Genomic DNA, 70972 nt, shown 5'->3' with positions numbered 1-70972 from the left:
CATCCTCTCAACGCCCCAGGGTCCAGAGGTCTGAAATCTGTGTCCCTGGGCCACAGCCAAGGTGCCTGCAGGCCTTGCCCCTTCTGGGTGCTGCCGCCGGGATCCTTCCCTGCCTCTCCCGGCCCGTGGTGGCCCCAGGCGTCCTTGGCGTGTGGCCTCATCCCTCCATCTCTGCCTCTGTCTTCTCACGGCCTCCTCCTCTATGTGCATGAAACCTCCCTCTGCCTCCTTTGCATAAGATACACACAGTTGCATTTAGTGTTCACCAGGATCACCCAGGCTAATCCAGGATCACCGCCCCATCCCAGGATCCTTAACATTTGCAAACCCTCTTTACCAAATAAGGTCACACTCACAGGGCCTAAGGATGAGATCTGGTACGTTTGGGATCACCATTCAGCCTCAAAAATGATGGAACTCCTGCTGGGTGCAGTGGCTTATGCCTGCCATCCCATCACTTTGGGAGGCCGATGCAGGTGGACCACCTGAGGTTAGAAGTTCAAGACCAGCCTGGCCAACATGGTGAAATCCTGTCTCTACTAAAAACACAAGCATTAGCTGGGCGTGATGGCGGGTACCTGTAGTCCCAGCTACTAGGGAGGCTGAGGCAGGAGAATCACTTGGACCTGAGAGGCAGAGGTTGCAGTGAGCCGAGATTGTGCCACTGAACTCCTGCCTGGGCAACAGAGTGAGATTCCATCTCAAAAAAAAAAAAAAAAAAAAAAATGGAATTCCTTCAATGATTTTCTTTGCAGAATAGTTAAATCTCTTCTAGTTTTCTTTTTAAACATTCACTTCTTGCCACAGCCTTCCTCAAGTATGATTTTCCCAGCATGCTCTGTGGTGAGTGATGGGTGGACACGCCCGCCCATTCTGCAGGATCTGGGCTTTTGCCTGTGAACCTGAACCACTCAAGAAGACACCCGTCAGGTTGTATTCAGGAGCAGCTTTTTCCAGGAAAGTTTCCATTGCTGTCAGTTTTATTTTATGTTAATTATTTCCACCATAAGAGTCACTGCGATTGGGATGAAGGCTGGGCGTGTGGTTCTTAGTTCTGGCACAGAGACATAGATGCTGCCTGGGTCAGCTGGGTGAGTAGGGGAGATGAGTGTGTAGGGAGGTGAGTGTGTAGGGAGGTGAGTGTGTAGGGAAGTGAGTGTGTAGGGAAGTGAGTGTGTAGGGAGGTGAGTGTGTAGGGAGGTTAGAGTGTAGAGAGGTCAGCATATAGGGAGGTCTTTGTGTAGGGAAGTCAGCGTGTAGGGAGGTGAGTGTATAGGGGAGGTCAGTGTGTGGGGAGGTCAATGTGTAGGGAGGTGAGTGTGTAGGGAGGTGAGTGTGTAGGGAGGTCAGTGTGTAGGGAGGTGAGTGTGTAGGGAGGTGAGTGTGTAGGGGAGGTGAGTGTGTAGGGAGGTGAGTGTGTAGGGAGGTGAGTGTGTAGGGAGGGCAATGTGTAGGGAGGTGAGTGTGTAGGGAGGTGAGTGTGTAGGGAGGTGAGTGTGTAGGGAGGTGAGTGTGTAGGGAGGTGAGTGTGTAGGGGAGGTGAGTGTGTAGGGAGGTGAGTGTGTAGGGAGGTGAGTGTGTAGGGAGGTCAGTGTGTAGGGGAGGTGAGTGTGTAGGGAGGTGAGTGTGTAGGGAGGTGAGTGTGTAGGGAGGGCAATGTGTAGGGAGGTCAGTGTGTAGGGAGGTGAGTGTGTAGGGAGGTGAGTGTGTAGGGGAGGTGAGTGTGTAGGGAGGTGAGTGTGTAGGGAGGGCAATGTGTAGGGAGGTGAGTGTGTAGGGAGGTGAGTGTGTAGGGAGGGCAATGTGTAGGGAGGTGAGTGTGTAGGGAGGTGAGTGTGTAGGGAGGTGAGTGTGTAGGGGAGGTGAGTGTGTAGGGAGGTGAGTGTGTAGGGAGGTGAGTGTGTAGGGAGGTGAGTGTGTAGGGAGGTGAGTGTGTAGGGAGGTGAGTGTGTAGGGAGGGCAATGTGTAGGGAGGTGAGTGTGTAGGGAGGTGAGTGTGTAGGGAGGTCAGTGTGTAGGGGAGGTGAGTGTGTAGGGAGGTGAGTGTGTAGGGAGGTGAGTGTGTAGGGAGGGCAATGTGTAGGGAGGTCAGTGTGTAGGGAGGTGAGTGTGTAGGGAGGTGAGTGTGTAGGGAGGTGAGTGTGTAGGGAGGTGAGTGTGTAGGGAGGTGAGTGTGTCTGGAGGTGAGTGTGTAGGGAGGTCAGTGTGTAGGGGAAGTGAGTGTGTAGGGGATATGAGTGTGTAGGGGGGTCCATGTGTAGGGAGGTCAGTGTGTAGGGAGGTGAGTGTGTAGGGAGGGCAGTGTGTAGGTGAGTGTGTGGGGGTGAGTGTGTGGGGAGATGAATGTGTAGGGAGATGAATGTGTAGGGAGGTGAGTGTGTAGGGAGGTGAGTGTGTAGGGAGGTGAGTGTGTAGGGAGGTGAGTGTAGGGAGGTGAGTGTGTAGGGAGGTGAGTGTGTAGGGAGGGCAGTGTGTAGGGAGGTGAGTGTGTAGGGAGGTCAGTGTGTAGGGGAAGTGAGTGTGTAGGGGATATGAGTGTGTAGGGGGGTCCATGTGTAGGGAGGTCAGTGTGTAGGGAGGTGAGTGTGTAGGGAGGGCAGTTTGTAGGTGAGTGTGTGGGGGTGAGTGTGTGGGGAGATGAATGTGTAGGGAGATGAATGTGTAGGGAGGTGAGTGTGTAGGGATGTGAGTGTGTAGGGAGGTGAGCGTGTAGGGAGGGCAGTGTGTAGGGGAGGTGAGTGTGTAGGGAGGTGAGTGTGTAGGGAGGTGAGTGTGTAGGGAGGTGAGTGTGTAGGGGAGGTGAGTGTGTAGGGAGGTGAGTGTGTAGGGAGGTGAGTGTGTAGGGGAGGTGAGTGTGTAGGGAGGGCAGTGTGTAGGGAGGTGAGTGTGTAGGGAGGTGAGTGTGTAGGGGAGGTGAGTGTGTAGGGAGGTGAGTGTGTAGGGAGGGCAGTGTGTAGGGAGGTGAGTGTGTAGGGAGGTGAGTGTGTAGGGGAGGTGAGTGTGTAGGGAGGTGAGTGTGTAGGGAGGGCAGTGTGTAGGGAGGTGAGTGTGTAGGGAGGTGAGTGTGTAGGGGAGATCAGTGTGTAGGTGAGTGTGTAGGGAGGTGAGCGTGTAGGGGGGTGAGTGTGTAGGGAGGTGAGTGTGTAGGGAGGTGAGTGTGTAGGGATGTGAGTGTGTAGGGAGGTGAGCGTGTAGGGAGGGCAGTGTGTAGGGGAGGTGAGTGTGTAGGGAGGTGAGTGTGTAGGGAGGGCAGTGTGTAGGGAGGTGAGTGTGTAGGGAGGTGAGTGTGTAGGGGAGATCAGTGTGTAGGTGAGTGTGTAGGGAGGTGAGCGTGTAGGGGGGTGAGTGTGTAGGGAGGTGAGTGTGTAGGGAGGTGAGTGTGTAGGGGAGGTGAGTGTGTAGGGGAGGTGAGTGTGTAGGGAGGTGAGTGTGTAGGGGAGATCAGTGTGTAGGTGAGTGTGTAGGGAGGTGAGCGTGTAGGGGGGTGAGTGTGTAGGGAGGTGAGTGTGTAGGGAGGTGAGTGTGTAGGGAGGTGAGCGTGTAGGGAGGTGAGCGTGTAGGGGGGTGAGTGTGTGGGGAGATGAACGTGTAGGGAGGGCAGTGTGTAGGGATGTGAGTGTGTGGGAACGTTAATGTGGAGCAGAAGTTAGTGGGAATTGCTGTGTTTTATACCCCTCACACCTCATGCCTGCCTCCTGTCTGCCTCCTAACACCTTCGAATGAACTGGAAGGAATGGCTGGCAAGGCCTGCAGGACACTGACCCTACCAGCCACATGCTCCGGTGCACAGTGGATGGCGGGTATGGCAGATGGTGGGCGGTCCTCTTGGTAGCCCCTGCTCTCCTACCTCCTCATGTGGCTCCAGCTCCTCCCCAGCAAGTCCCCCAACCCCTCGGACTGTAGGTATAATGGGAAGGGGCCGTGCTGGGCTGAGGACCTGCTGGGTCTGTAATGACTTGGGAGAGACACTGACGTCAGCTGGCGGGACCCAGGTTCACAGGCCAGGTGGGGTGAGAGCCGGGCATGGGTCCTCCACAGATGCTGCAGGCCGACACACAGGCACTAGAGCCTCAGGACGGACACGAAGGGCTTCCGTGGACTCAAGCCGCTGCCTCTTGGGGCGCCCGCGGCTCGGAGTCCCGCCGTGAGCATGCGCACTATGGCCCAGTGAATTTCTGATTGCAAAAGACATCGGGCATCGGGCGGGGGCACTCAGCTCCCATCTGCAGCCGCCCCTTTTGTCAGGGGCCATCAGGGAGGGGCTGGGCATTCCTTCCCCCAGGTCTTGGAAGAAAGATGGAGCTTTAGTCCTTTCAGCCACAAAATCCCCCTCCTCGACAGATGTGGAGGAGAGGAAAATACGAGTAGCCCCGAGGAGCTGGCAGGGGTGGAGAGGACACGGGGAGCGGGCCTTTCCCAGATCACCTCAGCCTGGCTGGAGGCAGCTTCTGGCTTTAGAGCCTCCCTCGTGTGGGGCAGTTGTGGCCCACGAGCCAATTCCCCCGGCTGCCCTCTCCCCGCTTAACTACTCTCTGGCTCTGGAGGACCCCGGGAGGTGCGGGATGCCTGCTGGGGACAACTGTACATGGAAGGTGACAGATTCCACCCCAAGGCCTCTCCCAGTCTAGGCTGCCCCCATCACAACAGCAGCCCCAGCCGGGCAGTGTCTGCATCCCGGCCTCTTCCTAAGCCTTTTACAAACATCAACTCTTTTGAGCCGCAGAAACATGTTCAGAAATAGATACTAATATTATCCCCATTTTATATTAGAGAAACAGGCACGGGAGACTGAATAGCTCAGTATCCTGACTAAATATCTGAAGCTTCTGGAAGCTGGGATTTGAGCAAAGACTTGAGGCTGCAGAGCCACTCCTTGCCTGGCACGCACGGCACCGGCGCGGTGAGGTGGCCCTGGTCCAGGTGGCACTGCAGCAGCATGGTGAAGTGGCCCTGGTCCGAGTGGCACCGCAGCAGTGTGGCGAGGTGGCCCTGGTCCAATTGTACAGTAGCGGTGTGGTGAGGTGGCCCTGGTCCAGGTGGCACTGCAGCAGTGTGGTGAGGTGGCCCTGGTCCAGTTGTACAGTAGCGGTGTGGTGAGGTGGCCCTGGTCTGGGTGGCACTGCGCTCGTACAGTGAGGCGGCCCTCATCCAGTTGGTTGCAGGCTGCCCGCCCCAAGGTGGACGAGGGAACGTGACAGGAGCTGCCCAGGGCTCCCAGTGCCCCCAGGTTGTGTATACAGTGACCTCGCTGGTCAGGGGCATCATCAAGGCCGGGGTCGCATATTATCTCCGACCTCGCTGGTCTGGGGCGTCATCCAGATGGGGGTCGCATATTATTTGCATATTATTATCTCCGATGGTTTCCTGGGGAAGCCAAGTCTGCTCTGGTCTGGTGCCTGCACCTTATGGCAGGTTGGGTCTGGAACCCAGGCCTTTAGCTCCAAGTTCTCTGTGATCTGCCAGGATGTGGGTGGCACTGGGCGGTCCCTGGGGAGGGAGTCAGGAGGCAGGAGCAGAAGCCAGACCAGGTACAGATGAGGCAGAGACAGTCCCCTCTGTGGGGTGGGGTGAGCAGCTGGCAGAGGTGTGTGCTGGCCTGAACTCTCATCCTCCAGACTGGGTGAGGGAGTGGAGAGTGCTCTCAGGGGCCCACTGAGAAGGACAGCCTGAACTCCCAGCCCCGGGCCCCTGAAGTGAAGTGGCGGCTGGAATTCTCCCATGCCGGGGGCTCTTCCCAAGCAGGGGGTGGTCAGGAAGGGGCCCCCCTGGGTCCTGGGGGCTGTGGATGGACAGACCAGAGCCCACATGGTGGCAGCGGTGATGATTTTGCTCAGCGGTTCCCCCTCACCTTGGGCTGTCTTGGGGGATTAGCCTCGTAAACAAGCAGTTCTCACCTTCTCAGGGCTCAGGGCCCCTCCCTGTCCTTCCTGCTTTCCGCTCAGCCCCAGGGAGGCCTGTCTGGGCCAGCAGCAGGTCCCCTGGAGCCCGTGACTTGGAGGGCAGTGCAGAGGCCTGGCTGTGCCTGTGGGGAGGATAGTGCAGGGAACCACGCCTTCAGCTGAGGGTCCGAGGCCCAGCGTTGTCCTGCTGGCTGGGGGAGCCGGGGCAGGTCCTGGCTCCTCCCTGGACCTCAGTTTTCACATCTTGTTCGATGCAGGGCTGGGTGGTGAAGTCCTGGCTGAGGGAATGTGACAGCTGCCTACCCGGGCCCCTCGTCTCCCAGGACTTGGGGGACTGAGGAGCAGGCATCCTCCGTGTAGACACATGAGGCCAGGAGACACCGGCGAGGTCAGGTCTGGAAAATGGAGGTTTCTGGATGACCAAGCAGCTGCTTCTTAAAAACTCTACTTTTGAAAGGGACTGCTTTGCATCAGAATCTCTCTAGAGTGAAGGGTGGACTCACTGGTTTCTGAAGCCGCTGCAGACGTGGGTTTGCAGATTGGCCCAATCTCAGCCCCGCTGGTGAGCTGGGGCTAACAGGGCCTGGTACAGGCTGCAAGGCTAATTTAGGATCCAATGAGATGAGACCTGTAGGGTGCCCAGTGCCACCTGTGAGGCATTGCTGTTGGGAGACCAGAATGTTCTGGAACCATTGCCCCCACCAGGCAGGGAGGACACCTCCCAGAAGCCTCCGACCTGCCTCTGGGTCCAGCCTGGTCTTTCACAGCTGGAAGCAGGGGCTGGCTGTTACTGTCCTTTAAAGCAGATGTAAAATTCAGGTCTTCGAGATTTTTTACAGAGGGATTTTCATAAGATATATGTGACCACCAATTCTTAAACATTTACTATGCAAACTGTTTTAAAGTTAAAAAAAAAAAACAAAAAAAACAAATGGTTCTGTTAAAAAAAAAAAGTACCAAAAATCTGTAAGCAGCACAGCCGGAATTCGGGCCCAGGTGTGCGGGACACTGCCTCTCTGTCTGCTCCGGTCCCTCCCTGAGTCCCTGCTGAGCTGGCACCAAGAGTCCGTTCCCAGACCCCCAGGCCCCCAGCCCCTCACTGTCCTCTGGCCTCTCATTATCTCAGTTCTGCACATGGAAAATCAATAAATAATTTGCATAGTGTTCTCCCCTCATGCCTTTTATCAATATTTAATGACAGGCTGCAGGATGCTTTTGGTGTGCATCCTCCTGGGGCCCCTCCTAATGGGATAGCGACAGAGGTCTTTGCAGGTGCCCAGGCCCACAGATCGCCTCCTGGATGAGGCCCGGGTGGCTGCGATTGGCTGGGCGGGCGGCAGGCTTGGAGTCGGGGGAACGCGATGAATTTTAACAACCTGGGAAGACTCTGGCACCGGCTGCTGTGCAATTAGCGGCCTGCGGATGTCAGGGTGGGTTCCAGATGGGAGGTGCGGGGGAAGCTCCTCTTTGCCAGCTTGGCTGGGAGGGTGCACGTGGGGTGGGCTGGAGTCAGACAGTGGGGGGCTCCTCCCAACCGTGTGTCCTCTCTTACAGACTCAGAGGGAGGTGGTATTTAATTTGGTTCAGCAGCTGCCCAGAAGCCCTGACCCCTCCAGGGCCGCGCATCCTATATGAAGCGGGGTCCACCTGGCCCCCTCCCCGAGTAACGCAGAGGCTGATCACCTGCTTTCAGAATTCAAGCCTCTCTGAGAGAGGCTGACCTTGATCCGCATCCATTGGGTGGTGGCTTTGGGCTGAAGTCCACACTGGCTGGTAACAGGGTCAGTAAATAAGGCGGCTCGGTGACAGTTCCGGAGGCACAGATGAATACATAACGTCAGCTTCCCGCCTGTCCCCATAACCAGGAGGGGTGGCAAGGCTAGCCGTGTGTGGGGGGCTCACTCAGTGCTGCTGTGAGTCTCTGGGTCTGGATTCCACGTCCATAAATATTTCGCCCCCGCCCCCCAGGAGGCCCAGCCTGCGGCGGTGGCTGCTTCCCCGAGACTCGGGCACGAGTGTGTGTGGGGCCAGCACTGGCCAGGAAGGAGGCAGCTGAGCTGATGACAGCTGGTCCCTCTGATATACGGAGGCTCCGGGCTTGGGGATTATTCCGACTGTGGATTTATTGCCCTTCCGGAAGGGAGCCCAATGGGCCTGTGGGCTTAGCCTCAAGGAATGTTTGGCTTTGGGGTGAGAGGGCTTGTTGGGGGATGGGCTTGCTCCTCTGGGGGCCAGGCTCGTTCCCTCGGAAGCAGGACAGCCCCGAGGCCTCCCCAGGGTCCTCCTCTGGGACAAGCTCCCTTTGTCTTTGAGCACATGGGAAGACCCCGACAGGGAGCTGTCCCGGGCTGCCGACAAAAGCCCATTTTACACTCATCAGCTTGGCGGGAGCTCTGCGTGTGGCCCAAAGCTGTGTCCCCTCTGTGGCGGGTGGCATGGCGGGGGCAGCTGGGGCCCCTCTATCCTCCTGCGGCTGCATGTGCTTCCCTGCGAAAAGCAGGGTGAAGTGGCGTCTCGGGGCCAGGACCCTGCTATGTAGTGGGGAGTCCTCCAGAGGGAGAGGAGGAGGGAGAGGGCGTTGGGCTGCGGGATTGGAATCTGGGGTCACAGGGCTCTGCCAGGGCTCTTTTGCCAGCCACCTGCCCAGGCTGGGAACTCAGCCACTCTGTGTCTCTGTTCCCATCTGTATCTGGGGACCGCAGAAGCTACCTCCTAGGAAGTCAGGAACATGGGGCACACTGGGGGCCCTTTGAGTGCCCCTCTGCCCTGCTCACTCTTGGCCCATCCCGACTCTCCCCACCGGAGCTCCTAGAGCCGACCCTGCCTGGGCGCCGCCCAACTCTCTCAGGCTTGGACCTGCTGGTGACTCTCCACGCTCGGGACCCACCGTTTCCGCAGGTCATCTGTGTACCCTGCATCTGCACAGGTGCCCTCCCCAGGTCCCCAGAACTCCTGCCTCTCAGGCCGGGCTGCCCTGGGAAAGGGAGCACAGCCAGGAACGAGGTCTGCAAACGAAACGCTGGTCAGAGCCTGCCCACCAGGCCACGTGGTAGGTGGTATGCAGGCTCCCTGGGCTCTTAGGCAGCCCCGGCGGTATTGGCAGCTGGGGAGAGAGGTGGTCTCAAGGACTATGGAGTCCTTCCTGAAAGTCTCTGTTCCTACGCAGCGGAAACGAGTCAGAGTGGGAGTCGGCCCATGGCGAGGAGCTGGGGTGGGGGAACATGGGGACCTGGGACCCAGGCAAAGGCCGCCAATGCTCCCCGGGTGTGCAGCCTGAGCCTTTGGCCCCTGGGAGGGGGTGCGGTGGGGGCACCCCCTGGACAAACCTGCAGCATAGAACAGCATAGCGGGCTGGGGCCCGGGAAGGTGGACTTGGAGAGGTGTTCTGGAGGGTCTCGGATGCTATGAAGAGATGAGAGGTGTTCAGACGCCATGAAGGGGGGGGATGCTGCCCTGAGGGTGGAGGGTGGTCTGGAAGGCCCCAGGCTGAGGGGCAACCCTGGTGGGTGTGGGCTGGGGAAGCCTCCAGGCAGTGGCCGGCCTGGTGCCCTTGAGCTGCTCTGCCCCTCATGGTACCAGGACCCTTAGCGCCCGGATGTGCTGGGAGCCTGCACCCTGCGGAGGGGGGCCAGGCCCCTCCTCCCCGCTTTGTCCTCTGCAGCCACCTTGGGCCACCACCCTCTGACCTGCTGGGGGGGTGTCTCTGTGTGTCATGTGGGTGTCCTGAGCCCAGCTCTGATGACTTCACACGAAGCCACCTGTCAACTGAGACGTTGGCAAAGCAGCTGCTCTGGGACCTGACAGAAAAGCTAAAAATGATGGAAGATTTGCTCTCCGACATGGAAAACCAGGCTCCCACATTTAGGGTAATTGGAGAAAGATCTTCCTGCTCACCTCGGAGCACAGGTGAAAGACCTGCTCTCCTGCACACCTGTTGCTCCCTGGGCCCGGCACAGCCGCCTCCCATCTTCTGATGGTGCTGTGGCTGTGGCCTGGCTCTGCCTGCGTGGAGCGTTTTGCGAGTTAGGGGGTCTCTGTGGTGTCAGGGAGCTTCGGGCTCCCCTGGGCTCTGTGCACAGGCCTCTGCGTGGGGCTGGCAGGACAAAAGGAGAGGAAGAAATCGAAGTTAGTCTCAAACTGCTAGACCACAGATCGCATGGGCGGGTCATTCAATGTGGTGGGGGACAGTAGGTGGTGTGACCAAGGCCGTCACGCAGGGGCACCTGAGGGTGGGAGCATGCGGCCAGCCTGTCCCTCAGGCCTGCCTGGGGTCCTCAACCCAGCATGGGTCAGGGAGTGCTGGCCTGTAGCCCAAGAGACGGGGACTCCACTCCCGGCCTTCTGCGTCTTTGCTCGGGAGGCTCTTGCGGCTCTGTGGCCCATCCCCAAGTGCCAGCTCCTTGAGTACGGCCTCCTGTGTCGGGGTCAGTGCAGGGTCATGGCACAGGGCTGCCCTGAAGGGCACAGAGGAGACCAAAGCCACAAGCCGGGTCTCTTGGGTGCAGCTGACTTTCGGACCCTCCCAAATGGGTAGGGCCCTGCCCCTGGTCTCGGACCAACCCTGCCCCTCCCTGCCGAGGTATAGATGGAGCCGTCAGGGACTTGGAGGCCAGCATCTTCTCCCCCATTCCCCGCTGTCTGTTGGGGAGGCCCCCAACAGACTCCCTCAGCTTTCTTGCTAAGGTGTCTGCCACGCCGGGTGGTGGCTGTGCACCCTACGGCACGTGCCCGGTACAAGCCCCTCTGGGCCCCTGCGGTGGTCTTCACCGTTGGCTGAGTTCCTGCTCTGGGTCACTCTGCTGATGGCTGAGGGGGCAGGGTGTGAGCGCGTGGTCTACTCCCAGACCCCTACTCTCCCCAGAGTCCCTCCCCGACCCTGCCTTCCCGCCTCTGCAGGCAGCCTGCCGCCCCCGCCCCCACCGCCTCCACCTTTCTCTGACAACCTCCTGCCTGGGGTGTCCTGGAACTGCAGCCAGGGGGACCAGGTGACCCTGGACACGGCGTAGCTGCCTGGGCCTCCCCCTTTCCTTGGTAATTTGCGGGAACTCCGGTGGGAGCATGAGCAGCTGAGTGCTGGGGGAGGGGCCTTCTTCTTCCTGTCTGTCATATCCAGCCTGTGCAGCGCACGCCGGCTGAGCTGGCGAGAGGGGTGGGGGCGTCGCGGGGCTGCTTCTGCTCTGATGAAGGCACCCACTGTCACTGTCCCGGCCCTCGCTGAGTGTCCCCGGACCCGTGGGCCCGTGTCTATGCCAGGCCTCGAGGAGTCCTCCAGCCTCGGAGTCTCTTCCCGTTCTCAGACCTCAGTGCGAGGAGGAAATCGGGTGAGTTGAGGTTAATGTTTCCATTAAACCTGGATGGATTTTCCCTGCGTGGAAGGAGCTGTTACGCGCCGGGGCTCTGAGCAGCATGGACAGGGCCCGGCGCAGCCACGCTCCCGAACGCCCTCCTGGGACGGCCCGGCTGCCTGCCCGCCCCCTGTGCCTCTGCTGCCAGGCCTCGCCCTCCCTCCTCTCCTCTCTTGTGAATAAAGGGCCTCAACCCCACCCACCTGGTGCACAGAGGGTCCCACTATACTTAAACTGTAGTTAAAGCAAAAACAAACAAAACATGCAAAACCCCTGTGGCAACAGCTTGTCCCTTCCATATCATCTCCACTAATCCACGTCTCCTGCTCGGGGCCTGCGGTTTCCAGGCCTGTATCCGCGGGTACTTGTTTTCCATTTCCTTCCTGATAGTTTAGCCTGCTAATGAGATTTTGGTGTCTGGTATCTTGGCAAATGTCTCCAGAGAGATTTATGGGGCTTCCCTCTCCCGGCCCCTCACTTGTCCTTGGAGGGAAGCTCAAGGGGGTCGATGTAATCTGGTCCAGGGCCCTGGGGAGGGGGCAGAATGTGCTGGAAGGCAGATCTGGTGGGGTCTGCGGCCAGAAGCTGGATGTCTGCTGTGGAGGAGCCAGGCTGGTGGCGTGCAGTCTGTGGTGGCCCTGGGATGACCAGAGAGGGGTGTGGGTGGGGGTCCCCTAGACCACCGACCACCTCGGAGCCAGTCTACAGACTTGGTGGCTCCGCCAGCACCAGTGATCTGAGCCGAGCCCTCCCTGCTGGTGTTTGGGCTTCCCAGTCCCACTTCACAGTGGGGGCTCCCGGCTCAGACCCACCCATCCATGACACAGCACTCAGCCTCCGCCCAGGGGCTGGATCTGGCCAGGCCCCAGGCTCTCCAGGGACAGGGACCTTGGGTGCTTGGGGGCCCCAGGCTCTCCAGGGACAGGGACCTTGGGTGCTCGGGGGCCCCAGGCTCTCCAGGGACAGGGAACTTGGGTGCTCAGGGGCCCCAGGCTCTCCAGGGACAGGGAACTTGGGCTCCATCTGCTGCTTCAGGTGGTCTCATCCATGTGGCTTCAGCCCATTTTCCAGGCAGGGGACAGAGCAGCAGTGACCACAGGGCTGTACAGACACCTGGGGCAGAAGGAGCTGTGGGCCCCTGCCTGGTCCAGAGGTCTCCAGGCCCCAAGCCTGTCCCTGGCGGCTGAACACGGGCTGGGCTCGGCCTGGGTGGAGGAGAGGCCACAAGGCTTGGGTCAGGGAGGGCCTGACCTTGCTGTGTGACCTTGGGCACGTCTCCCTACTCTCAACAGAGTGGGGCTAAGAGCAGTGCTGCCCTTGGTGGGATGGAGGGAAGATGCCTCCCGGGGGGGAGTTGCCGACCCATGGTGGGTAGATGCCCACCATCACCCCGGCTGCATTTCCTCCTGGGACCCAGGGGGCTGCTCGGAGTGAAGGTGGGTGTGGCTCCAAGGGGCTGCTCGGAGTGAAGGTGGGTGTGGCTCCAAGGGGCTGCTCGGAGTGAAGGCAGGTGTGGCTCCTGGCGGGTGTGACTCCTGGGGGCTGCTCAGAGTGAAGGCAGGTGTGGCTTCCAGGGGCTGCTCGGAGTGAAGGCAGGTGTGACTTGCTTCAGATCTCATTGACATGGACCTTGGGCAAGTGGTTTTCATTCTCTGGAGCCAGTTTTCTTACCTGGGAATTGGGTTAAATCCCGGTGGCCTTGGGCTGTGGTCAAGTTAGACATGACAGCCACATGCCACTCACCTCATAGATGTGTCACTGTTGGTCACTGGTGGGTCATGTGGGGCTACTCCTCTGCCTCTGACTCTAGGATCCCGTTAGTTTACCAAAGTAGCATGTCCACCAGAGTGCTTCCGGATATACGGCTTGCTTCCAACACTCTCACTGATGTTTTAGGTCTGCTAACACTTGGAGAAATCTCTTGGTGTGAATTATTCTCACCAGCTGCAGGGCACCCTGGTTTACTTTCCCATTTCTCAAGCTCCAACGGTGCCCAACACTGTTTCCTGGGGAGGAAGCTGATGTGCCTTTAGGTTGATGCCTGTGTGAGGCCAGCCCGGGCCGAGCTGGAGCTACCAGCCTTTTGTGGGCATGCATGCCTGGCCTGCCTCAGCAAACACACAATAAATCCCTTTCCCCAGGCCGCCTGCTCCCACTTCCCAGATAGCCGGGCTCTTACTCACATTTACATTTCATTTTGTCTGGCTAATATTGTCTTAGAGAAATTAGGGGGAGCAGATTAGTGTTTGATTTAGTGGCAGGAACTCTGATGAGCCCAACGTTTAGTTCTAGTGGTGCCGGGGATGGGATGAGGGTCCCTGGTTCCTCATAGCCCTTGTGGTGGTGGCTCCTGAAACAGGAGGGGTCATTTGCGTGGGCCCAGGCTCTCAGTGCAGACACAGCAGGTCTCCCTGGCCACTGGGACAGTGGTCAGATGAGATGGCCCCTGTGGGACCTGGGGGCACAGAGGTGCCACAGTGAGCCAGCCTGGCCCCTTGCTAGCAATAGGCTTGTGCTAGAAGAAAGACAGAACTGACTTGCGGGAGCCAGCAGCTGAGCCTCCTTGTCCTCCCTCCTCTGCATGCTGTCCTGTGCCTGTGTTATTAAGGGGGCCAGGCCAGGAAGTGCTAAATTATTTATGAGATGCAGGGCTCCAGGGATTCAATGGGGTTGTGTCCTCACTTCCTGTGCATTTCCTGTGTGCTGGGCATGGCCCAGAGAGACTCACAGACAGAGGCCTGCCCTGGAGACTCCCAGGCTGCAGTGGCCAGAGAAGGATCCCAGGGGTCTTATGCTTCTGCAACTTTGGGGGGTGTTCTTTAAGAAAGAAAATTTAAAAATAGAAATATCTAATTGGTTCTAGGCCTTGCAAGAACCCGTATTGGTGGGGGCTTTGCAGCTGAGATTTCATTAGGGGCTGAATGAATTGCTGCAGGTAGGGCCATCAGCCTGATGAGACCATCACTGTCTCCAGGGATGGGGACTCACAGGTTAACAGTGACAGAGACTCTCACAGTAGCTGGGGCTGAGGGATTTGCTGGATGAGAGCTGGGCATCCTGTGGAATCTAAGGATGGCTGGATCCCCAGGATGGGAGGCAGCTGGGATTTAGGGGCCACCAGGGCCAAGGCCCAGAGGTCTCCTTCCCAGCTCAGGCCTCAGCTCTCTCACTGGTTTGTTCCACATGTGGCAAATGTGTGGCTGGAGGCTCCCAAATTTTGCACCTTACACCTCTGGCCACCAGAGATAAATTGACTTTTCTTTCCTAGTTCAAGTTCCAGTAACCCTGGAAAAGTGCTCTGATTGGCCCAGCCTGAATCAGGTGGCTCCCTTAGGATCACTCAGCTGGGGCCAGGGCAGTGGGGTCACAGTGCACTAACCTAGCAGGTTTGCAGTAGCTGTGGGGTGGAGAACAGGAAGTAGTTCCTGGAAAGGGGTAAGTCATACTGATCTCCTTTCTGACTAAGCCAAGGCTACTGTGGGGGCTCAGAGGAAGGTGTGACTTAACTCTGCTTTGAGAACAATGGACAGTTTCGTAGAGGTTGGGCCATTTGGGCCGAGTCTTGCAGTATCAATAGGAATTCACTAGGCAGAGCTAGAGACTGAGGTGACTCTAGGGGGAGGCATGGAGAGGTAGAATTGCTTGGGAAGAATAACTTGTTCGAGGTGATTGGAGCATAGACTTTGGTGGTGGCAGGAGGGTGGAGTGAATGGGCAGGAAGCTGGGTGCCAGGTGGAAAGGCCTTGGACTTGACTCTAGAAATGCTAGGAAGCCACCAGAGGGCTTGAGCAGGGGTGACGTGACCAGATCCTTCCTGTGTTCCTGTGAGGATGGGTAGACAGGGCCTCCTGGGAGCTCACAGAGGTGGAGTGCCTTGCCCAAGGTGGCGAGAGGGGGCGCCCGCACCTGGGTCCCAGTGCAGCCCTTGTTCCCATGCATCCAGATTCCTGAGCCTCACCCACCCCTCCCTCACCACTGCCGCCTGGCCAGCAGCCACAGGCGGCTCCCAGAGCACTCTCTTACCGTCCCCCGGGGTTTTCTGGGTAGTGACCTTCTCTCTCTCACTTGGGATCCCCACCCCTATCAGGGAAATCAGGGGAGGCACTATTGTCTCCTTTACAGAGGAGTAAACTGAGGCTGGGTTAACATTACTTGCTCAAGTCACTCGGCTAAGACGGGCAGTGCTGGGATTTGAACCCAGCTCTGCCTGGCTCCTGAGCCTGAGCTGACGTCAGTGCCCGGCCCCCAGATCTGCACACCAGGGTGCCCCAACTGCCTGGTGAGTGGCCAGGCCAGAGGGAAGCAGGGAGCAGGGTGGGCCCAAGGCGAGGCTCAGCGAGAAGGCAGGAGCAGTAGCTGTGGGGCAGCACGCGGGGTATGTGGGCCATGGGGAAACGGGCTCCAGGGGTAGAGCCCCTTTGGGGGGCTGTGGAGGGGGAGCAGCGGGGAGCGCAAGGGGATGTGACACAAGCCCCTTCTGAGGGAGGACTTGGTGGCCGGTTGCTCTTGAATGGTGCCTGCCTCAAGGCCTGGGCTGTGTCCTGCCCTCCTGCTGCCCCCGCCACCTCTGACAGACCCTGCTAACTGTGGTCAGCCTGGCAGGGCTGGCATGGCAGGGCAGGCCTGTGGCGCCACCGTGACCTGGCCACTGTGGTCCTTATCCTGGGTCAGGAGCCGTCCCGGCCCCAGGCCCACGCTTTCCACCTGCCGGGGACCCTGCCCAGGAGGGGCACATGTGATGCCAGCCTTGGTGTGCATGGCGGCTCCTGGCTGAGGCCTCGACTGGGCTTGCATCTACATTTAGACTAAAATGCACCAAGAAGCTGGGCCTGCTGTGCCCCTGGGGCTGCGGACGGGGTGTCCATCCTGCCTGGGTAGGATGTATCTGCAGGGTGCCTCCCACCACACGCTGAAGTGGGGTCATCACGCCTGGGTGGCCTGGGTCCCCAAGATGCTACCCCAACGAGCCTGATGGGATGCCTGACCTCCAGGCCTGGCCCCTCACAAGGGAGATGATGGTCCCACAAAGGTCCCCCCGGGTGCTTGTGGTGGCCACTCACTCAGTCTCTCTCTCTCCAAAGCGGCCTGCCCGTCTGCGAAATCACTTAGCTGGGATCTAATCGGGTTTTACAGGGGCATAAATTACTCAGCTGGAGGTTGTTCCCGGGGTGTTTCCACCCCGGGCCTGTTATTTACTCACCGCGTGGTAATGTAGTCACGGCCTTGGGTGTGCAGTATTTATGGTGTTTGATCGGCTTCCAGCCCAGGCCGCCTGTCCAGGAACATTTGTTGAGATGTTGTGCAGAGACCCTGAGGACCTCTGCCACAGGCGGGCATCAATCTACCTGGAACTCCCGCGGCGGCCCTGCAGAGCCTCAGGCAGGGCGGGCCTGTGGTGCCACCCTGAGCTGGCCACTGTCTGCAAATAGCAGCTCTAGGAGTGATGGCTGAGGACGAACAAGAGTGCGAACTGTCACTGACATTTCCATGGGGCGTGGACGTGACACATGCCGAATGCTATACCTGGCTGTGGACAGTTGTACCGTTAAAGGCAGCCGCGCTAACTGGCGTTCATGGAGCATCCACTGTCTGCTAGGCTCTGGCAGATCCTTTGTTTTATTCTCTCCGTGAGTGCTTGTCGCAGCCCTGCAAGGTAGGTGTCCCCGATGGGAAACTGAGGCTCAGCCACTGCAGGTGACTTCCCAAAGGAACGCAGCCTGGGAGCTCCATGTGGCAGCTTCCTCTGGCTCTTACAAGGGGAAGGACGAGCTCCCGTTGGTTGCTGGGGTCCCGCCCCTTTGCCTTCCTGGCCCCTTTGCATGTCTGTGATGGTGGAAATGCTTCATAAGGAGTGTAAAGTGGTTTTTGTTCCTGACCCAGAGAGATCTGATCATAGTAATTCTGTATCTGCTTGCCTCTATTTATCCCCCAAGTCCGGCTGGTGACAGGGAAGCAGATGATCAGTGCCAGGCCTGATAAATTGCACCCAGGGCTGAGGCAGGAGAGAAACCCTGTTTTATTGTTGAAGACAAAGCCGGTGGGCAGGAGGCATATGTTGTGCTGGAGCCCTCGCTGCGACGGAGGCCCTGGGCCTCAGAGCAATCAGGGCTTTCACAAGCACCCCCACCCGCCACCTACGTGGGAGGCAAGGACCCCCATTAGCCCGGCTGTCTGTGGGGGAGGGGCTGACAGGATGTCAGTGGGGTGGCGGGGAGAGGAGCTGATCAATGAGGACTTATTGACTTGCATCTTTCCCCACGACTTGATTAAGACCAATACGGAGACGAGGCCTGAGGAGGGGGCTAGGGCCGGAGCCCCGGGCCAGTGTGGCTTAGGGGATCTTTTATGTTTGGAGAGCAGGAAGGGAACGGAGAGCCGCCGGCTTTGTCAGATGCCTGAAGAGTATTGATCCATATTAGAAATGATAATGAGCCAATTCTGCCGGGCTGGGAGGCCTTAACCATTTCATTGCTTACAGGGCTGTCCTGGTGGGGATGTTGGAGGAGGCTTAGCCTCTAGCTGCCCCTCACCATGTTTCTCCTCGCTCAGGTCTGCAGCTTCCCAAGCCACGACCTGAGTCCACTGATGGTCCTGGAGGTCTGGCCAGAGGGGCAAGGGCAGCAAAGGAGAGGAGCACAGGACTGGGAGCCAGAGCCTGGTTCTGGGATTGGCTAGACCCTGTGGGGTTTACCAAGCACCTGGTGGGTGCCTGACATTCTGTGCATCTCCTCGGGCACCTCTAAGGTGGTTAGGATGACCCTTACTGCTGTAATGACAGATGAGATGAAGGCATGGAGGCTCATAGTTGCCAAGAGGCCAGGCCTCTGCCTGCCCCTCCAGCACTCTGGGACATGATGCTGCCCCTCAGACCTGCCACTTGCTGATGGAGCTTTGACTTTTGTTGAGTCACTTACCCCTCTGGGACCCACTTTCCTCATCTGTAAAATGACAACCATAACAGGCTTGCTGCGATAATTCAGAGAACAATGACAAGGGCTCATACAGTCCAGCCCTGCGCCAGCACTTGGTGGTAGGGCCTGGCCTGAGCCTAAAGCTTGACTCTAGCTCTGTGTCCACTTTAGTGAACATTTAAAGTTGAGGAGTCTGAGTTCGCTTCTCCATGGAGGGAGGACATGCCATTCACCTTTCTAAATGGTTGTGAGAATCAAATGAGTCTATGCATGGGGAGTACCTAACATGTAGTTGGTGGTTAACAGAAGATGGCTGTCATCATTGTCATTGTCACCATCACCATAATCATCATTATCACCATCGCAGCACCCTCCCCACCATCATCATTACCATCATCATCACTATCACATCATCACCGTCATTACCATCATCATCTCCATCATCACTATTACACACCATCATCGACATCATCCCCATCATCATCATCACCATCACCACTGTCATCATCACCATCACCATTACACTCCATCATCAACATCATCACCATCACCATCACCACCATCATCACCATCACCATCACCACCACCATCATCATCACCATCATCACCACCACCATCATCATCACCACCATTACACTCCATCATCACCATCATCACCACCACTATCGTCATCACCACCATCATCACCATCACCATTACACTCTATCATCAACATCATCATCACCATCACCACCATCATCACCATCACCATCATCACCACCACCATCATCATCACCACCATCATCACCATCACCATCACCACCATCACCATCACCATCACCACCATCATCACCACCACCATCATCATCACCACCATCATCACCATCACCATCATCATCACCACCATCATCACCGTCACCATCATCACCACCACCATCATCATCACCACCATCATCACCATCACCATCACCACCATCACCATCACCATCACCACCATCATCACCATCACCACCATCATCACCATCACCATCATCACCACCACTATCATCATCACCACCATCATCACCATCACCACCATCATCACCATCACCATCACCACCATCATCACCATCACCATCATCATCACCACCATCATCACCATCACCATCACCACCATCACCATCACCACCATCATCACCATCACCACCATCATCACCATCACCATCATCACCACCACTATCATCATCACCACCATCATCACCATCACCACCATCATCACCATCACCACCATCATCACCATCACCATCACCACCATCATCACCATCACCATCACCACCATCATCACCATCACCATCACCACCATCATCACCATCACCACCATCATCACCATCACCATCATCGCCACCACCATCATCATCACCACCATCACCACCATCACCATCACCACCATCATCACCATCACCATCACCACCATCACCATCATCGCCACCACCATCATCATCACCATCATCATCACCACCATCATCACCATCACCATCACCATCATCACCATCACCATCACCACCATCATCACCATCACCATCATCATCACCACCATCATCACCACCATCATCACCATCACCATCACCACCATCATCATCATCACCATCACCACCATCATCACCATCACCACCATCATCACCATCATCACCATCACCATCACCATCACCATCACCATCATCATCACCACCACCATCATCACCATCACCGCCATCATCATCACCATCATCACCATCACCATCATCACCACCACCATCATCACCATCCCCATCACCACCACCATCATCATCACCATCATCACCACCACCATCATCACCATCCCCATCACCATCACCATCATCATCATAATCAATATTATCACCATCATATCACCCTCACCACCATCATCACCATCACCATCATCACCACCACCATCATCACCACCATCATCACCATCACCATCACCATCATCACCACCACCATTATCATCCACCATCACCACCACCACCACCATCACCATCATCACCACCACCATCATCACCATCACCATCATCACCATCATCATCACCATCACCATCACCATCATAATCAATATTATCACCATCACATCACCCTCACCACCATCATCACTATCACCACCATCACCATCATCATCACTATTGCATCATCATTGTCACCACCACCATCATTACCATTACACACCATCATCAACATATCACCACCATCATTACCATCATCTTCATCACCATGATCATCACCATCACATCATCATCATTATAGCCATCACCATCACCATCACGGTCATCAGCATTACTATCACATAATCATCATCACCATCATCATCGCCATCATCATCACCATCATCATTGCCATCATTATCATCACCCTCATCACCATCACTATCATATCACCATCATCATTATAATCACTATCACTTTCATCATCACATCATTACCATCACATCACCATCACCATCATCATCATTGTCATCACTGTTGTTATCATCCCTGTCATTGTCATCATCTTCTTCATTATCATCAACTTGGCAGAGATTGTGGTTTCATTCCCATCCCAGAGAGATCTGAAGATGCTAATTCCATCCTTGCCTCTATTTATCCCCCAAGTCCGGCCTGCAAGGGAGGCTGCTTATATGGCTGCTGAGTATGCCAGATCCATGAGATCCATGGATCAAGTGGCTCAACCCCCTGGGATCCATATACTGGCATTTGTCTGTGGAGTCCAGTGGTCAGTCTTCCCACTACCAGGACACCAGGCTGGGTAGGCAGGCAGCATGGGGAAAGCTTGAGGGTGAAGGCTGTGAAGCTGTGGTGACTGATTTGGGGTCTGCTGATGGGGAGGGGGTGCCTGTGCAGGTGGTGTGGGCTTACTCTGCTGCTGCTCCCCAGGAGCAGGAGGAGGGGCTTCAGCTTAGGATGACATATTTGGCTGCTTTCTACACAAAGAAGATGCCTTTGTTCAAGCTCAGGCTGGGGCTGGAGAGAGCATCATTCTGACCTGGGCACAGCTAGGGAACAACTCTTCTGGGGTATCATCTGATGAACCATTAAGGCTTTGGTTTGGGCAGCACTGGGTTTTAGTTCCCTCCTGACCCTGACTTGCTGATATGGTTTGGCTCTGTCCCCACCCAAGTCTCATCTTGAATTGTAGTTCCCATAATCCCCACACGGGAGGTAATTGAATCATAGGGGTGATGATTTTATAAGGGGCTTCCCCCCTTTTCTTGGCTCTCATTATCTCTCCTGCTGCCCTATGAAGAGGTGCCTTTTGCCATAATTATAGGTTTCCTGAGGGCTCCCTAGCCCTGCAGAACAGTGAGTCAATTAAACCTCTTTCTTTTAGAAGTTACCCAGTCTTGGGCAGTTCTTTATAGCAGTGTGAGAATGGACTAATACAATAAATTTGTACTGAGAGTGGGATGCTCCTGTAAAGATATCCAAAAATGTGGTAACAGGCAGAATTGGTTAACAGGCAGAGGCTGGAACAGTTTGGAGGGCTCAGAAGAAGACAGGAAGATGTGGGAAAGTTTAGAACTTCCTAGAGACTTGTTGAATGGCTTTGACCAAGATGCTGATAGTGATATAGACAATAAAGTCCAGATGATGGTCTCAGATGGAGACGAGGGACTTATTGGGAAGTGGAGTAAAGGTCACTCTTGCTATGTTTTAGCAAAGAAACTGGAAGCTTTTTGCTCCTGCCCTAGAGATCTGTGGAACTTTGAACTTGAGAGAGATGATTTAGGGTATCTGACAGAAGAAATTTCTAAGCAACAAAGCATTCGAGAGGTGACAGAGCATAAAAGTTTGGAAAATGTGCAGCCTGTAGATGCAGCAGAAAAGAAAAACCCATTTTCTGGGGAGAAATTCAAGCTGCAGAAATTTACATGAGTAATGAGGAGCCAAATGTTAATCACAAAGACAATGGAGAAAATGTCTCCAGGGCATGTCAGAGGTCTTCACAGCAGCCCCTCCCATTACAGGCCTGGAGGCTTTGGAGGAAAAAATGGTCTTTTTGGGCAGGCGCAGGGCCTTGCTGCTTCGTGTAGTTTTGGGACTTGATGCCCTTCATTCCAGCCATGGCTAAAAGGGGACAACATACAACTCAGGCTGTTGCTTCAGAGGGTGCAAGTTCCAAGCCTTGGTGGCTTCCGTGTGGTGTTGAGCCTGCAGGTGCACAAAAGTCAAGAATTGAGGTTTGGGAACCTCTGCCTAGATTTCAGAGGATGTATGGAAATGCCTGAATGTCCAGACATAAGTCTTTTGCAGGGGTGGAGCCCTTGTGGGGAACCTCTGCTAGGGCAGGGTGGAAGGGAAATGTGGGCTTGGAGCCCTCACACAGAGTCCCCACTGGGGCACTGCCTAGTGGAGCTGTGAGAAGAGGACCACTGTGCTCCAGATCCCAGAATGGTAGATCCACCAACAGCTCAGCTTGCACTGTGTGCCTGGAAAAGCTGCACAGCCCATGAAAGCAGCCAGTATGGGGGCTGTACCCTGCAAAGCAGCACAGGGGGAGCTGCTCAAGGCTGTGGGAGCCCACTTCTTGCATCAGTGTGACCTGGATGTGAGACATAGAGTCAAAGGAGACTGTTCTGGAACTTTAAGATTTAATGACTGCCCTGTTGGATTTCAGACTTGCATGGGGCCTGTATCCCTTCCTTTTGGCCAATTTCTCCCATTTGGAATGGGTGTATTTACCCAATGCCTGTAGCCCCATTGTATCTAGGAAGTAACTAACTTGCTTTTCATTTTACAGGCTAACAGGTGGAAGGGACTTGCCTTGTCTCAGATGAGACTTTGGACTTGGACTTTTGGGTTAATGCTGGAATGAGCTAAGACTTTGGGGGACTGTTGAGAAGGCATGATTGCTTTTTAAATGTGAGGACATGAGATTTGGAAGGGGCCAGGGCAGAATGATATGGTTTGGCTGTGTCCCCACCCAAATCTCACCTTCAATTGTATTTCCCATAATCCCCACGTGTTGTGAGAAGGACCTGGTGGGAGGTAATTGAATCATGGGGGTGATGGTTTTATAAGGGGATTTTCCCCCCTTTGCTCAGCACTCATTCTCTCTCCTTCCACCCTGTGAAGAGGTGCCTTTCGCCATGATTGTAAGTTTCCTGAGGCCTCCTCAGCCCTGTGGAACTGTGAGTCAATTAAACCTCTATAAATTCCCCAGTCTCAGGTATTTCTTAATAGCAGTGTGAGAGTGGACTAATACACTTGCCCTCACTCCACATCTTGCCTTTCAGCAAGTCCCTAGGATGTCGACACAGCACTGCACCTTCTCTGTTGCAGGGCCCTCCCTTCCTTCCTTCCTTCCTTCCTTCCTTCCTTCCTTCCTTCCTTCCTTCCTTCCTCTTTCTGTGTTAGGTTTGCAGCTCCTGTTAGTTCTTAAGTGGAGAAATTGAGTGGAAGTTGGATTTCTTAAGTCTGAAGCTCAGGGAGAGGCCCTTGCTAGAGGTGTGTACTTTTAGAGTCCTCAGCATGGAGCTGAAGTTTGAGCCATGGTCTTGGTGAGACCTCGAGGGAGGATGTAGACAGTTAGGCGAGGAAGCCAAATCTAGGAGCTGGAAGGAGATGAGAGGGCAACAAAAGGCCTCAGAAAGGGTGGCTGCCGAGGTGGGGGTGAGCCAGGTGAGTGTGGGGGACACCTGCAGGAGGTGGCGCTGCAAGGAGAAGAGGCCACCCACGTCACAGGCTGTGAGAGATCAGGAGAGTGGGGCCTAAGACTGCTGGCTGGCTTGGTGGCCCTCATTGATGTGAACCACTGGGATCTTGGTGACCAGTAGGGTGGGGCAGGGAGGAAACAGGCTGGTGACAATGGCTGAAGGACATGGGAGGAGTAGCTGGGACTGTGATGATGGACCATTCTTTCCAGAAGAAGAGCAAAGAAATGGGAGTAGTAGCTGAAGAGAGATGTGGGCGAGGAAGAATAACATAAAGAAACAACTGAACATCAATAGCGGGAACAAGTAGAGGGGGAGAAATTGAAGTGCAGGAGAGGGAGGCTAATTGCTGGAGCAATAAGTGGATTTTTCCTTCTCTCATTTCTTCTCAAAATGTTCTTTTCACTCTTGGTTTTCAGTCTTTTAACTACGATGAGCTTGTGTGTGTGTGTGTGTGTGTGTGTGTGTGTGTGTGTGTGTGTGTATTCATTCTTTTTGGGGTTTGCTGATATTCTAGGATCTGTAATTGACATTTTCTTCAATACTTTGAAAAATACTTGGCCGTCATATCTCTGAATATTTTTTTCTGCTCTTTTACATTCTCTTTTCTTTTTTGATTCCAGTAACACATATCCTAGGCCATCTGAGACCATTGAGGCACTGTTGTGAAGTGTAGGTTTTGTAATTATTCAGATTCAACAAGGGCAATAGACCAGGGGATGACCACCATTGAAATGGTTTGTTACTCACAGCTCCCAAGAGGGAGGGGGTCATGCCACACCATGTAGGGCCACACAGGGCAGCACCAGGGGTGGCCAGGAGGCAGAAGGAGTGATGGAAAAGCATGGGAAGGTCTGGCCAGGCAAGCAGGCTGACGATTGGCTCATTTCAGTCATTTTGGTGGGCTCTGGGGTACAGGTGCTGTCTCTAGTGGTCTGGTACCTGCCCTGGGGTTATCAGGGTGGGACTGGTGGCCACCCTGATGAGTGTGAAAGCCCATAGAGGAGGTGGCATGGGTGCAGGTTCTGGATTAGCTGGTTTGCATATGGAAGGTGTGCCCCAGTGTTTACACTCTCTAGGAACTGACTAGGCCTGGGAGGTGGCAGAGAGCAGTTTCTCCAGGGTCAGCAGGATCCTGGGTGTCAAAAAGATATGTTGGACACACTTATTTTTCATGTTCTAGAAATCTTCAATCTCTTTGTTCTTCAGATGACATAGAAATTTCTATCTTTAAGCTTGCTGACTCTTCTGTCTCCAATCTGTTGTTAAACCTATCCAGTGATTATAAAAAGATTCAGCTATTATATTTTTCAGCTCTGAAATTACCCTTTAAACCTTGGACGTATTTATAAGTGCTGACATAAAGCAATTTTTCTGTTTCTTTGTTTGGCTAGTCATTTTTTATTGTAAATTAGACATTGTAAATGGTACCTTGTGGAAACTCTGGATTCTGTTATCTTCCTCTGAGAAGTGCTGATTTTTGTCCCAGTAGCCTGTGCAGATCTCAGTTTTATGCTTCATTTAAACAGGTCCTGGAGGCCCATGGTGTTTCCCCAGCCTCTACCTTGGTGACGCGAAGTCTTCACACTCTGTCTCCCCTGCGGACCTAGGGGCTCAGTGTTGGCATTTTGAGGATGCATCTGGAGCAGGGCTCTGAGCATGGTTGTGTCTCAGCTGCCTGCTCCACCTGCCAAGCTCGCCCCCTGACTTGGGTTGGTCCTGAGCTCCACCACTTGCCAGTGTTGCTAACTGCTAAGCTCTCCATCCTGCCTTTGCCCTGGAGAAGGGCACTTGGTCCGGCCCTCTGAATGCAAGGCCCCACCAGGGGCCATGAACCCTACACTCCCCTCTGGACCCTCTCTCTGGAATCCTGCCCCCCACATTCCTGTCCCCTCAGTGCCTGAGCTCTGGTCTCTGCCTCCTGGGCTCAGCTCGCTGCCACACCCTGCCTGGGCTCCACTCCTGTATGAGTGGTGGGGACATTGTCCTGGGTGGAGGGCTGGGCCAACGTGGCACTCATCTCACGGGCTTTCCTTTTCTCCAGGATCACAGTTGCACGCTGCCTGCACCAACACCCAAAGACCATCACCTAGTATATTCCCCCAGTGCTAGGGTTGCTTATGGTGGGAGGAAATGCACGGGCGGCAGAGGGCAAGGGTGTGGTCATTCTGATAAACCACGGGTGCCGAGGTGGGCACAGAAGGAAAGGCGGGCAGGAGAGGAAGTGTAAAGTGTCACTGGCTCAATGAGGACATATGGTCCTGGTCGGGAGGAAGGCTGGGGGCTGGGAGTTGCAGAGGGTGGGAGTGTGGAGCGTGGCAGGGCAGCAGCCGTGGAGTGGATGCTGGAGGCGGGTTTGTGGGTGATGACAGGGCCCAGGCTGCAGCCTCAGGAGGAGAGGACGGTCACTGGGTCAGGCAGGTCAGGGGGCAGATGGACTGGCCATCCCGTGATGCTCAGAGGGTGTGAGCACGTCGGCTGGCTGGGGTTGCCATAGCCAGTACCACAGACTGGTGGGGCAAAAGCAGAAATGAACTTTCTCACGATGTTGGAGGCCGGAAGTCTGAGGCCCTGGAATTGCAGGGCTGGTTTCCTCTCTGGCCCCGTCCTTGGCTTGCAGATGCCACCTCCTCCCTGTTCCTCAGGGTGGTGTGCCTATGTCCTAACCTGCTCCTATCAGGACACCCCTCAGATGCAATCAGGGCCACCCTCATGACCTCCCTTTGATGGAATCAGCTCTTTAAAGAGCCTGTCCGCAAATACAGTCCCATTCTGAGGTCCTGGAGTTTAGGGCTCTGATATCTGAATTTTGAGAGGTGGATGCCATCCTGTCCCTCCCCGCAAGTGGCCCAAAGCTGAAGCCATCGATGAGTGACAAGCAGCAGCCATGGCGGAAGGGCCAATCCTGAGCTGGAGCTGGGGCTGTGGGGGCCTGAAGGACAGCTGGGGTTCTGGGGAGAGCCAGATGTCAGCTGTAGTGAGAGGAGAAAGACTGCCAGATGTGCGGCTGGGGAGGAGCCAGGCTACGCCTGCCCTCGGGCCCCCGAGAGTGTGGCGGCCCCTGCCATGCACCTGATGAGCCTCTGATGGATGCTTCATAAGAGAGTGGTGCCCACACTGCAGCCACCTCCACTGCCAGGGACCCCTCTGGTGAACACGTTGGCTTCTCCTGTGGGAAGGGGCAGGTTTCGTGGCTTGACCAGCGGGCCCTAGGTGAGCAGTGCCGCGTTGTCTTTGGAGGAGGTTTCTCCTTTGGCCTCAGTTCGTCCTCTGTGTCATGGGGGTGATTGTCCCTGAACTTTCTGGCTGCTCAGGCCTGCATTTGGGCTCTGAGGAGGCCATGGGGTGTTTCTGGAAGACTGAGGCCATGCTCGAGGCTGTGACTCCTGCGAGACAGGGTCTGAGGGGAAGCCCCGGGGTGACTGGGTCTATTTGAGGCTGGCCAGGTGTATGGGCCACTGTCTTAATCCCTTTGGCTCGAGCTGGTGGTCATGAAGTGACCTCCCGTGCCTAACTTATTTGGATGGGTATGAAGGCCACAGCACAAGCATCAGGGTGCTAGAGGCACTGTCAGGAGGGGTGGGAGAACAAGGCTGCCCTGGGAGTCCTGAAGAGGGGCCCCAAACATGGGTGGAGGTGGCCTCTGGGCCGGCCCTGAAGGCTGCAGGGGTGGGGTGTAGTTGGCCTGTGCCCTGTGGGGGAGGGAGCTGGTGAGTCCTGGGCCAGCGCAGGGCAGGGGGCAGAGCTATGAGAAAGGAAGGCAGAAGGGGTGTGAGGAGAAAGTGAGGGGCTCGGGTGCCAAGGCCTTGGAGGCGGTGGGGCTGGGGGCAGGTGCTGCGTGCAGTTCTCAGCATGAGATGGGGGGCAGCAAGGACCCCGCCTTTGCTGGCAGGCCCTGCTGCCCCTCTAGCCAGGAGGAGAGTGTTTTTCATAAGGGGAGGAAGGAGAAAAATGACTTCCGGCTCCCGGCAACTTCAGCAATCAGCTCCTTGTCAAGCAAATAAAATGCTTTTGAATGTCCAGATTAATGATTGATCAGCACAACACAAGCCTGATGGCAGCTTCCAGTTGGCCCACGTGGGGGTCCCCACCGCAGGCACTGGTAAAGTGACACCCAGTTAGTCACCTCTCTGCGTGTGCTGGGGAGAAGCCCACACACACGCCGGTGCCTCACATGGGGTTATTTCTGCCCTGAGGAGGCAGGAAACGGCAGAGGAGGCAGCTTCCAGGGCAGGGGGCACTGGGGCGGCCTGGCCCAGGAGGGTGCTTGATGGCCGTGGGACGAGGCCCACCCCAGGCCCTGGTGACGCTGGGTGAGAGCCTCTGTGTGGGCGAGGAGGCTGGGGCTGGCCAGTCCACTCACCCAGAAATGCCAGAGGTGCCCAATGCATGCAGCCTGGGGTATGCTGGGACCCGGAGTGGTGACAGTGGCTGGTGATTTGCACCTTGAATTAAGCAGAATAAATCAAATAAGAGAACAAAGTTGATTCTTGTTTTGATGCTTATTTTATTTTTAAATGCAACACCCATACAGAAAAGGATGTGCATCATAAATGTACAACAGGATTGTAATTTCGGAGCCCGTATCAGTGTGGCTGCCATCCAGATCACCCGGCGGGTTGTAACTTCCAATACAGGAGCATTTTTTATCTTGTTATTTGGTGTTCCTTATTTCTGTCAATACAATTTTTAGTCTCAGATAAATTTGTTAGATATATTCCTAGATGCCCAATATTCTTTGATGCTTTTAAAGTGCATTTTTTTACTTGTTTGTTGATATAGAAATATAATTTGAATTTGTTTTTCCTGTTTTTGTTTGTTTGTTTGGTTTTGTCTCCTGTTGCATTTTGGACAATATCTTTAGATCGGTTTTCTAGTTTATTCATCTTTCTTTAGCTGTATAAAATCTGCTGTTAAAACTTATGCATTGGCCGGGCACGGTGGCTCATGCCTGTAATCCCAGCACTTTGGGAGGCTGAGGCGGGCAGATCATGAGGTCAGGAGATCGAGACCATCCTAGCCAACACGGTGAAACCCCATCTCTACTAAAAAAAAAAAAAAAAAAAATACAAAAAATTAGCCGGGCGTCATGGTGGGCGCCTGTAGTCCCAGCTACTCGGGAGGCCGAGGCAGGAGAATGGCGTGAACCCGGGAGGCGGAGCATGCAGTGAGCCGAGATCGCGCCACTGCACTCCAGCCTGGGTGACGGAGTGAGACTCTGTCTCAAACAACAACAAAAAACTTAGCATTGAGTTCTAATTTTTGGTTAATTTTCAGTTTTAAATATTTTTATTTAGTTCTTTTCAATAGCTTCTCTGATGTGTTTTATAGTTTTCAGTCTCCTGTAGATATGTTTTAATTTTTGAATCTTTTAAACTTAGCAAGAATCGTTATTTGATGTGATCTGATCTTCTGCTTATAATTCCAAAACCTGATGTCTCTGTGCATCTGTTTCTATTGTCTTTTGTTTTTGCTGGTTCTTGATTGTGAATGTAATTGTATTTTGTGTGTGGTTATCTTTGTGTGCTAGAGATTGTATCTGAAAAAGTGCTTGTAAGAATAATTTGAGCCTTAGGATGATAGTTCCCCTCCCCTCCCCTCCCCTCCCCTCCCCTCCCCTCCCCTCCCCTCCCCTCCCCCTCCCCTCCCCCCTCCCCTCCCCCCTCCCCTCCCCCATCCCCTCCCCTCCCCCATCCCCTCCCCTCCCCCCCTCCCCTCCCCTCCCCCTCCCCCTCCCCTCCCCTCCCCCCTCCCCCTCCCCTCCCCTCCCTCCCCTCCCCTCCCCTGCCCTCCCCTCCCCTCCCCTGCCCTCCCCTCCCCTTTTTCTTTTCTTTTCTTGATGGGTTTCACTCTGTTGTCCAGGCTGGAGTGTAGTGGTGTGAGCTCAGCTCACTGCAACCTCCACCTCCCGGGTTCAAGCGATTCTCCTGCCTCAGCCTCCTGAGTAGCTGGGATTACAGGCATGTGCCACCATACCTGGCTAATTTTTGTATTTTTAGTAGAGGCAGGGTTTCACCATGTTGGCCAGGCTGGTCTCCAACTCCTGACCTCAAGTATACCAAAGTCCTGGGATTGCAGGCATGAGCCACCGCGCCTGGCCAATAGTACCTTTCTTTAAGGATGGTGTTGGTTTGCTTTTTTCAGGTGCCTAGTGGGGCACTACCTGTCTGGAAGTATTTTACGTGAATTTTAAACCTTGAGATTTCCTGGACCAGGACCGCTGAAGTCACTGTCACAAATGGCAGGCCCACACAAGGACTGATTTACTTCTGACTGACCCATGGCCTTCAGGCTTAGAGTTGGGGCCTTGTCAGATTCCTCTCTCTTACCAACTCTGGGCTTTGACTCTGTTGTCCCAATGCCATGCTGATAAATAATTAATAACTGGTTCTTCAGGAAAAAAAAAAAAACAGTTTTGATCTGTAGCACCTGCCAATTCCCATGGTGTAAACGCTCCTGCCATGGCTGAATTCAAGTTACCAACACAACATCACTGAGTGTGGGATTGGAAAGAGATGCCCATGACTGGCTCTTAAGAGTCCTCTGAGCCTTGCTGCTTCTCCCTCACCTGCCACTGAGGGGCTGATGGGTGCAACAGTCATTCCTGAGGCTGCCAAGTTCTTTAAAGCAGAAGAGCTGACTCTTGCTGACGTTTTGCAGTACTTGCTGGGCTCTCACCTCCTCCAAGGTTGTCCTGGTTGTGCATCCTTTGCTACCTGATTTGCTCTTTTCTGCTTTAAAGAAGATTGGAAAAAAAAATTTTTTTTTTGAGACAGGGTCTCACTCTGTCACCCAGGCTGATCGTGGCTCACTGCATCCTCTACCTCTCAGGCTCAAGGGATCCTCCTACCTCAGCCTCCCAAGTAGCTAAGACCACGGTATGTGCCACCACATTAGGCGAGGTTATTATATATATATATATTTTTTTGTATTTTTGGTAGTAGAGACGGGGTTTCGCTATATTGTCCAGGCTGGTCCTGAGCTCCTGGCCACGAGTGAGCCACCCACCTTGACCTCCCAAAGTGTTGGGATTATAGGCGTGGGCCACCATGCTGGCCAATTGAAATATTTAAATCCAGCTTTTCTAGTTGTGTTCAGTGGAAGAGTTGGTCCTAGTCACTAATCCACTATTACTGGACAGAGACATCTCCTATTTTCTGTTGTAAGGACAGGAAAAAGCAGAAAATACAGAAAAGGAAATAAAGAGCCACCATCGCTCAAGAGTACTGCTGCCCAACAAGAACACTGCTGACATTTGGGAAGTGTTTTCCGATTTGATTCTTACTGGAAAGCATAACAACCAGCCGGGGCCTGTGCTGCTGGAGCGGGCAGTTGTGTACAGGGAGACAGCTGGTTACGGCTGGCTCCTGGTCTCGACAGAGCTTCTCAGCCTCTTGGAGCCTCTGTCCCCTCAGCTGCTGAAGGAACACATCTCTTGCACTTCTCAAGTTGCTGCCGGAGCTAAGGTGACTCCAGGTTCTGCAGTTTGGGCTCTGTAGCTGCTCAGCAAATGTCAGCAGGTCCAGAAGCAAGGCTCCTCAGCTGCAGAGTGAATGCAAATGTCCCCATTGTAAATGGCCATGGGGCCCAGGGCTCTGCAACCTTGGATGCCCAGGATCAGACCAGCTGTCAGCTGCTTTGGAATCTGGGTTTATGGGGGACCCGGGCCTCCTAAATGTCAAAGCGTGCATTCTCAGCAGTCCAGGAGTTGGAAAATGTGTCTGAGGGGAGCATTCCTTCCATGCACACAGCTGCCCGGCTCACGTTTTTATCCTTGAGCCATAATTAGTCCTTTCCCCTGACCCTGAATTCCTGCCCCTGCCAGAAGCATGCTGTGGCCCCGGGGCCCACGGCTTCTAGTGGTCGGTGCCCCTTCTGCTCTCCTGCAGCTGCGGCAGGTGGAAGAGCTGTTGGGGGTGGGAAGGGGGCCTGGAGGGATAAGGATGGGCTGGGGAGGGCTCCCAAGGCAGTGGACACTGTGGGCTCTAGGGACTGCATGGCTGTGGAGGCGGCATGTGCTGCTGGGCTCCCAGCCTCTTGGGGTCCTCTCTGTGCCAAGATAGAGCCTGTTACCCTCCCTGAGCAGGTGTGAGCAGACAGCTGTCCCCTGCCCTGCATGGGAGGTGAATGGTCCACTAAGTGGGGAGGTCAGGGTCAGACCGCTGGCCTTCCCACACAGGATGACTACTCAGGCCCAGGACAGTGGGTGGTCAACAGAAACCCCATCCCTGCCCATAGAGGGTGCTTCCCAGTTCACAGTGACACAGCCTGGCCTGCTCCTCTTCCAGCCACCCAAGGCAAGACACAGAGCAGGAGGCTGAGGCTGGTGTGAGGGAAAGGCGGATGCAGCAAGGGGACACCTCAACCTTGCCCGAGCTACAGACAGGTGAGGACTTCTCTCTCACCTGGTGTTTTCCACTGCATTCTGAAGAGCAGGTGACACCCACCCCAGGGTGGATCCAGGATGGATCCCTGGGTTTCCTGCCATCTACAATGACCCTCCTCATTTCACCTGGCTAGCTGCAGCCTAGGATGGAGAATGCATCATGGTCACTGACACTTGGCACCCTTTTCCAGCCTCGATGGCCTGGCAGAGCCAGTGGGGACATAGCAATCATGTGGGTGGCAGTAATAACAGCAGCTGAGCCACCTGAGCACCATCCTGACCAGGCACAGCCTGAGCTCTGTGAACAGTGAAGTCCATCTGGTCTCTCAGTGGCCTGCGAGTGCCTCTATTACCCTCATTCTCTGAAGGAGGAAAACAAGGCAAGGGGATTTAAATAATTTTTAAAGGTCAGATACTTTCACAAAGGCTGAAGTGGGAGTCAGATGTTAGTGTCTGGGTGGAGACCCCATCCTCTTACCTCAACTCTGAGCCATCTGCTGTACAACATCTATTTGCTGAGTGGAAGGTGTGTGGCCTGAACCATGCTCACTTCTGGTCCAGAGCTCTTTCCTCAGGGCCCTGGGACATTCACGTTTAGTGTACAGTGGTTTATGTATGCTGAATTCCTGCATTCGGCCAGTCACATAGTCAGCACTGATTGCTAAAAGAATAACTGAATAAGGATAAATGCTTGAGGGGATGGATACCCCATTCTCCATGATGTGATTATTTCACATTGCCTGCTTGTATCAAAACATCTCATGTACCCCATAAATATATACACCTACTATGTACTCACAAAAATTAAAAATTAAAAAGAAGATTTGCGGGAGGACCACAGCCGGCGCCCACACGGCAGACGTGGGTTCTCTCACATCATGGCTTGAAGACGGGTCAAGGCGTGGGCAGGGCTGCTTTCTCCTGAGGCCTCTCTCCTTGGCCTACGGACGGCCACCTTCCCTCTGTGTGCGTCCCAGTCTCCTCTTCTTACAAGGACAATAGTCGGACTGCATCGGACCCCACCCCAGTGACCTCATTCTACCTTAATAACCTCAATAAAGACCCGATCTCCAAAGGCAGTCGCACCCTGAGGGCCGCCTTCAGCATAGGAATTTGGGAAAACGTAATTCAGCCCAGGAGAGGTGGGAAGTGGGCCAGGCGCTCAGGGGCGGGGCTATCCAGGGGGCTGGCTTGACCTGGCCTTGCCCCAGGCATCGCTGGCGGGCTCTCCTCAACCTCTGCCTGCAGGATCCGGAAGTTTGTTGTGAAACAAACAATCCCTGCGCTCCGAAGGCGAAGGCGCTTCTTCAGGCCGAGATCCAAAATCTGACCCCCAGAAACTCCAATGACCAACTCTTTTTCCTCATGACGCCACCACCGTCCTCACTATTATTGTCATCGGCGTTATCGTCACCTCCATTGATTGAGCCCCTACCAGCTGCCAGGGCTGGGCAGGTTCCATGCAGGGGGTGCAGACTCCTGCCTGCCACCCACTCTTTGTCCACGGTGTTCCTGGCTGCTCTGGCTCCCTCAGCCTCCAGTCCTCTCTTCTCTTTTCACTTCCTTTTCCAATTAAGAGCCCACCCCGCCTGCCCCCACAGACACCGTCAAGCCTGGCCCCATTATCGAGTCCCCTGGCGGGTGGTCTCTGCACCGTGCTGCCCTCCATACGCAGCAGCCTCTGTCTCAGGGGTCTCACTGCCCCATCGGGTGCTGCATCCTGGGGAGTGAGAGGGGCTGGCATGACTGTGCCTGGGCCCCACACCTGGGCCCCAGCAACCCCCCTACACCTATCCTGTCTCTGTTTGGCAACCTAAGGGTGGTGGGGCACGAGCGTCCCAGGACCTCAGAATTCCAGCTCTTGGAAAAGTGCCCAGGGCATGAAATTCCCTTTAGAACACACCCTGGGCCCACTGTCCCTCTTGGGCACTCTCAGCCCCCAAGGCTGGTGGCACTCACTCCTTGCCCTCACAAAGGCTGCTGCTCCCACCTCCTGGCCATGCCTGCGCCCAGCAGCAAGTGCACCGTGGCCACAGAGCCGGGCAGTCAGGAAAGGCCAGAGTGCGGTGTCCTGAGGAGATAGCACCTGTCCCACCCACTATTCCGCAGTAGGGGAGAAACGGAGCTCGGAGGGGTTCAGACGGGGTCTTGAAGGATAGAGCAGTTTCCTACCTTGCAGGCCTCCTCCTCCTGCCCCCTGACTTCTGGGTGGACCTGACCATCTCTGTGTCGCAGAGAAGGGCTCTAAAGCCCAGCTGTACCACCTACCAGCCAGGGAACCTGGCGAAATAGACACTGTACAGTGTCTTCCAGCCTCGTGCTTCCGTTCTACAGACGGGCACCATTACATCACTAGGAGGAGTGAACCTGCCTCTGGCAAACAGGTCCGGCCTGCAGCACCCATGGCGGGCGGTTTCCCTTCCTACCCCACAGCCTCCCCTGGGGCCACTGTGTGCCCTGAAACCCCCTCCTTCCAGCGGCCCCACAGCTCCAGCTGTCTGGGCAGGCTCTCCCCTGACTCAGGTTGGGAGTTGCAGCCAGGCCAGGGCCTCTGCTGTGGGCACACCCGCTGGCATCACCCCTCTCACTGGGCCCAGCCACCCCTCGGCCTGGTGCCTCCTTGGACAGTGGGCATGGCTGCCCCTGGCTGCAGCTGGTGTCCTGGGGCTGGCACTCCAAAGTTCCCAAGTTCTCCAGCACCGGTGGAGAGAAAGCCCCACTGTCCAGCCGTGTTCTGATGGAGATGGAGCCAGGCTGCCTGTGCCCTCCTCCGCCCTGGTCCTGGGGTCTCATGGTGAAGTCAGCTGCTTTAGAACAGGCGGGAGCTGAGGGAGTGGAGGGCTGGGGGCCGCGCCCTGAGCTTCCCTGGGTGCCCGCTGACGGCTACTCTTTAGGAGCCAGACTGGGACTTCTAATATACCACGAGAAGCCGGCAACCTGGGCTGCGATCTGAGATCTGTTTAGAAATGTTGGCAATGAATTCAATATTTTAAAAACCAAGATGTAGTGAGGGTGGCTATGGAAAGGCTACCGGGAAGGGTTAACTGGCTGCCTAGGGTGAGATGGGGTCCAGGCGGAGGGGGCGAGAAGGGAGGGGAGCAGGGGCGGGATGGAAAGGACTGCCGTGATACACACGCGTCCATCTGTGCAGCGCTGCTTGTGGAGGGGTGTGGAAGCCCACCCCATCCACCGCCCCACTGGGCCTGGGCAGGCAGGCGGTCCCCAGGAGCTGAGTGAAGGGGCTCTGAGGAGAAGGTCCTCAGGACGGTTGGGGTCACCAACCCCAGAGGAGGCTTCCAGGCAGCCAATTTCAGACTTAATTCAGGCAGCCCCCTGGGGCTGACCGAGCGCCCTTCTCACCCGCGTTGGCGAGCAAGAGGCAGGCCCTGGTGTGCTGGCGCATCTTGTGGCGGACTTATGAGGGGCCGGAGCCCTGGGGGATTCTGGAGCAGCCCCTCCAAAGGACGCCATGGGCACAGATGCTGTGTCTGGCTACAAGAGGCACTTGGATCCCCAGGTTTGCTGCTGTGTGTGTGTGCATGCGGATGTGTGCATATGTGTGTGTCTTTGTGTGCTGTTTCTGTATCTCCGTGTGGGTACGTGTGCGTCTGTGTATATCTCTGTGTATGCCTGCATGTGTGTCTGCGTGTGTGTATCTTTGTAACTGTGTGTGGGCACACAGACATATGAATGTGTGTATCCGTGTCTATCTGCCCACATGTGTCTGTATGTGCGTGTGTGTGTGTCTGTATCTGTGTGTGCATGTGTGAGTGTGTGTCTGTATCTGTGTGTGCATGTGTGAGTGTCTGTCTGTATCTGTGTGTGCATGTGTGAGTGTGTGTCTGTATCTGTCTGTGCATATGTGAGTGTGTGTTGGTATCTGTCTCTCTCTGTGTGTGTGTGTGTGTGTGTGTGTGTGTGTGTGTGTTGGTTCCTTCAGCGGGGATGTCAGCTGTGGCCAGGGGGCCTGCAAGCCAGCCCTAAATTTGGGCAAATTTGGCCTGACCTAGGGAAGAAGGAAGCTTGTTCACCACTGCTGAGGGTGGGTGGGAGAAGGGCTGAGAGGGTCAGAACTGAGGGGCCCTAGGGGGCAACAGTTACCCTCAGTGATACAAGTGGGGAACTGAGGCAGAGCCAGAGGCTGGGAGACAGGAAGAGGTGGGAAGTGACAGGAGTGAGGCTGAGCAGAGGGAGCGTCTTTGTTTCATAAAAAGCCATAAATCCAACCGAAGCCAACTGTGGAGGAAAGGGTGCTGGGCCCCCCCGTCTTCCCCGACCCCGTACACTGACCCGAGGCTGGGCGCACCCTCAGTTCCTGCGCAGCTGAGAACACGCCTCTGTTTATGCCCCTAAAATATGGGTGCTCAGGACACTACTAGCCTTGGACAGGTGCTGTTTCCACTTGATCTGTGAAATTTATGCCGTTGGGAAGACAAATGTCCTTAGCCAGGGCTGGGGGAGATTCATGAAAGGTATGAACAGCCCCCCTTCCCTCCTGTCCAATTCTGGAGGCTGGGAATATTGACTTCGCTCTGACAGCTCCCTGACTGGGTGGCCCAGAAATAACGTATGGCTGGAGAATGCCCAGCCTGTAAGCTGAACACCTCCAGCCTTTTTTTCCTATTGTATTAAAATATGCATAATCTTTATCGCTGTAAACATTTGTAAGTCTGTAATTCAGTGGCCCTGAATACACTCCCAGTGTTGTGCAACCATCACCTCTATCTATACTCAAAGCTTCTCATCTTCCCCCAACAACTCTGTCCCCATTAAATAACAACCCTCTCGCCCAACACCTCCACCCCCATTAAATAACAACCCTCTCCCCCAACAACTCTATCCTCATTAAATAACATCCCTCTCCCCCAACACCTCCACCCCCATTAAATAACAACCCTCTCCCCCAACAACTCTATCCTCATTAAATAACATCCCTCTCCCCCAACACTCTACCCCCATTAAATTACAACCGCCTCCCCCAACAACTCTATCCCCATTAAATAACAACCCCCTCCCCCAACACCTCTATTCCCATTAAACAACAACCCCTCCCCCAACACATCTACCCCCATTAAATAACTCTCTCCCCCAACACCTCTACCCCCATTAAATAACAACCCTCTCCCCCAACAACTCTATCCCCATTAAATAACAACCCTCTCCCCCAACAACTCTATCCTCATTAAATAACATCCCTCTCCCCCAACACCTCTACCTCCATTAAATAACAACCCTCTCCCCCAACAACTCTATCCTCATTAAATAACATCCCTCTCCCCCGACACCTCTACCCCCATTAAATAACAACCCTCTCCCCCAACAACTCTACCCTCATTAAATAACAACCCCCTCCCCCAACACCTCTATTCCCATTAAACAACAACCCCTCCCCCAATACATCTACCCCCATTAAATAACTCTCTCCCCCAACACCTCTACCCCCATTAAATAACAACCCTCTCCCCCAAAAACTCTATCCCCATTAAATAACATCTCTCTCCCCTAACAACTCTATCCCCATTAAATAACAACCCTCTCCCCCAACAACTCTATACTCATTAAATAACATCTCTCTCCCCTAACAACTCTACCCCCATTAAATAACAACGCTCTCCCCCAACAACTCTATCCCCATTAAACAACAACCCTCTCCCCCAACAACTCTATCCCCATTAAATAACAACCCTCTCCCCCAACAACTCTATCCCCATTAAATAACAACCCTCTCCCCCAACAACTCTATCCCCATTAAATAACATCTATCTCCCCTAACAACTCTACCCCCATTAAATAACAACCCTCTCCCCCAACAACTCTATACTCATTAAATAATATCTCTCTCCCCTAACAACTCTACCCCCATTAAATAACAACGCTCTCCCCCAACAACTCTATCCCCATTAAATAACCCTCTCCCCCAACAACTCTATACTCATTAAATAATATCTCTCTCCCCTAACAACTCTATCCCCATTAAACAACAACCCTCTCCCCCAACAACTCTATCCCCATTAAATAACAACCCTCTCCCCCAACAACTCTATACTCATTAAATAATATCTCTCTCCCCTAACAACTCTACCCCCATTAAATAACAACGCTCTCCCCCAACAACTCTATCCCCATTAAATAACAACCCTCTCCCCCAACAACTCTATACTCATTAAATAATATCTCTCTCCCCTAACAACTCTACCCCCATTAAATAACAACCCTCTCCCCCAACAACTCTATCCCCATTAAATAACAACCCCCTTCCCCAACAACTCTATCCCCATTAAATAACAACTCTCCCCCCGAGTGACTCTGTCCCCATTAAATAACAACTGTCCCCCACCCCAGACAATTCTGTCCCCATCTAATAACAGCTCTCTGCCCTGACAACTCTATCCTCATTAAATAACAACTCTCTCTTCTTTCTTCCCTCAGCCCCTGGTCACCTTTATTCTACTTTCTGTCTTTAAGACTTTGCCTACTCTAGACACCTCGCATGAGTGGAATCATACAGTATTTGTCCTTTTATACCCAACTTATTTAACTCAGCATAATGTTTTCAAGGCTCAGCTCTGTTGCAGCACATGTCAGAATTTCCTTCCTTTTCAGGGCTGAATAGTATTCCACAGTATGAGTGGACCACACTGTGTTTATCCTTCATCTGTTGATGAACACTTGGGTTGCTTCCACTTTCTGGCTATTGTGACGAATGCTGCTATATGCATGGGTGTATAAATATCTCTCCAAGACCCTGCTTTCATTCTTTTGGGTTTATGACTAGGAGTAGAATTGCTGGGTCATACGGCATATTCAACCTTTTGAAGAACTGCCAAACTGTTTTCCATAGTGACTGTGCCATTTTATATCCCTACCAGCAATGCACAAGAGTTGCAATTTCTCCACATCCTCATTCCCAGTTCTTTTCTTTTCTTTATAGCTGTAGCCATCCTAGTGGGTATGAAGTGTTTTGATCTGCATTTCCCTAATGACCAGTGATGTTGAGCATCTTTTCATGTGCTTATTGGCCATTTGTATATCTTCTTTGGAGAAATGTCCATTCAAGTTCTTTTTTCATTTTTAAATTGGGACCTCTAGCCTTACTGAGGTCTTTCTTCCTAAGTCATAAAGGGTAGGAACACTGCTAGGCTGGGTCTCACTGGTATGGGTTTAAAATGCAGGGGCCCTGGATCCAGGCATGGTGAGGGATTCTGGAGTCTGCGCTCTGGGAGGCGGCGGAGCATTAGGACATGAGAGAGCTCTTGGGAGGGGCAGTGATGGGAGGTGGGGGTGCCAAGGGGTGGCAGAGCCTCCCTGGCTACAAGGGACCATGGGCAGCCCCAGGTTTTGGAGAACTCCTCTAATAGGAGGGAGCATGGCATCAAGGACCCTGGCTGTAATGCTTGGGAGGGGAGGACTTTGGGGACAACTTTTCTGGAGCTCTCTTATCCTCCCCCAGACCCAGGGCTTATGCTCATTACACTTTTCCTATGCACATTCACTAAACATTCTTGAGCACCCAGGCTGTGCCAGTGGCCGGGGGCACCTGGAGGGAACCAGGCCAACATGGCTCCTGTCCCCACAGAGCCCACAGTCTTGAGCTGTGCTGCTCAGTTTGGCAGCACTAGCCACTTAGTTACTGAAATTAAAGTTAAATACAGTTAAATAAAGTTGAGGCTTCTGCTTCCAGCCAAGATGGAATAATGTGAATTGGATTTATCCTCCCACCTGCAATAAGCAAGAAATGGACAAAAATACATGAAAAATCAGTTCTCAAGGCACTGTAGGTGATGGAGTAGAGTAAGAGGCTAGAAGCAAATCAGATGAACCCCACAACGGTCTTATCTTACTGCTGGAGAGAATGTCCATGCCATGGAGCAGGAAGCAGGAATCCAGGCAGAGCCAGGTGGACTCGCTGAGTTAAGGAGGAGACCAAGGTGGTGAGAATTGGCAGGACAGAGGTGCTGCAGAGGAGAGAGCCGAACACAGAGAGAACTCTGAGATCCATAGAGGGTCCCTTTCAGGATTCAGTTGAGGACTCAGCATCCTCTGTGTATGAGGAAACTACCTGAGTCGGGAAAGAACCATCGAAAATGCTCAGAACTAACAAGGCCTGGTGTTCACACAGGGCCAGGAATAGTGCCTGTTCCTAACAGTGAGGCTGGAAAACCTCATAATTTCTGGGGCATTGGTAGAATGCCTTGCTTCAGTTGTGGGATATAATTTGCCCTAGGCTGAGCACTGCTCCAATTCTTCCTAAACTATCTTAAAAGCAAGACCCTGAAGAATCAAACTGTTTCCAAATGACTTAGCTGAATCTCAGGAAAAGCTCAAGAATCCAACACCTAACAATATAAAACTCACAATGTCTGGAGTCCAGTAAAAATTAACAAGCATGCAAAGAAGCAAGAAAATGCAACCCATAATGAGATAAATCAGCAAAGACAGCCCAGGACTGACACAGATGTTAGAATGAGCAGGCAAGAGCATGAACATAGTTATGATGACTGTGTTCCATATGATGAAAAAGTTAAGTAGAGACATGGAAGATATAACAAAGACACACATCATACTTCTAGATATGAAAACTACAATGTATAAGATAAAAAAATACACTGCATGGATGGAATTATTGTCAGATTAGATGTTGAAGAAGAAAATATGATCACACTTGAAGACACAGCAATAGAAATAATCCAAAATGAAACACAGGAAGACAATATTATTTTAAAAGTTAACAGAATATCATTGAACTTTGGGAAAATGTCAAGTGGTCTAATCTGTTTAATTGAATTATGTGAAGGAGAAGAGAGAGATGGGAACAGAAAAAAAATACTTGAAATAATGGCCAAATATTTTCCACATATGAAAACTATAAACCCATAGATTCAAGAAGCTCAAAGAAGACTAAGTACAAGAAACATAGAAAAAACTACATAAAGGAACATTATAATCAAATTGCTCAAAAGTAGTGATAAAATTTCTTGCTTGCAGCCAGAAAATAAAAGACAAGATTTGTATAGTGCAACAAAAGTGAGAATAACAGCAGATTTCTTGTGGGACACAATGTAAGCCAGAAGAAGGTGGATCAACATCTTTAAAGTCCTGAAGGAAAAAATATCTTTCGACTTAGAATTCTGTGACCATTAGAAATATCTTTCAAAAGCAAAGGCACAATAATGACTTTTACAAGTATACAAAAGCTGAAAGAATGTCTCAACAGAGGACCTGCATTGCAAGAAATTTTAAAGAAACTCCTTCAGGCAGAAGGAAAATGATACCAGTTGGAATTATGGATCTACAGAAAGGAATGAAAAGTCCTGGGACTGACACTTTATAGGTAAATATATAAGATTTATTTTTATTATTTAAATTTATTTAAATGATAATTAATTGTTTAAACAAGAACAATAATGTAGTATGAGGTTTATGGCATATATAAAGTTAAAATGCATGACAACAATAGCACAAAGTTTTAAAAGGGAGGAATGAAAATATGCTATTAAAATGTCTTGCATGTGAAGTAGTATAATAGCACCTGAAGGCAGCCTATGATAAGTTAAAAATATATACTATGAGCCATAAAGCAACCAATAAATTACAAAACAAAGAGAAATAGCTAATAAAACAACAAAACACCTAAAATAGAATTGTAAGAAATATTTCATTAATCCTAAAGAAGGCAGAAAAAGATGGAAAATGGAAAAAAATGGGACAAATAGAAAATAAAAAGCAAAATAATAGACTTAAGCCTATCAATAATACATTAAATGTAAACAGTCTAAATATTCCAATTAAGAGACAGAGTGACTAACAGAATTAAAAAGCAAGACCCAACTATATGCTGCCTGTAAGAAACACACATTAAATATGAAGATTTAGAACTCTTGGTTTCTGGCCTGGCATGTGGCATATAAACAGCTTAGAAGTCATCACTCCATTCTCATTACAAGTATAAAGCTGAACAAACCATAAAAGCAACCCTTCTTAGATCCTTAAGAGAAGTGAGGTCACAGGGCAAACTGCTGTCCCTCAAATTGGATGGACAGACAGACAAATACAGAGAATTACAACTTACTGGAGCAGGAACCTCTGCAGGAACCAGTGCTGGGACAAGAAAACCTAAAGTGTAATCAACAAATTGCCAGAGGCTCAGTGTGGACAAGCCTGGGAGTTAAAAACTCCAGAGAGACCCAGTCATAGTCCCCCTTCCCCCAGCTTTTGTGAATTTTTCCTCCTGGGTCTTTCCACCAGGTTCACACAGCGAATACCAAAGGAAAATCCCTTTGTGCTTTCCAGCAGGGAGAAGGGGAAAAGGAGCCATTTTGAGATATACCAGACTATCTGTTCTTAATAAGGCTCTGCCTTCCAGAGAAACTAACCAGATCCTAGCCTTCTGGAGTTTTATCCATGCTTAATTGACCTGACAGAAGGGAAACACCCACCTCCAGCCCCCTCCAGCCATCCTGTCCCACCTAAGGAGGGGGATCTGAGACACACTGATGAGTTTCACAGTCCAGAGGCACAGGCTCACTAAAGGTAAAGATACAAATAAGCTGCAAGAAAGGGAATGGGAAAAGATATACCACACTAACATTAATTAAAAGAACTCTGGAGTGGTTATATTAACATCAACAAAGTAGATGTACAGAATATTACCAGACATAAAGAAAATCACTTTGTAATGATACAGAAGTCAATTCTTCAGAACATAACAATTCCAAAGATTTATGCACCTAATGACAGTGCTTCAAAATAAATGAAACAAACACTAATAGAGCTACAAGGAGAATTAGACACATACAATTACAGCCAGAAATTTTAATACCCCTCTTTCAATAACTGTTAGGACAAATTGACAGAAAATCAATAATGGCTTATAAGACTTGAACAGCAGATTCAACTGACATTTATAAAATAGTCCACTCAACAACAGAATACCCATTCTTTTCAAGTGCACATGGAACACATTTACTAAGATAGACAATATTCTGGGCCATAAAAAAGGTCCAAAAATATAAAAGGATCCAAGTCATAAAAAGTTTTATCTGATCACAATGGGATTAGATTAGAATTGAAAAATGGAAATATTTCTGGAAAATTCTCCCAAATTTGGAAATGAAGTAACATATTTCTTGGTAACTTATGAGTCAAAGGAGGAATTAAAAGAGAAATTAGAAAGTATTTTGAACTAAATAAAAAGGAAAACGCAGCCTATAAAATTTGTGGCATTTAGTTAAATCCCACTATTTAGGGGGAAATTTATAGCATTAAATGCCTATGTTAGAAAAGAAGAAATATCAGGGCCGGGCACTGTGGCTCACGCTTGTAATCCCAGCACTTTGGGAGGCCGAGGGGGGCGGATCACGAGGTCAGGAGATCGAGACCACAGTGAAACCCCGTCTCTACTAAAAATACAAAAAATTAGCCGGGCGTGGTGGGGGGGCGCCTGTAGTCCCAGCTACTCGGAGAGGCTGAGGCAGGAGAATGGCGTGAACCCAGGAGGCGGAGCTTGCAGTGAGCCGAGATCGCGCCACTGCACTCCAGCCTGGGCGACAGAGCGAGACTCTGTCTCAAAAAAAAAAAAAAAAAAAAAAAAGAAAAGAAGAAATATCTTAAATCAATGACCTTAAGAAACTAGAAAAGAGCAAATGAAACCCCAAGTAAGAAAAAAGGGAAGGAGTGAAGATCAGAGTGAAAAATCAGTGAAATCATAAACAGAAAGACAGTAGAGGAAATCAGTGAAACCAAAAGCTGGTTCTTCGAGATGATTGAAAAGATGAACAAACTTTTAGCTAGGCTGGTCAGTAAAAAGAGAGAGAAGACACAAATGACCAGTATTGGGAATGGAGGAGGTTACATAAGAACTGATTCTACTGATACTAAGGGATGATAAGGGGATATTATCAACAACTCTATGTCAATAAATTCAACTACTTAAAATGGACAAATTCCCTGAAAGACACAAATTACCAAGGATGTGCAGGATGAAGTGGGTAACCACACAGCCCTATACCTATTAAAGAAACTGGGTTTGTAGTTAAAAACCTTTCTACAAAGAAAACTCCATGATCAGGTGGCTTTATTGACGAATTCTACCAAATGCAAGGAAGAAAATACCACTTAACCAATAATAATATGAGGAGCGCAAATAAGCATGTGACACTGCTCAATATAGTTAGTCATTCAAGTGGAAACTAACCCATAGTGTGAGAACACCACACACCTAGTAGAATGGCTAGCATTAAAAAGACTGACATACCAAGCATTGGAGATGATACGGAGGAACTGGAACTCTTCTGTGCTGCTGGGGAAGGCAGGGTATGTAAAATGGTACAACTGCTTTATAAAGCAATTTGTCAGTTTCTTAAATCATTAAACATATACCTACCATATGATCCAGTCATCCCACTTCAAGAGAAATGAAAACAGTCCACACAGAGTTGTACGTGAATATTCACAACAGCTTTATTTGTAACACCCCAAAACTAGGCAGAACGCAAACGTCTATCAACAGTTGGGTGGATAAATAAAAGGTGGTGTGTCCGCACAATGGCTGCTACTTGGCAATAGAAAGTGATGAATTATTGATGTGCACGATGACGTGGATAAATGGTAGGTAATATACTGAGTAAGGGGGACAGACAAAGAGGAAATGTAATTCATGATTTTAAAGAATATGTATGTAATTCTTGAAAATGCAAACTAATCTATAATTACAGAAAACAGATCAATGGTTGCTTGGGGCCTGGAGAAGCGGGCAGGGAAGATGGAGGGCAAGATCTCCAAGGGGCACAAAGAAGGCTTTTGGTGTGATGGGAATGTTCTTTACTTTTATGATGGTTTTGCTGGCATATACACGTGTTAAAATCTACCCAATTGTATACTTTAATTATGTATAGCTTTTTCTATGTTAGTTATACTTCAATAAAGCTGTTGAGTACAATTTTAAAAACCCAGGTCTGTGGTTACAATAACCACATTTCGAGTGCTCAGTAGTCACAGTGGCTAGTGGCTGCCACATTGGACAGTGCAGATACAGAACATTTTTATCACTGTGGACAGTGCTGGTCTCAAGGGAAAGACACACATGACCTGGACCATGGCGTGGGCTTTGTCTTTGCAACGGGAGGAAAACATCAGCGGAGTAACAAGAAGGAAGGGACTCGAGGGCTTTGGCAGATGTTGGTTGGGCTGACCAGGTCTGCACCCAGGCCCTGGGGGACCTGGTGGGGAAGAGGTCCTTCCTCCCCAGTAGGGTGAGGGGAGAGGTGTTGGCCCCAAGCAGGATGGTGGCGATGCCAGGCGGCTATGGTGGTGAGCAGCCCACACTGCTGCGGACCAAAGCCAGAGGAGAGGGTGTGAGGCCTGAGGTGGGGAGCTCAGATGCTGCTCAAAGAAGGCAGGCTCAGGGCAGCCCAGGCAAGAGGGGTTGAGCCAGTGATGCTGTCTGTCCTGCTGGGATGCTCTCCCCGTCCCCTGCTGCTCTGCCTTGGGGAGCAGAGAGAGGAGGCAGAAAGGGGTCTCTGGGGAAGGTGCGCCCACCCCAGCCAGTGTACTTTGGAAGGAAAGTGGCATCCCGGGTGTCAGGGCCCCCCACCCTGGGGCAGAGGAGGAGCTGACCTGGGGAGCAGATGAGAGCCCAGGGCTCGCTAAGGCTTCGGGGAGCCCCTGGTTCTGAGCCCTGCCTTCCCCCTCCCTCTGCCCTGGGCTGGGACTCTGGGATCCTGCTTCTTGCACCCCCATCACTGTCTTCTTTGGGGACAGGGACCAGCTCTGGGGGTCAAGTGCTAGGGTGAGGTTGACAGAGGTCCCGCTTAGCTGCATGGCCCCCACATGGAGACAGTGAGGGGGAGAATCAACTGGCAGGGGAGGCACACCCCAGCCCCCTGGGGTGGGGGCCAGCTGCATGCCGGGGACAGGCTGCAGCTGGGGTGACATGGGGGCTGGGCTCATTCCAGGTTGGGGACAACACGGCTCAGATGGGTCCCACCTGCAGGCAAGCCTGTTCCGAGGGCCTTGGTTCCAGTACAGGGGTGGCAGAGCCTCCTGCTGCACCGGGCAGGGCTGGAGCAGGCGGGGTGGCCAGGCAGGGCTGGGGCAGGCAGGGCTGGCCACATCCACCACCGGGCCTGGAGGACGGGTCTTGGCTCATTCCCCACCTGAAGGACGGGGGGACTCTCTCCTTTCGTTGTCCCATCTATCCCTTGGGCAAAATTGAACAAACCCATAAAAGCCAAATGACTCTCATTGTAGAGGACGGTCCACCGCCCAGGTCTGCACAGCAGCTCCCAAGGCCGAGTTGATAAAAATGTAATCAGTTCCAACGCAAGATCTATTCGATGACAGGTATGGTGTGGCCGTGTGTAACTATCCTTACAATTAATTAACTTTTCATGTCGTTCATTAAGCTCCATGACTTATGAGGCAGGGCACTGTGCAGTTGGAAGTCACAGGAGTGAAGACTTGAGTTAAACCGTGCTGGGGTGTCCCTGGCATGAGGGGCGCCCTGCATGGCAGCTCCCAGAGCTGGTGTCTGTGCACAGGCATGGTGGGGCTCACCTGACCCCGGTCCCTGGCTCAGCTGGGGACTCATGGTGGAGCAGCTGCAGTCACTGTAGGATCATTCCCTTTGTGATTGGAAATAATTGTATTTGTGGTTTGCACAGAAATGCTGCAACATATTGATTTTTCAATTACGTCGGGAAGAAATGGAGAATGAGAGGGAAGGGAGTGGCAGCTCCTCGAGGGGCTCTGAGTTGGGGTCTGCAGCATTGCAGCGGGTGACCCTCAGCAGGGGGCCTTGGGTCAGCAACCCCCAGGGCCTTAGAGCTACAAGTGACATCAGACATACGTTCTTTGTCCACCTGGGGAAACTGAGGCCCAGGGTGGGGACAGGCCTCGCCCGAGGGCTGGCAGTGAGGGTGGCGCCAGAGCTTGGTCCCTGCCCCCGACTTTAGTACGTGAGGCCCTCACCTTGCCCTGGTGTGAATAAATGAAGTTGGGACTAGCAGGAACCTTCTGAGAGTGTCTGCCGGGCCTGAGCCGTCAGGGAAGGGCGAAGCTGGCATACAAACTCGGCAAATCTGTTACCCATGCCAACACTCTCCCTGGGGCTTGCCTTCGGGCCTTGCCTCTCTACTTTCGTTTTAAAATGTTCGTCTTGGCTGAAGCGTCCCTTCCTCTGGATCTTCTCAGGGCCTCTCTGTCCTGGCTGCCCCGTCCCACTATTGGCGTCTTGTGGGTGTGGCCGGCCTGGGCTGCTGGGAGGACGGGTGAGCCCCCGAGGCAGAGCCTACTGTCTGCTTTCTCCGCCCCCAAGGGCAAGGACCAGGTAAGGCATGGGAGCTGCAGAGCAGGAAGTGGCTAGAGCTTGCTCACAGGCAGCTCTCGGTGCCAGGCTTGGGGATGAGTTCGGGACAGGGGCCTCTTGGAGTGCTGGGCCCAGGCAGCGGTGCTGACACAGGAGTCTGGTATCCCAGGCAAGAAGGGTGGCTGGAGGTGTCTGTGGGTCACCCCCTTTCTGCCCTTCCCTGTCATCTGCTCCTGTCCCTGGGATGGGGTTCTGGGCCTCCCCAGCCTTGGGTAAGGACACTGGTGCTGGCATGAGCCGACCTGGTACTTGGGAGAAAGGTCTCCAGAGCCCCCAGCTTGGGGGAGGCTGGGCAAGCCAGGGCAACAAGCCCAGGGAACTGAGCCCACCAGGGCAGTGCAGCCCCGGGGCTGGGGGTGCTTCCTGGAGGGAGGCTCCCAGCAGGGCCTGGGGTTGGGCCAGCCCTCCCAGCTGCCTGTGGCCTCTGTGGCACATGCCCAAAGACATAATTTTGCAGCACCTCTATGGGCGGCAGCTGGGGATGATGGTGCCACTGAGCCTGTGACAAAGCCAATGCCTTTTTGAGGGTCAGGAGCGGTCCATACCAGGCTTTAATTTAAACATCAATTTCAGCCAGGTGTGGTGGCTCAGGCCTGTAATCTCAGCGCTTTGGGAGGCTGAGGCAGGTGGATCACAAGGTCTGGAGTTCGAGACCAGCCTGACCAACATGGTGAAACCCTGTCTCAACTAAAAATACAAAAATTAGTCGGGTGTGGTGGCGGGCGCCTGTAGTCCCAATCACTCGGGAGGCTGAGGCAGGAAAATTGCTTGAAGCTGGGAGGCGGAGCTTGCAGTGAGCCGAGATCGCGCCACTGCACTCCAGCCTGGTGACAGAGCGAGACTCCATCTCAAATAAAAAAAAAAAAAGAAAAAAATCAATTTTTTTTTTTTTTCTCAGAACCTGCCCTGCTCATTTGTAAGCTCATAGAAAGCTCTATAGGCAATTGCATTTCCTGGTGTGTGTGTGTGTGTGTGTGTGTGTGTGTGTGTGTGTGTGTGTTTTAAAGAAGTGGAAACCACATGGGAGGGAACACACAGGCCGCCGCCTGCTGGCTTCTGTTCCAAGGAAGCTCCTGGTTTCTCCTAAGATGAACGAGCCACTTTCCTGGGCTGGGGCCCTCTGGGATCTGACCGCCAAATTTGGGCCTACAGAGTGGGGAGTGCGGGGGAGGGCAGGGACCAGGAGGCAGAGGCAGGGCTTCTGGGGTCTGCGGCGCTCACTCGGGTACAGGACATCTGGCTTCTGGGTGTGGCTGGGGAGGTGGGAAGTGAGGGCACTTGCAGAGCCTGTTCCAGGAGACCTGCCTCCTCTCCCACCCTAGGGTCCGGAGACTCTCCACTCCTCCTGCCTTCCCTCCCACCCTAGGCGAGCACGAGACAGAACTTAACACGAACCTCAGGCCGACGCCTACCCTCGTGGCCCCGCGAGGGAGCCGAGTCTGTAAATGACCGCACAGGTGAAGGATTTAATTTTCTCTCATTCCTCCCCGTGTGCCTCATAAATCACGGCTGTTTATGACTCTCTCTTCGGCACTTTTGTGATGGCCGATAATGGCTGAGTAAGTGGCAGAGAGGATGAATTCTGCAGCAGATTTTAAACAAACGTGCACATCAGAGCCGTAAATAATGTGAAGCATTGCAGCAGTGGGGGGCCATCTCGCAGGTCACCCCCGGAGCGCAGCCCTGGCCTGCTGGGAAGGTCCTGCTCTCTGGGGGCCTGGCCTCCCTCCTAGAGGTGGGCAGGGGCCAGGGGCAGCTTGTTCCCAGGGATATTTTAGTCACAAGGAGCAAGCCCCACCAAGGCTAGTGGGCACCTGTGTGTTTGAGAGTGTGTGTGCAAATATGTGCCTGAGTGTGTGTGTGTGGGTATGACTATGTGTGTGTGTGCACGTGTGTGTGTGTGTGTGCACATGTGCACGTAGTCAGAGTGTGCAGGCTCCCCACCTGTCCAGGGTGCACGGCCCAGAAAGACCACTGCTTCTTAGGTCGTAGTGCACCTATCTGGAGGATGGGGCGGCACCAGAGCCCCAGGTCAGAGTTCTTAGCAGCTGCAGGGCTTTGTTCAATGGCTGAGGGTCAGGCTCTGGCCTGGAGCCGGCTGCCGGAGAAGAGCCACCCTCTGTCCCCTGCTGGGGGCTGGTGGCTGCTCTCCATTTCCAAGGGTCCCTCCCAAACTCACCTTCCCTCCCCCCAGGCCTCCTCTGTGAGGAACTGATAAAGCCACAGTGGAGGTGCACGTGCACGCCACACGTGCACACACACGCACATGCCCACACGTGCACACATACGCCCACACTCACACACGCACACAACCCCCCACACTCATACACGTGCAAACACACGCACATACATGCACAAACACGCCCCCACACACGTGCACTCACACACACGCATGCACACACATGCCCATGCCCACACACACGTGCACGCACACTCCCACGCCCACACATGCCCACACGCCCACATGCCCACTTCCCCAAGACAGTAGCCACGGGTTCATCTGGAGCCCATTCCTCAATCACCGTCTGGTTTCACAGCCCCCGGGCACTGGGGGTGGTGCCCACCCCTGTTTATTTTCTGCTAAGATGCACTTTGCCATCCTAGGCGTAGGAGCATCTCCTCATAAAGCCGTAAATGTAATTGATATTCTCAGCATTTCGAGAAAAAATACGAGTATTAAAGATATACAGTCCACCTCGTAAAATTCTCTCATATTTCTTCTTTATGGTGGGTTCTAAAATTGGCAAAATAAATTCCCTAAAACCCATTATGCTCAACGTACAGTGTGTTTTGGAGGCTGGGAGAGGCTGGGCTGGGGGCTGCATGCTCCTCTCATAACATGGGCTCAGTCCCTGCTTGGCCACGGGGCCTGTATTCCTAGAAACCTGGTGAAAATGGGAATGGTGATTGCCCAGCTCATGGTCTGTGACCGTGGCTGGGTGCTGGGAAGCTTAATCTCAATGCTTCCTCCAAGAAAATAAATGCCTTTATGATGCTCCCCATGCAGTTTCTGCCTGACTCCGGGATGCTGCCGTCCCAGCTCTGGGCTGAGTCCCGTTTTGTAATTACATATGGGGACCCTGTCCCCTTGGGCGCAAACACTGAGGCCTTAGCTGGCAGACAGCATGGGCTTCAGAGCGGCCGCTCCCAGATTCCTGCACTGCCCCGCTCTGCAGCTTCACAAACTTCTCCACTTCCGCTTCCGCATCCCGGCTCCTTCCTTCTTAGTGATAGTCAGGACTCCTGATTGCAGATGCATGTTTTTTCTTTATTATCTTTCTATTTCAGGAGATGAAAGCTCCAAAGAGTAGGCTACCACATTAAAAAAACCATTTATAACTAACTTTATCGAGGTATAATTTCCATGCAATAAAATGTATGCCTTTTTTTTTTTTTAAAGTAGGCTTTATTTTTTAGAGCAGTTTTAGATTCACAGAGAAATTGTGAAGACTGTACAGAAAAACACCACCTACTCCAAGCCCCATCGTGAACATCTCCCAGAGTCTGATACGTTTGATATATTAGTGAATCAATAGGGATACGTTGGTACTAGCTAAAGCCCACACACGACTCAGATTTCCTGAGTTTTTACCTCAAGGCCTTTCCCTGCCCCAGGGCCCCGTCCAGGACACGCCATGCCTTTTGGTGGTCCCGGCTCCTCCTCAGGCCCCCCTCAGCTGCCACAGTTTCTCAGACTTTCGTTTGTTTTGATGACCTTGACAGTTTTGGGGAGAACAGGTCAGGTATTTTGTGGAACCTCCCTTTACTGGAATTTGTCTGCTGTTCTTCTCATGATGAGACTGGAGTTACGGGTTTTTGAAGGAAGCCCACAGGGGCAGAGCAGTGGGCCACTGGCGCCACACCCTTCCCGGGGTGCGTGCTCTCAACACGGCTGTCCCCGTTGATGCTGACCTTGGTCCCTGGCTGAGGTCGTGTTGTCAGCTTTCTCCCAGGTGAAGTTACCGCCCACCCCCCAGCCTGCCACGACCTCCCGCACTCTCTGGAGGAAAGTCACGGTGCACAGCCCACACCGGGGCGTGGGGAGTCATGGCTGCCTCCTGGGGGCAGAGTATCTGCACGAATCCTTCCCAAGCCTTCTGCTTTTGCAGACTCGCCCCTCCTCCCGCGTTGGCTCATTTGCTCAGTCTTTGGGTTCCGTCAGCAACGACTCACAGACACTCTCGTCAGATTTCGGGTGTCCCAATCCTCCTCCATTTTGTTGCTCAAGCTGTCCTGTCTTTGGCGGCGGCAGTTCTTCAGTCGGCCTGTGACCTGTCCCTTTGGTTTTAACGCGTCCTTATTTTCTGGGATGAGAAGAAGCTCCAGGCTTATCCTGTATGTTTCCTGCCTCAGCCCCAGATCAGCTGTTTCTCCAAGGAGCCCGGTGCCTTTTGTTGGAAGGTCCCGTTAGACACCAAGACCTGGGCACCGGGCATGCTTGCTGCTTGGGTGTGGTTGCTTCCAGGCCCTCTCGGCCAACAGAGCAGGGAAGTGTCTGTGCGTGCACTAACCTGGGCATGAGCCCATGTCTAACGCGTTTCTGTGTGTGACCCTCCGTGTAAGTAGGGGTCATCAGAGAGACGGATGCAGTGGGACGTTCACACCCACTCTTGTTGAGATTGCTTGGAAGCCTGGGCGCAGGTGACTACGCAGGCCGAGAGGTCCCACGCCGCAGAGACCCAGGGAAGTTGGTGGTGCAGTGCGGTCCGAGTCTGAAGGCCTGAGAGCCAGAGGGCTGATGGCGTTAATCTCAGTGTCAGGGCCAGAGAAGGTGAGGTGAGTGTCCCAGCTCAAGCAGGGTGGCAGGAAGAGGGGGGCAAATTCACCTTTCTCTGCCTTCTGCACTATTCGGGTCCTCAGCGGATTGGGTGACACCACCCACCCTGGGGAGGGCGGCCTGCTTTACAGAGCCCACTGATTCAAATGCTAATCTCATCCAGAACACCCTCAGACATCCCCAGAAATAACGTTCAACCCGGCTCCCCACGGCCAGGGGAGCTGACACATAAAGTTAACCGTCACACCGCCCGCATGGAGAGGGAGCCCACAGGAAGCAGCTGGTGCTGCTGTCTCGACTCTGACCCTCGGCCGTGTGGGTCGTTCTGGCCCCTGCCCCTGCTTGTCTGTAGCTCCCACCCCACAGTGAGGAACCTGCCCCACCACCCACCATCCACGGACCTAATCGCCAAGCTCCAGTGTGCAGGGGCAGCGGTGGAGGAACTGCTCACCTGTACCCCGTGGCAGAAGCATGTGTCTACCGGGGTACAGGGCTCATGTGCGGGTCCATTTGCTTTTGGCTTCACAGACTTCATCATTTGTGAGGGTACCCAGGTCAGCCCCATCCCCCAGCCCCTCCCTACGTCTGTAATACAGCCAGAGGCTCTTTGCCACACATGGCCTGCCTTCTATCCTAGACACCCGGCCTCTTGACTGAGCTTTAAAATTTGCATACAGTATGGCTCACTCTTGCTGTAAAATTCTGTGGGTTTTGACAGATGCATAGTGTTGTGTCTCTGCCATTACAGTGTCGTTCACATTGGTTTCACAGCCCTAAAAACCCCCTGTGCGGCCGGGCACGGTGGCTCAGGCCTGTAATCCCAGCACTTCGGGAGGTCCGGGTGGGTGGATCACAAGGTCAGGAGATCGAGACCATCCTGGCTAACACTGTGAAACCCCGTCTCTACTAAAAATACAAAAAAATTAGCTGGGCGAAGTGGCGGGTGCCTGTAGTCCCAGCTGCTCGGGAGGCTGAGGCAGGAGAATGGCGTGAACCCAGGAGGTGGAGCTTGCAGTGAGCCAAGATGGCGCCACTGCACTCCAGCCTGGGCGACAGAGCGAGACTCTGTCTCAAAAACAAAACAAAACAAAACAAAACAAAACAAACCCTGTGCTCCACCTATTCAACCATCTCCTCTCACCTGGAACCCCTGGCCAACACTGATCTTCTTACTGGTTCCACGGTTTTGCCTTTTCCAGAATGTCATACAGTTGGAACCATACAGCATTGCCGTCTTTTCCGATCATCTTCTCTCACTTAGCAATATTCATCTAGGGTTCATGCCTGTCTTTTGGTGGCTTGATAGCTCACTCCTTTTTATCAGTGTATAATATCCCATTGTATGGATGGATCTGCCAGAATTCGTGTATCCATTCACCCAGGACATCTTGGTTACTTCTAGGTTTTGGTAATTATGAATAAAGCTGCTATAAACATTTGCATACAGGCTTTTGTGTGGACCTAAGTTTTTCAGGCCAGTTGGGTAAATACTTAGGAATGCAACTGCTAGATCATATGGTGAGACTATGTTTAGCTTTGTAAGAAACTGCCAGACTGTTTTCCAAAGTGGCTGTGCCATTTTGTCTTCCTACCAGCAGTGAATGGGAGTTTCTGTTGCTGTGTATTCTCATAGCAATTGGTATTGTCACTTTTTGGAATTTAGCCATTCTAATAGGGAGAGTGGTGTCTCATTGTTGTTTTAATTTGCGTTTCCTTCATGAAAAATGGTATCAAGCATCCTTTTATAAAATGCTTATTTGACATTTGTCTTTTTTGAGTGAGGTGATTGGACCTTTCCCCATTTTAAAATTGCGTTGTTCATTTTCTAGTTGTTAAGTTTTAAGAAGTTCTTTGTGTGATTTGGATACAGGTCCTTTAATCTGACTTACATTTTACAAAGGTTTTCTCCCGGCCTGTGGCTTGTGTTTTCATTCTTTTAATGGTTTCTTTTTCACGGCAGAAGTTTTTAATGAAAAACACGTCTTAACAATATTTTCTTTCATAGGTTGGGCTTTGGGTGTTGCATCCAAAAACTCATCGTCAGACTCAAGGTCACGTAGGTCCCATGCTTTCTTCTAGTTTTATGGTTTACATTTAGGCCTCTGATCCGTGCTGAGGTGACTTTTGTGAAAAGCGCCCTCAGTGTGTGTCTAGATTTATTTACTTATTCTGCATATGAATGTCTAAATATTACAGCACTATTTGTTGACGAGACTTTCTCTGTTAGAGACACATTTTCTCCTTTGTCAAAGATCATTGGCATTTGTGTGGGTCTGCTAGTGGATCTCTGTCCTATTCCACTGATCTGTTTATCCATTCATTCATCAGTATTTCCTGTCTTGATGCCATCGTCTTATAGGAAGTTTTGAAATTGCGAAGTGTGAGTCCCCCAGCTTTGTTCTTTACCATTGTGTTGGCCATTCTATGTCTTTTGGCTTTGTGTATAAACTTTAGAATCAGTGTCGATATCTACAGGATAGTTTGCTGGGATATTGATGAGGGTTGATTAGATCTATTGATTCTATAGATCACATTTGGAAAAGCAGACACCTTAACAATATTGAGTCTTCCTATGTGAACATGGACTATCTCTTCATTCATTTAGATTTTTTGGGTATCTTTCATCAGAGTTTTGCAGTTTTCAGCATACAGAGCCTGTACCTGTTTTGCTAGATTTGTACCTAGGTATTCCACTTTTGGGGGTTCTGCTCTAACTAGCATTGTTTTTTAAATTTGAAATCCTGATTGTTTATTGCTAGCATATAGGAAAGGATCTGACTTTCATATATCAACCTTGTATCCTGCAACCTTGCTGTGTTTGCTTATTTCTTGCAGGAGATAGATTCATCCATTCATCCATTTAATAATTTACACATTGCTATGGTTTGGCTGTGTCCACACCCAAATATTATCTTGAATTGTAGCTCCCATCATTCCCACATGTTGTGGGAGAGACCCGGTGGGAGATATTGAATCATGGTGGCGGATCCCCCCGCTATTCCCGAGGTAGTGAATACGTCTCACGAAATCTGATGGTTTTATAAAGGGAAACCCCTTTTGCTTTTTTTTCTCATTCTCTCTTGCATGCCACCATGATTGTGAGAGCTCCCCAGCCATGTGGAACTGAGAGTCTGTTAAACCTCTTTCCTTTATAAATTACCCAGTCTTGGGTATGTCTTTATTAGCAGCGTGAGAGCAGATTAATACACACATCTTAGATTGATTTTCCAATGTGGAAATCATACCTCAAATAAGGTCTCCTGGTCATGCTGTGTAATTGTGGTTATACATTGTTAGATTTGATTTGATAATATTTTGTTGATTATTTTCACATCTACATTCATGAGAGTTATTGGTCTGTAGTCTCGAGTTTCTCTTCTTGTAATTTCTCTCTCTGTTTTGGTATGAGGGGAATGCTGACCTCTTACAATGAGTTAGGAAGCATTTCCTCTGCTTCTGTTTTTCAGAAGAAAAATTAAATCACTTAACATAATGATCCCCAGTTCCATCTGTGTTATTGCATATCAAGACAGACTGTAGAGAATTGGTATTTATTGGTATTTATCTACATAGTTGGTAGAGCTCACCAGTGCAGCCATCTGGGCCTAGTGCTTTCTTTGTTGAAGATAATAAGGTATTATTTCAATTTCCTTAACAGATATAGACCTATTAAGGCTTTTTAAAATTTTTAAATTATTTTAAAAAGTATTTGTGGGTACATAGTAGTTGTATATACTTATGAGGTATACATGAGATGAAGATGTTTCGATATAGACATATGATGTGAAATAAGCACATCATGGAGAATGGGGTATCCATCTCCTCAAGGATTTATCCTTTGAATTACAAACAATCCTATTACATCCTTTATTTTAAAATGTAAAATTAAGTTATTATTGACTATAGTCACCCTATTGTGTTATCAAATACTAGGCTTTATTCATTCTTTCTACTTTTTTTTTTGTACTGATTAACCACTCTCACCTCCCTCCCAGCCCCCGAGTATCCTTCCCTCTCTCTGATAACCATTCTTCTAGGCTCTATGTCCTTGAGTTAAATTGTTTTGATTTTTTAGCTCTCACAGATAAGTGAGAACATGAGATGTTGATTCTTCTGGACCTGACTTATTTCACTTAACATAATGACCTCCAGTGCCATCTGTGTTATTGCAAATGACTGGATCTCATTCTTTTTTATGGCTGTAGAGTACTCCTTTGTGGATACATACTACATTTTCTTTAACCATTCATCTATTGACGGACACTTAGGTTGCTTCCAAATCTTAGCTCTTGTAAAAGGTGCTGTGACCATCACAGGAGTGTAGGTCTCTTCCATATACTGATTCCCTTTCTTTTGGGTATATACCCAGCAGCGGGATGTCTGGACTGTTTAGGTTTTTAATTTCTCCTTGGGTAGTTTATGTCTTTTAAAGAATTGGCCCATTTCATCTTAAATTTTGAATTTGTAGAGATAGAGCTGTTCATGGTATCACTTTATTAGACTTTCAGTGTCTACAGAATCAGTAGTGACAACCTCTCTTTCATTTCTGATATTGGCAATCTATGTTTTCTCTGTTTTTTTTTTTCCTTAGTCAGTTTCATTGATCTTGTTAAAAAATGAGCTTTAAATTTTTTTCTATCGCTTTCCTGTTTTCAGTTTCATTGAATTCTGCTTTACTTTTTATTATTCTTTTCCTTCTGCTTGCTATAGTCTTACATAGTTCTATTTCTAGTTTCCTACAATGGAAGTGTAGATGATGTATTTTAGACTTGTCTTCTTTTCTAACATGTACATTCATGCTATAAATTTCCCTTGAGTACTGCTTTTGCTGCAGCCTACACATTTTGATAAATTGTCTTTTCATTTATTCCTAAATATTTAAAATTTCTCTTGAGACTTCTCCTTTGACTCATGTGTTATTTAGAAGTGTGTTGTTTAATCTCCAAGTATTTGGGGATTTTCCTGCTGTCTTTTCTGTTACTGATTTCTAGTTTAATGCCATCGTGTCTTAAGAGCACGACTTCTCTTCTTTTAAATTTGTTATGGTGGGTCCTGTGGCCCAGAATGCAGTCTGTCCTTGGCGAATGCTCCACGAGAGCTTAAAAGAACGTGAACTTGCACGTATTCTGCTGTTGCCGGGTGGAGTCTTCTAGAAACGTCAGTTGATGAAGTTGATTGATAGCGTTCATCTCACCTCTGTCCTTGCTGACTGCTGATTGCTTGATCTACCAATGACTGAAAGAGGAGTGTTGATGTCTCCAGCTATGGAGGTGGGTTTCTCTGTTCTCCTTGCAGCTCCTTGAGTTTTTGCCTCCGGCGTTGTTTGGAAGGAGGTGTCTGGAGCTGCTGCAGTAAAGCTGTAGAAGTGACCGCGTGGAGTCCTAAGCCCCTGTGGCCTCTCAGTTGCCAGCAAGTCCTTTGCTTGGCTGTGGGCTAGTGACTGTTTGCAAGACTGCAGAACAGTGAGCAACGTGTGAGTCGCCAGTGGAGGGGCCCCTTCTCCCCGGCTTGCCGGCCCCACGCGCCCACCCTGTCTCAGAGAGACTTATGTTTCTTCCCTCAATGTCGTCAGGCTTTGCCTCCTGACTTGCCTTGGCCAATGGAACGTGAGCAGAAGCAGAAGCCACTTCAAGAGAGTGAAACAGTCCTGCAGGGAGCGGCTCCTCCAGCCTGGATGCTCAACTGCGGCAAGCACCCGGCTGACCTACAGGAAATGCGGAGCCCGAGTGGAGACACGCGTGTGTTGTAAGCTGCTGAGGCGCCGAGATTGCTGGGGCCACAGCCCGGCCTGGCATCAGCTGACTCGAGGAGAAACTGGCACCTAGAATTCGGTGCTGTCACACACAAAACCTAAAATTTGTGGCATTGGCTGGGTGGGGCAGGGGAGGGGGAGGAAACTGTAATTAGAGGCTGGGAGCAGCATTTTTATGTGGTGAAACATTTGGCAATACCGTCATCTGTATGTTTTTTCGGGGGCAGAAAACATAGGAGGCCGTGGGCTGGGCACGGTGGCTCACGCTTGTAATCCCAGCACTTTGGGAGGCCGAGGCGGGTGGATCACCTGAGGCCAGGAGTTCGAGACCAGCCTGGACAACATTGTGAAACCTCGTCTCTACTAAAAACACAAAAATTAGCCAGGCATGATGACGGGCACCTGTAATCCCAGCTACTTGGAAGGCTGAGGCAGGAGAATCACATGAACCCGGGAGGCAGAGGTTGCAGTGAGCCAAGCTTGCGACACAGCACACCAGCCTGGGTGACAGAGTGAGACTCTGCCTCAAACAACAACAACAACCACCACCACCACCAAACAAAAAGGTTTGGAAACCAAATGTGACTGGTGTGTCTTGGTTGCTGTTGGAGATCACGGATGAGATAATACAAGAAAGATGTGCTCAGATGGAAATTGTCTGGTTTGCAAACAGCCTTGAAAGAGGCAACTGCTTCTCAGCTCTAACCAATAAAGAGTAAATGGGAGACATGCTTGCTCCACAAAAGCCAACTGGGCTCAGGCTGATGGCAAAAGCCAGGTGGACAGTGTGACCCCCGGGGTTATGATCTCTGAATAGATTAAGGTGGCAGCACAGCATCTTTCTTTCTTTCTTTTTCTTTCTTTCTTTCTTTCTTTCTTTCTTTCTTTCTTTCTTTCTTTTCTTTTCTTTTCTTTTCTTTTCTTTTCTTTTCTTTCTTTCTTTCTTTCTTTCTTTCTTTTCTCTTTCTTTCCTTCTTTCTTTCTTTTCTTTCCCTCCCTCCCTCCCTCCCTCCCTCCCTTCCTTCCTTCCTTCCTTCCTCCCTCCCTTCCTTTCTTCCTTCTCTTTTCTTTCTCTTTCTTTCTTTCTTTCTTTCTTCTTTCCTTCCTTCCTTTCTCCCTCCCTCCCTGCCTTCCTTCCTTTCCCTTTCTTTCTTTCTTTCTTTCTTTCTTTCTTTCTTTCTTTTCTCTTTCTTTCCTTCTTTCTTTCTTTTCTTTCCCTCCCTCCCTCCCTCCCTCCCTCCCTCCCTTCCTTCCTTCCTTCCTTCCTTCCTCCCTCCCTCCCTTCCTTTCTTCCTTCTCTTTTCTTTCTTTCTCTTTCTTTCTTTCTTTCTTTTCTTTCTTCTTTCCTTCCTTCCTTTCTCCCTCCCTCCCTGCCTTCCTTCCTTTCCTTTCCTTTTCTTTCTTTCTTTCTTTCTTTCTTTCTTTCTTTCTTTCTTTCTTTCTTTCTCTTTCTTTCTTTCCTTCCTTCCTTCTTTCCTTCCTTCCTTTCTCCCTCCCTGCCTTCCTTCCTTCCTTTCCCTTTCTTTCTTTCTTTCTTTCTTTCTTTCTTTCTTTCTTTCTTTCCTTCCTTCCTTCCTTCTTTCTTTCAACCAGTTCTCACTCTGTTGCTCAGGCTGGAGTGCAATGGCACGAGCACAGCTCACTGCAGCTTCAAGCTCCTTTGCTCAAGCTATCCTCCCACCTCAGTCTCCCCAGTAGCTGAGACTACAGGCATAATTTAAAAATTAGCCCAGCTAATTTTTACAGTTTTGTAGAGATGCAGTCTTGCCATGTTGCCCAGACTGGCCTCAAACTCCTGGGCTTAAAAGATCTGCCTGCCTTGGCCTCCCAAAGTGCTGGGATTACAGGTGTGGGTCACTGTACCCAGCCCCAGCAAATCTTTTGAGTCAGGTGAAATTTTGTAAGAAGATAAATTGGGGCCATTGCTTTCCCAAGGAAGGCCCAGAAGTTAAAAGTAGCTGCCGTAAAGTCAAGACAGTGAGACGTATCTCCTCACCTGCCGTGGACTGCCCAAAACAGACGTGAAGCCAGCGGCATGCTGAGGGAGCTGCACACCCAGCTTTGCCTTGCAGTGACTGCGAAGGGACAAGATTTAAAAATGACGTCTGAGCCTCCAACCTTCTGTGGACAGAAAGCAGGAGTGCTGCGGGCTCTATGAGGACGTAATTCCCAATGTCCTCTTCAGATGTAGCCCAGAGGGTGACGGAAAAGGAAGAACCTCCCAGAGGCGAGCTGGGTGATGGGCCAGCAATGGATTAGGGGCTCGCACCATGGACTGATCAGCCCACTGGGGTTTGCCTGGGACTTTGCTGGCTTCAACACTGAAGGTCCCACCTCTCAGGAAACCCACTGGTCCTGGTGAACCGGGCCGGATGGTCACCACGAGAGCCTGGTTTGGAAATATTCCCCACGCCCAGGTATGAGGCTCTCAAAATCTCTGCCCAGCAGGAGCACAGGGCTGCCATCCACGAGCCAGCACAGGGCCGCCCTTCCCCCCTCCGAAAGGGGTGCTGCTTCCATCCACCCGGGGTCTGTCCCGCCGTGGTATTTTGTGTTGTGAGTGGAAGCTAACGTTCCCTTTTAGCTCCTGGATTGGGAGGAGCTATGTTCAGATGGGAGGCTGAGGCTGTTTCCCACATGTTCTGTGTGCAGACGCGAGGGGAGTGAACACGAATGGCGAGGCATGTGAGCTGCTGAGTTAACGGTCACCAACGTGGACTCCTCTTCTCCGACTTTCCTGCCTTACTCACAGCAGTCTTAGCCACGCGGCTCGCCCAGGGTGAGCAGATGTTAGCAGCGGTGGGCCAGGCTGTGTCCAGCACCAACCTGAAGAGCACCACGTGGTCCTGCCACATTCTCTCTCCCTCCGCTGTGGGAGGGCCTGGATCCCAGGAGAGAGAAGATGTGTGGGGCAGAAGCACAGCCGCCTGCCACCTACAGGGAACACCAGCCAGAAAAAAAACCTTGTGTTGAAAGAGAGATCGGGGCATTGCTCGGCGATTCCAATCCTGAATCGCTGAGCTTCTGGGGATGTTTGTCATGGCAGCAGAATCCAGCATAGCTGACTAACACAGACCATGCCACTCCCTTCTCCTGGAGACCCTCACTGACTTCAGGTTGACAAGCACAGGGGCCTCTTGCCTCCCCCTGGGCCAGTCCTGGCCTTGCAGGCACCGTCTATACCCTGACTCTGCTGCCCTGCACATTATCTTATCTGCCTCCTTTTCTATCGAAAGATTAAGCAAGGGGAGAAACGAGGGTGGAGCAGCAACCAGAGGAGACCCTTGCCCAGGGGATGCCTGCCCGGGGTCTGTCCTGGGCAGGGAGCAGCACAGCCCTGGTGGCTTGGGTAATGTGGCAGCCCTCCTCCCCAGGAGTCCCTGCACTGGCCATTCCAGGCACCAGTATTCTCTCTGCCTTAATGAATTCCCCTCAAGCCTCCAGTTAGAAGTTTCCTGCTCCAATCTTGAATACGCATCTTTTAAAATACTCTGCAAATTTGAGAGCCTCTCATGTATCATTTCAATCCTCCAGCTATTAGAGAAATTGGGGTATCATATAGATTACGGAAAAATTACTTTGGGTGGAGAAGGAGGTAGAAGATCAAATGCTTATCTGTACAAATAAATTCAGTGCGATCCACAATTAAGCAGCATTTGACATTTAAAAAATATTTGATCCATGTTTTGGCTTCCAGAGCTGCTTAAGGGAGCTGCGATGTGTAAATTACATTCAAATCAGGGTTAAATATAGTTCCCAGAGAAAGATTGTATGATTTAAATTGCCTAATTATTTGGGGAAAAAATCTGTTCTCCAATAATTAAGAGAATGAGGATGTTCGACTTATTGGGGAGAGAGATCAGAAGTGGCTGTTCCCTTCTGGGAGACCAGGAGATGCTGGCTTGGGGAGGGGACGGTCACCCCCCTAGGGTGGCGGCAGGCAATAGAGACCCAGCAGGCAGGCCCCAGGCAGGGGGAAGAGGCTGTCGTTATCTGGCCCCAGGCAGCCTGCGGCGTCTGTGGCCAGGCAGGACACCCAGTGCTCAGGACCCAACCAGAAACCAACTAGAAACTGGCAGCCTGGGTGCTGAGCCAGGGGCCCGCAGCCGCGCCAGGCAGGGAGCAGGAGCCAGCTCTCTCTGGCAGGGCTGGCCGGCATATGGGAGCACCCAGGCTGGGGCCAGACGCCTCGGGAGGGGGATTTGGCAACACTGAGAGCCAGCAATTAGTTAATTAGCTGATATGTCTTAAAAGTCAGTGTGGGGAGGGGTGTGGATGGCAGCCTGCCTTCAGGAAAAATTCCAAACCCCAGCAGCCCCTCCCTCCAGACCCAAGAGTGTGTGTGTCTGTGTGTGTGTGTGTGTGTGTGTGTGTGTGTGTGGCCCTGGGGCAGCAGGCAGCACGGGCCCACTTAGGCAGCCTCTGATCCCTGCTTGACATACGTGCACATGAGGCGTGCAACCTGGGCCAGTGCAGAAGGGCCTTGCGCCCCCGTTTCATCTGTGACATGGGAAGAACTGTCCACAGCTTTCAGTCCGCGCTGAGTATTAAATGTCAGCATAGACGGGAGCGCAGTGGTCAGAATCTGGAGGCAGACCTGGCCCTGTGCCTCTACTGCGTGAACTTGGACAGGGTACCTACCTCTCTGAACCTCAGCTCTCAAGACAGTAAGAACAGTGACCTCCCAGGCTGCTTGGGGGGTTCATTGCAACCCCATTCATGAGACAGGTTTAGCCAGGTCAGTGGTCGGGCAGGCAGCAGGCCTGGGCTCCTCACGCCGCAGATACTCACTGATGACCTGTGAAGGGCCCGGTGTCTGTCCAGGTTCAGATCATCCACAAAGCGGTGGAGAAGGCTCCTGCTCACCTTCAAGCGCGAAATCGGGTCGTTCACGAGGAAACAGGATCTTTGCAGAAAGCTGTTTGGCGCGTGATCTAGAACCACAGGTTCAGCGGGGGAGCGGGGGCCTGAGTCGGAAGAGGGGCTGCAGGCCGGGAGGCGAGGAGGAGCCATTCCCAGGGTGGGAGAAGAGGGCTCCAAGCAGAGGCTGGTGGGGGCGTTTGCTGTGTTCCCGGAACTGCAGGGGGCCACTGGGGCCTGGCAAATGACAGGAAGCCATGGGTGGGTTTTCAGCAGGGACCACTGTGGTCTGATCAGATTGAAGGGAGTGGCACTGGCCAGGGAGGAAGCAGGGAACAGAGCAGTGGGCTGGGACCAGATGAGGTGGTCTCAGTGGACAAGTGCGCACGTGTGTGCACGAGTGTGTGCGTGCAAGTGTGCATGGGTGATCTGAATCAGTCTCCTGACTGCAGCCGCCTGCCACACACACCTGCCTGTAAGATAGAGAAGGCGGGTCAGTGTGGCTGCTGACTTTTGGGGATGGGGCCTACAGGGCTTGTGGAGGGATTGGGTGGAGGATGGGCGTTGGGGAAGAAGCGCAGCTGCGTCATGCCTGCATCACTGGCAGCAGCTCAGCGTCCCATGGGGCACACCCTGGGTGCCACTGCCCAGTGGCGGGCCTCGGGTCATGGGGAGAGTGCCTTGTAGGAAGCCCTGTACTTGGTGCTGTGAGCTGTGGATGATGCATGTCCAGGCCCTGGGCCCGGCGTGCAGGGCTGCCCCAGTCCAGCACACAGGCACGGGAAGAGAGGCTGTGGTAGGCGGAGTTCAGGTCTGGGGACACTGACCACGGTGTCAGGTCACTTGTCTGCAGGCCTGGGCAGGAAAGGAAACCCAGCAGGCAGAGCCAGCATGGGAGGGCGGGGCTGGCCATCTCAGCACCATCAGGCCCACGGGAAAGTCGGAGGTCAGGGCGCCAGGGCCTCTGGTTGGGGGCTTCAGAGGAGCTGCAATTGACTCCTCAAGCAGAGATGAGTAACCCCTGCCGCCCTCCCCCTGCTCAGACCCTGCCCTTTGAGACGTTCACACTCAGCCACGGACCCTGAGGACCATGTAAGGGGGTCTGAAGTCTCCACCCCCACCCAGCAGAGCCACCCTCTGGCCCCAGACTCAGCCCACCCAGTGGGTTTGCCCCCAGGTCCCTGCTGCTGTTGTGTGCCCCCGTGTCTTGAAGGACACAAACAGCTGAGTGGGGTGGGTCTACCTGCAATGCCCCGCTCCCTCCCATCTGACGAGCCCCCACTTCAGCATCCGTCTGAGTGAGGAGATCATCCCTGAGCCCCCAAGCCCTCCCAGGAGGCCCTGAAGGGACAGCAGTGCTTGGGGGGATCCAGGAAGCCTCCCTGTGCCCGCTGCCCCCCCGCTGGTGTGCACATGGCTTGGACATCCTGCCCCTGCCCCTGGGGGCAGCGTGTGGAGCCTGCTGGTGGCTTTTGGGTGGGAGGAGTGTGAGCTTTCATTGCCCAAGAATCCAAAGGGCAGAGCATGGAGGGAGGCGTCTCACAGCGCCAGCCCTCACAGAGCCCTGTGGCCACTAAGGCCGGCGGGGGCCCTTGCCCGCTGCCTCTGCCTCAATGCCAGCGGTCCTTGAGGCTGGGACGGCCGCCCCTGCTCTGATCATGGGGGCTGAGGGACGGCAGCCTGTGCTGGGGCGCCCATGCTCACGGCCTCCATGCTATCTGCTGACCCACGCCGGCAGGGCCCAGGCTTCCTGAGGACTTTAGACATCTTCTCTTGTCCCTGTCATCCATGGAGCCAGGCCTGGGTGGGGCACTTGCCTCCAAGAGACACCCTGGAGCTGGCTCTGAAAGGGCCCATTCTGTGTCTGGGAAATGAGAAACACTGAGGCCGGCTGCCTCCCTGCACACAGCGAGGCCACTGAACGCCAAGGCCAGGCCTCCTGGGGGCACCTGGGGTTCCTCTCTCACCTCTTCCCCCAGATGGTCCATTGCCAAGGAGCTCAGGTGCTGGGGACACCTCCTGGGGGCGATGCAATGAGGAAGAGGGCCGTGTGGCTGGGCCTCGGGGACCTCCAGCTAGCCTGTCCCCATCTTTCTCTTCTGCCCTCGGGTGGGCCAGATCTATGCCCTGAGACCCACTTTGCCCCAAAGCACCTGAAACCCGATATGCCTAAGGCTCTCTGCTGGGGGAGGCCCCTCTTCTTTCCATCCCAGGGAGAAACCAGGAGCCCTGGCTGGTGCGAGTCCTGTGTCCACTCTGGGATAGCCCACTCCGGCCACAGGGCAGGATGCCAAGGCCTGAGCTCCAGGACCGTGGGGCAGGAGTGGAGGCAGGCAGTTGAGGGTGGTGTGCTGGGGTGGCTGTGTAGGACCATGAGCACACTCACCGCATGGGCTCTCCACATCACCCAAGACATGGTGGGCATGCGTCCCTGTGCCAGCCCTGCTCCCCTATAATTCCGGGGCACACAGAGTGGCGTGCCAGCTTGTCCTCTGACCCTTCCTTTGCATTCAGAACTGGCGTCGCTCACTCTGGGCTTCCTGGTTCCTAGGAGAAGGTGCAGGAGGTGACTTTGGCCTCTCCGCCCTCCCCAGCACCCCTTGGCATTTGAACGTGCGTAACAGAGAGAGAGAGAGAGCCAGCTGGCACGGGGTCACATGTCTCTGTCAGAGCGCAGTGAGCGCTGCTGGTCTTATAAAACCTACGATGGTAATTGGATCCGGGCAGGAGTCCTTGACGGGGGCTGCTAAACGCAGGAGGAGGGGTGGGCTTCGGTTTATGGGCTCCAGGTTCCCAGCTCCTCTCCAGAAAGGCCAGGGCTGAGCTTCTGCTGGGGCTTGGATGCGATGGAGCAGGGGGATGGATGCCATGACCCCCTCCCTGAGAGCAGCCAGGGGACTGGCCTAGGAGCCACAGTCTGTGCGTTTCCACCCAGGGGCTCAGGAAGGGCCCGGGAGCTGGCTCCCTCCGTGGGCTGGGGGTCACCCTTCCATCTGCGCTCCCGTGGCCCGGGTTCCGCCCTGCAGTGGCATGCGGGTCGGCCCTGTGCCTGTTCCCAGGCTCCTAGAGGAGGAGACAGTGAGACACTGACTTTGTGGAACGCCAGGAAGGGAGGGAGCCCAGGATGGGCAGCTGAGGTCCCTGGGGTGGTCAGGCCAGTGCTGAGGCTGGGGGCAGAGAAGCTGCAGCCCGGAAGGGCAGAGGGGGCGTGTGTGGAGTGGGTGGGAGTGTTCCCTGCTGGTCCAGAGAGGTTGACTGTTGTCCCCAGGGTGGCCTGGCACACCTGTGGCTGTGCCCAGGTAGGAAGGCTACTGTGCCTTCTGGAAAGGCTGCTCCTGAAAAGGACAGGTCACCAGGCATCTGCCCTTCGAGGGGCCTCTGCTTTGGAACTGTGGAGCTGTGACCTCCCTGCAGAGCTGGTGGGGGCGGAAGCAGCACTGGCACACCTGGCTGGGTGAGGGGGGCCGGGGTGGTGAATTATTTAGAGTCGCCAAAGGTGTTGAGTTAGAAGCTAATTAAACAAGCTCTCTGCAGAGCAGCACTGTAAAATAATCATAAAATTCCAATCTCATTTGTTCCACTCGGCTTGCACAGGTGTAGCACTCCCCACAAAAGGCGGCCAGCGCTGCACCGTCTGTGGGCAGCTTGCAAGTGTGCGGCCTTCAGGGGTGCTCTGCAGGGCCGTCCTGCCTGGCTGGGGCTGGGCCAGGCTGGAGAAAGCACTGGGCGTGTGCTGGCAGCTGGGAGCCTGCAGCCCCCTAGGCAGCCCCTCGGGAGGGGTGGTTCTCACTCAGGGTGAAAGGGAGACCTATTGTGGAAAGGAGAGGTGGCTTCGCTAGCCAGCAGGTGGCCCGGGGACCCCTCTGTGGTGCTGCTGTCCTGCTGCTTTGGGTCTTGGAATGAGGCCTTCTGGTGCCCAAGCTGCAGTGGGCAAGGCTGCTGCACCCTTGAGTTGTCGTGGGGTGGGGGTGAGAGGCTAGGCTTGCAGAGGAAGGGGAGGGGCTTCTCCGTACTCGGCTGAGAGAGGACTCTGGGGTGTCGGTGTGGGCCGGGGCCCCGCTGGCCTCTGCCGTGCACCGGCTGTGTGCAGCTCTGCGCCAGGAGCCCAGACTGCGATGTGTGCAATTCCCACACATCTGCCACAGCTTGTCCAGCAGATTCAGCATGGGGTCTGCCTCTCTGACACCTGAGGGAGGGGTGCAGACAGGAGGGGAGGGGGCTGGTGCTTCTAAAGCCCGCCCACTCAGGCAGGGGGAGGTGCCCTAGGGCTCAGGGTGAGGTGGGGGCTCAGAGCTCAGGCCTGTGTGAGGGGCTGACTAAGCCGCAGGCTTCGCTGCGAGGGGCTCTGATGGGTGTGTTTAGGCAAATCCCTTTAGCATCAGGGGCCTCGGGCTGCGTCCTCGGCAGCAGATGCCGTATTGCCTCCTGGACCTCTCTACCGTGCCTCCGTTTCCTCATTTCCACTATTGTCACGGAGGCAGTGTGACTGGTAACTGTGAGGGTGCGAGGTGCTCACTGCGTGCTGGGCTCCCTCCTGGCTGGCAGAGGCTCCACACGCCCGGCAGGTTGCAGTTTGCAGACAGAGCTCACGTGGTTTCCGGGACCTGTGTGTCCCCGCAGCGCTCCAGGGCGTCCACTCAGTTGAAGGATGGGATGGGACAGCTGGAGGTAAAGTGGGCACCAGGGTCATTCATGCTACAGCCGGGTCTGTCCTTCTGGGTCTCTGACCTTCCAGAAGGACAGCTCTGCCCTGTGGGCCCCTCGGCACTCGCATGAAGCCTCTGGGGCCTGGACCACTCCCGTCCTGTTGAGGGAGGACGCAGGGTGGAAAGCCCTCCCCCAGCAAGGATGAAGGAAAAGCCGGTGGCCGTGATTTGCCATTGTCACTGTCACCTGGATTCCTGAGAACCCCCTGGGGACCAGCCTTGGAGAGTCCAGCCTTAGCGAGAGAGGCGGTGTCTGGCCGTCCTGGTTGATGGCCCGGCTCCTACCCTCATCGGCAGTTGGGTTTCATGAGCCTGCCATGCACTGTGCGTACAGGGCAGGTCTGGTCACATCTGGAGTTTGGAGAGCCCAGCTGTGCCCCTCCTGGGCAGGACTGGGGGTCGCCTAGGCCTCTCTATAGCTCTGGAGGCCGAGGCAGGGCCATGATCAGTGGCCAGGTTCCTAGTGCTTATCTGGGATCTGCAGTCCAGCTTTGAGCCCCACACACCAAGCCCAGGAGCCCGGGCTCCATCTGCAATGACAGGCAACAGGCAGACAATGTGGGCACCCGGAGCGTGGGTGTGCATGCTGTGATTTGTTATCATCGCAGCACAAAATGGGCTGATTTCTCCAGCCTGGGGGGCCTGCCATGTGGTGTGGGGCCAGGGGACGCCATCATGCGGCATGTCAGGCCTCTTTGTCTCCTGGTTGGAAGATGTTGATGGATTCTCTATTGCTCGTTTGATCAAATTGTCCAGAACACAAAGGGGGAGATTGTGGCAAAAGCCACATTTGGAAAAACAATTCCTCATCCTGACAGCAGTCCCTGGAGAGAGGGCTGGTCCCGCTGGGTCCCCAGCACAGAGACCACTTGGAAATCTGGCTGGCAGGCGAGATGTGTAATTAGGGCCAGAGTGGGCTCCGTGGCCAGGAGCAGGACAAGGAGAGGCAGCCCACCAAGGAAGATGCCCTGAGACCCCACCCTGAGATTCAGGATTTGTGGCAAGTGTGGCCTGTCCTGTGGGAGCCACCTGCAAGTTCACGGGCAGAGGAATGCAGAATAAAGTGGTGGGATCTGCCATTCAGGCTCCTATAGCAAAATACCCTGAGCAGGGGGCTTCTACATCGAGATTGACGTCTCCCAGGTTCGGAGGCTGGAGGGGCAAGGTCCTGGCAGACGCCTTGTCTGTGAGGGCGGGCTGCTTTTGTTTTCCAGTTCACGGATGGCGTCTTCTGGCTGTGTCCTCACATGGAGGACAGGGTGACGGAGCTCTCCAGGGTGTCTTTGTTAGGTCCTTAATCCCGTTCCCGAGGGCTCCACCTCCATGACCTAATCAACTCCCAAAGGCCCTGCCTCCCAATACCATCATGTTGGACACGAGGACTTCAACATGGAATCTGGGGGTGACTCAAATGTGGAGACCATAGCAACATCTGCCCTGCAAATACTACACAGCAGATAAAGATGAGCCAGGTCCCCAGGGAAAGACAGGCGACGGCCAAGCATCTGGGGCATTCTGGCCGTGGTCAGCGTGGATTCAACATGCTGCTCCTTCACCCAATAGACGTTGGGTCTTGTTGGTGGCACAGTTCCAGGTGGGTCTTCCTGGTTGAGGGCCCAGGGCCTTCCAGGGCTCTGCCACCCTGTTGGGTCTCACTCCCACCTGAGGAGGGTGGAGCATCCTGAAGGGTGGTGGGAATGACCACATGGAACTGTGAGGGGTAGGGAGTGTGGCCGGGTCATGTGGACACACGCAAAGGCAGCCTGGGTGCTGCGGGCAGTCGGCCCTGTCCTCAACAATGTGCATAACCTAGTCGCTGGGCAAGAAAAGGGCAACCCCGGAGCGACGCGTGCTGCTCCGTGCCGACTAAGGAAACACACAAAGCACAGCTGCATTCCCCAGACACCAATGCATGAGGTGCACAGGGAATGTTCTGGAATGACACACACCAAGGGGAGAAGGGCTGTCACCCTGGGGAGGCCACTTGGACCGAGGAAGGGGAACAGGGTATTTCTGTGTCTATAAAGCTTGAATTTTTATTATACAAATTTATTCACAAATCATTTGCATAATTAAAAAACCAAACTGGAATACATTTTAAGAGGGGTGGTGATAAGAGGAATGAATTCAGAAGTGAAGTCTTACTGGGGGGCATTAGTCCGGCAGCCTGGCCATCTCCAGCTCTCCCCTTCAAGCCACCTCCCAGGCCCCCAGGGTGTCAGGGGCCCCAGGCCAGGCAGGTGACCGGAGCTTTCCAGTTCTGCCAGACTGAAGGGGTGGGCAGGGGGGAGCAGGTGCCTCTCCCATCCCATGGTCCCAGCTCCTCAGGCACCATCCTCCTCGGACAGCCCCTGCGACACCTCCCTGGGTGTAGTCCTGCACTGTGGACTGGTGTTGGGGCCTGGCCAGGTGCCGAACACAGGTGATGGAGCCATATTCCCCTCTCTCCCAGGATTCATGTCTGCAATACAGAGGGGAGACCCCTAGGAGCTCGGGGACTGCGGAGGCCCCTAGGCCCAGGTGAGTCCTGCCGGGCTGCGTTCCAGAGGGCAGACAGGAGGTGATGTGGGCCTCAGGGCTCTGATGATAGCAGCTGCTGGAGAAAGAGTGGCATCAAAGTGGAACTGGGAGAGGGCTGGGGCCAGCTGCGATGCAGGGATGGGTGAGGTGCTGGGTGGCTGGGAACCCCAGCCTGCGGGGGCTTTGGTGATGAAGGTGTCTTCGGGTGGAGATGTCTTGGGGGAAGTGGCCTGGGGCGGCTCAGAGGCTGGCTGTGTCTTCCTGGCCCTGTCACCCTTAGCATGGGGTGTCCAGAGTTGTTGCCTTGTGAACCAAGACAGCCCACAGCCCATGGCAGCTTCCAGAGCCAGATGAACGGGAGTCATCTCTGAAGAGACCTGGGCTACCTCCTTGCTGATCTCATTGGCCAGAACTTTCTGGCTCTCGTGGTCACCACAAGGCCAATCACTAGCAAGATAAAAAAGGAGCACCCCAAAGGGCCGAGACCAGCTGTGCTCTTGGCAGGGGAGGCGCTGCCCCTTCCTTACCTGAACTCAATTCATTTTATTTTTATTTTTTAACATAAAGAAAAGGCAATGGGAATTCAGTGAGTGGACAGCTAGCCACCTCTGTGGCTGCCTGCCGTGTGAGCATAGGCCGTGTTCTGTCTTTGATCTCCTCTGTGAAGCGGGAATAACAGCAGGGACTAGGTTCTGACCTCTCAGACCTCACCCCTGAGCTTTCCATGCCTGCATCCATTTGCTCTTCATCCCTGCCCTCAAGACTTTCAGAATCCCATCTGCAGACGAGAAC

General features: G+C 53.0%; 1 long non-coding RNA gene across 1 annotated transcript; it reads left to right on the top strand.

Moving 5' to 3' along the window:
• The first annotated feature begins 10987 nt into the window (after positions 1-10987).
• LOC129488858 (uncharacterized) lies at positions 10988-70695 on the top strand. Its single transcript, XR_008659726.1, has 3 exons — positions 10988-11221; positions 70113-70180; positions 70461-70695. It is a non-coding gene; the product is annotated as an uncharacterized lncRNA (long non-coding RNA).
• The last annotated feature ends 277 nt before the right edge of the window (positions 70696-70972 follow it).

This window comes from Symphalangus syndactylus, chromosome 8, assembly GCF_028878055.3.
Source record: "Symphalangus syndactylus isolate Jambi chromosome 8, NHGRI_mSymSyn1-v2.1_pri, whole genome shotgun sequence".
In the NCBI taxonomy this organism is placed as follows: domain Eukaryota; kingdom Metazoa; phylum Chordata; class Mammalia; order Primates; family Hylobatidae; genus Symphalangus; species Symphalangus syndactylus.
The sequence above is the reverse complement of the archived record's forward strand: the minus strand, read 5'-3'. Positions and strand labels throughout refer to the sequence as shown.